Source organism: Benincasa hispida, chromosome 5, assembly GCF_009727055.1.
Source record: "Benincasa hispida cultivar B227 chromosome 5, ASM972705v1, whole genome shotgun sequence".
Classification (NCBI taxonomy): Eukaryota; Viridiplantae; Streptophyta; class Magnoliopsida; order Cucurbitales; family Cucurbitaceae; genus Benincasa; species Benincasa hispida.
This window is the reverse complement of record NC_052353.1, coordinates 7,018,243-7,090,331: the sequence shown is the minus strand read 5'-3', so window position 1 is coordinate 7,090,331 and position 72,089 is coordinate 7,018,243. Positions and strand designations below refer to the sequence as shown.

Genomic DNA, 72,089 nt, shown 5'->3' with positions numbered 1-72,089 from the left:
GCAGCCATAAAGAACTAGAAACACATGCATTAAGCTTTAGGATTCAACTATGTCGATTAACTGTTAGGAAAAGCCATGTTTAATTAACAAAATATTCTTCAAATCCAAATTAAACACGCAATGCAAAGATCCAAGGTCAGCCTATAAACCTAAGCATACACATTTAATCAATGCTACCAGGGTAAACTCAAAGCATGGACGATCTACTAGGATACGTGTGAGCTCGAGATTAACTAGCGGTAAAAATTGCAATCTTGATAGAGGCATCAATCCAACACACAAATGCAATTCGAAATCAAGATTCAAAGAAAACACAATTATGAATTAAAACATAAAATTAGGCAGAAAACTCAATAATTTACATTAATGCTCAATCCAATACCTAGATAGAAAGATTACCTCATCGATTCATAGACAAACCAACGAGATACGATCCAATACATGTTCTTAATCCAAAACCAAACTAAAAACTATCCTAATGATACTGAAAATAAAGAGAGAAAGGAAGAAAACAGAGCCTCTCTTCAGCTTCCATCGAAATTCAGCCTATCCCCATCAATTTTTGGCTCTCTCTCTAACCTAAATCATAAGAATTGCATTTATAGAAAAAGGGACAGTGTCGCGATGCTGTGTGAAGCGTTGCAACGTTGTTGCAACTGGTCTCGAGCGTCAGGCACAGAAGTCCAACGCTAGGCTGATACTCACTTGTGTGCGCGTGATGGTTTCTCCACCTTCAACATCGTAGCATTGCAATGCTACCCATTCTATCTTACAATGTTAGGCGATCATCAGGCTAATGCAAATCACGAGTGTCGCGACGTTGAAGCAGGGGCATTTTGGTCTTTTTTTATTCCTTTGAAGTCTGGATGCTCAAATCACCTCCAAATTGCTTCAAATTAACCTCGTTCAACTCAAAATCGTCAATTCTACCTCTCGATTGCTCGGTACCTACAAAAATAGAAAAATAAACACATAAAATCCAATAACGTGCTCGAATTAAGCTAGGAATAATAGCTCTTTTATAGAGCTATCAAACACCCTCAACTTAATTCTTGCTCGCCCCGAGCAAGGCAGAAACACACAATAAAAAAACATAAGATAATCAAAGATATGTTAACTCTAGATGCAAAGTTGTTACTCCAACCTCGATAGTAAAAAGGAATGAAATTTGTAATTAATCAAGAACAAAAATCAATTATGATCAATCGAAGAAGCACAAATTTAAGAATGGTTCTTACTCTATTCATGCATGAGTGAGCCTAGAGTTTTGCTAATTAAGTTTGCACAACCCAATAAAGTTTTGAAAGGTCCTCATCCCGTTTTTCCCCTACTTTGGTTCGGTTGTCAACCTCGAACATACCACACTTGCAAAAAGAGGGCAACGCTTAGACAAGGATGCCTAAACACATACATACAATACATAAAGGACATTTATTTTACCTAGAGAGTTAGCTTTCACACCCAACAACCAAGAATCTATCCACTCTTTTCTCGTGGGGCCCTAACTATTTTTTTTATAGGCACATCGACTAATGCCTCTTTTTTTTATTCTGCATTTTTTCTTATTCACAGTAGGCCCTATTTTATCCACTTTGTCTAGTTTTGCTCTACAAGCATGGTTACTCCTAAGTCAAAGGTGGACCTTTTGGGGTGATAACAGAAGTACAAACTAGATAACCCAATTCTAAGCATCAAGACTTTTAATTTTGCAAAATAAATGACTTAAGGATGCATGAGAGATAAGTTTTTTTTTTTAAATTTGGGCTAAAATCATGATCATGTTTTCCTAAAGTTCTTTCATGCAAATTTCATCACAAGAAGAGTGCATCATAAACTATCATGATAATAACATAGCAAACGAGCAAACAAAGCAAATAAGCACACAACATAGTATTGGGGTTGATGCCCTAAATCTTGTAAGGTCCTGTAGTTTGTAAACACTTGTATGAACAAACATTCCGTGATTTATTATAAATGATATTTTCACATTGTTTATAAAATATTTTATGTTTTAGTTGCATTAACCACAAATCAATAAACTAAGATCTATGGTATCGTTGTGATACCTTATCCTGGTGACACTATAAGTATGGCCCGCTTAAACATGTATGTGAAGACATACAAGTAGATCGTGCTTTAAGTGATAACCTAAATGGTCTGTAGTATATGGATAAGGTTGCCTTATCCATGGTGACACTACAAGTATGGCCCGCTTTGTAGGTGTTACAAATGTTGTAAGGTGCTACAAATGATCTGATCCTGATCATTCATGTATTAGACATGCGAGCGGGATATTCTATACAAAGGAGTTTGTATAAGACCGGACCACAAAATTTTTATTCTCGTTATATAACGCCGTTCATAATTGAGACCTTCATTTCACTAGGATGACCATAGATAACATGATTTTAATCCTGAGTGAGTTGTGAATTCCTGCCTATGAGGGTGGTCCTTTGATTTGCATGGGTGAGTGGCCAGATCACTGACTCAACAAGCCTATCATTTTGGGGATCCATCTGATTGGGGAATTAGAAACTCAGCTACACAGGATGGAATTCACTCATTCCCCAATGCAGGGGTAAATAGATAAATTACTCCCTTAAGGGTTGATCTCGAGTCTTGAACAATGTGGTGCCATACCCTCTTTTGGCCCGAGAGGGGTTTAGTCATAGTGGGACTATGATCTATTATTCATTAGAAGAATCAATGGTACTTAAGGAGTTAGATGTAACTACAGGGGCAAAACGGTAAATTGTCCCAGCTGTACTTACGAGAGATTTGTGAAGGGTCATTGTACTGTTGATTGGTTATATCCAATGGACACAGAAATATATCAGTAGTGCGAAGAATGCAGCTGTCGGTCTTTAGTGAAGTGCTCGACAGTTAATGGATGGTGGATAATGTGATTAAAGAGTTTAATCATTATTCATGTACCATTGGAGCTTCAAGCTACAGGTCCATAAGATCCCTTTGGTAGCTCAATGGATTTAAGTTGAGAATCAATTTTTGGGTTAATTTGAAATGTTCAAGTTAATAAGAGGGAATTTGATTATATATGTTATAATTAAATTAATTAAATTATATATGATTTAATTGATATAATGTATTTGATACATTATTGTTTGATTGAAGAAACTAATATTTGAATATGATTCAAATATATTTTCTATGAATAAGATTTATAGTCATTAAATTTAATATAAATATGACTTATATTAAATGCAATAAAATAGAGAAAAAGAACTATGGTTTATACATTGTATATGATACAATATTAAAACTATAGGTTATAAATATAATTGATGAGTTAGTTATCATATTTATTTATATTTATTAATTATTTGATAATTAAATTCATTTTCTCAATAACCACTCTTAGTGGGTAGTTATTTAGTTTTATGGCAAATTTGGAATAAAAATGATTTTTTATTTCAAAATCCAATATACAACTTATGTGATAAGCAATCGAGTAAGAGAGTCTTACTATACAATCACTTGAAAGCCTAAACGATCGAGTAGGAAGTCTATGCGATAGACTGGTTTTTTCTACACGATAGTGTTGTTGCCTATACATTCATCTTCCTCCTAAACTTCAATCTTCCCCTCTAACCAAAATAAGCAAGAGCCCACCGCTCCTGGATTTTCACACTGAGAATACTAAGGTATCTAAATGGTTGTGTCTGGTTAGTTCGAGGATTGAGTTGCTACTTGTTGCTAATCGAGGGAGATCGTCTTGTTTGACGTGTTGGTGAATGATCGAGGGATTATCTTGAAGAACGATTCTTCAAAGGTTAATATCTTATCCTTTATTTTTCATTTCGAAAGCATGCTGTAATTTAAGATTTGTGCATAATCTATTCTGTATGATTGTAAATGTATAAGTTCATTAACAATGAAGTTTGGACGATCCACTTCCACTCAAAGGTCCTCTATAATTAGAGTTCTTTCAATTGATATCAGAGCCAGGTTGTGTTCTGATTTCCAAATTCCATTGTTGTATTGAATTTCGTTTACAATTTTGGTGGGTTTTAACTTTCTGCAATGCTTTAAGTGTTAAGTGTTTGTAGATGTTTTGGGATAATTGTCTTTGTTTAATGCTTTCATTTACTTTTACAAAAGTCAATTTGTAAGGGCCCCTGCATTTTTGGGCATAATAACTTGCAATCGAGTTTGTATTCATTTGTGTTTTTTGAGTCATTCGTGAAGAAGCTTCAGACACAAAGAGTTGTTGTTCGCTTCGATGGAGAAGAAGAAACGATGGTCGTATCAAGTAGCTCAAGCTAGACGATCGTTTAGATTTGGTTATGTGTTTATGTAGAAATGTTCTACTCAATCGTGTAGCATTTGCTAAACAATCGCATAGCTAATGCTACACGATCGTGTAAAGAGTTCACTCGATCGTGTTGCGTTGGCCACATGATTACATAAACGCTCGAGGGTAAACGATCCCATAGTATTTGATTCTCGATGCTAGATGCGAGGAAATTAACTTGGTACTTAATTGAAAAAAATGTCACTTTATGATGACAGAAAGAATTGTTCTTAGGCATAAGGCTTCCAAAGCAAGGTTGGAAGTGGATGAAGCCAAGATTGATCTAATTGCAAAATTGCTCGCACCCGCGAACGTTAAGGACCTGAAGAGCTTTTTAGGCCATGCAGGCTTTTATAGAAGGTTTGTAAAAGGACTTACCCAAATCACACGTCTACGGAGCACATTATTAGAAGTGAACATGCCTTATGTATTCGATGAAGATTGCCAGTAGGCGTTTGAGACTTTAAGGTATGTGTTAATGAAGACCCGGATTATAAGCACTTTAGGTATAAGATTGTTCCTATCTCTATTAAACAATAACTCACATTGCTTAATGCGAGCAACCACTTACCCTCTCGAACAGTTAGTTGTTACTGATTTTACTCATAGACAAGCGTTGCATCGGCCTATAGACGGGTGTTGTTACAGCTTCACACTAAGAAAATAAGGTTTTCTCACACAATCACGCAACGCACACCTCTCGGTGGTTTGCTACATGCTTCATATCTCTAATCCATATGACTAAGTATGCGATACTCTAGCAATCTCACTAAGTGATGCCATGAAAGTTAAAGATGTTAAGCAAAGAAGATGAAATGGAATCGAAGGACACATAGAAATGTATTGAACACAAAATGTATTAATTCCTTAATCCCAAAATGTAGTGTGATACAATATGAGAAAAGAAGAGAAAATGAAATGACCAACTGGAAGTAATGACTTTCTTCCAGTGGATGTGTGTCAAGGCTGCCGGTGGTGCTATGGATGGGCGAAGGAGCTAACTCTCTCGAGATCTAGCTACGGTCGAAGGTTCCGGTCGTCACTCGGAATGGATAAAGGAGGTGAAGAACTCTCAGGCTTCTTCTCACGCATTTGTTTGGATCACAAGGACCCGCCCTAGGCGAACCTCAGGCGAAAACTTTGGATGATTTGAAATTCTGCTCATCGGCTTCTTTATATAAAGCCTGGATCATCGACAGCATTAATGGACTGCTCTGATTCTGAAATCCGACGCATTTAGTCCTTTCTGAATCTCTGTTGCTAACGGCGTGGTAAGTGAAATGTCAACATCATCTTTTGCTTTTCTCGAGATCTATATTGATGCATTCATTCCCCAACCTTGCGTTGATCCCATTAGTATGCGTTATCGTGTAGCCACAATCATGCAGTGACCGCATTCGTTTAATACTGCAACTCTACACGATGATCGCAATCGCTTTGATGAGTGCAACTCCCATGCGCTGGATGCTTGCGGCTGATTACCGCAACACCCATGCGTTGATCGAACGCATTCTCCTTTTCGATGGAGAGTTTCTCCACATGTGGTCGTCTATGCGGTGGTCCGACTTCTACGTTTGTGTCCACTTTCTGCGTTAGCTACAAAAATAGAACATTGAATGCATAATAAAGCATAATAATAGGTTAGTCGAGATTCATCATGCTGAACGATGCAAGCTCATTTTCTCATAAATTCCTAACATAATTGTCGCATATTCTGCTTAGCAGCCCTCATAATTTTAAATAAAAGGCCTAAGATGACATGCATTTCTGCATGTCATCAGTGTATTCACTCAGTTTGTGGATCAAGTTAGACTCGATTGGGTTCAAGGAGATGTTGGTCGTTTGTTGTGTTCGTGTTGTGTACCAGTCATTGCGTTCGAGTGTGCTATTCTTGGACGCTTGGAAATTGATTGAGAGATTCGTGAAGAATGGTTCTTCAAAGGTATGCATCCTCTATCCCTTGTATCATCTTAAAGCATGCTGTAATTTCTAGTTTTGCACAACCTGTTAGTTTCCGGTTAGACTGTAATTATTAGTGTTCGATTGGAATGGAATTTGGAACGATCCCTTCCACTGCTCATGGAAATCCTTGTGTTTGATTTCCTTCAATTGGTATCAGAGACAAGTTTGCTTGATATTCCAAATGTCACTTCTATTTTGAACTTCTTTTACAATTGTGGTGGGTTTTAATGTTTCTGCATTGTGTTTAAGTGTTAAATGCATTTTTGGATGTGTTGATGAATATTTACGGGATGATTGCCTCTGTTTAAATATTTCTTAAAAGTTTACAAAGTGTTAATTTGTAAGGGCCCCTGCGTTTTTAGGCATAATTAATAAGCAATCGAGTTTGTAATTCAAAGTGTTTGAGTTTGTTGAGTCGTTCGTGATGATGTTTCGAAGCATGTGAAGGAGCTCTTAATGAAGGGCATCCATGAGCGCATTTGGATCTTTCCGATTTCATCATGACCAAAATACAAAACACACATTCTAACAAACAGTTATGAACAATCACACTAATTAAAGGCATACTTTGAACAATAAAATTACAAGGAAAGAGTTCTAATACCAGTTGAAGACCCTCTTCAAGCTTTGAAACTCAGACGCAGCGGAAGACCTCTACGCAAACTTTATTGCCCAACAAACAACTTGGCTATAGCAGCATGATCGTCTACACGAACGGCAGCAACACGAACAATCACGAACAAGTGAACGCAGCGGGGACGACACCACCAAAATGGAACCCTTGATATTCTCGGAGTGAGAACCCAAAGTGTGGTCTTTGGTCAATTTGGTAGAGGTTGGAGAAGGAATAAATCATGCAGACAATAAGCAAGTAAGAGAGAAGAAGAGATATCGTATAGCCAAGTGCTTATCGTTTAGAAGAAGCTACATGATCATGTAGGTTTTACTAAGCGATCATTTAGTAAAAGTTAGACGATTGTTTAGAAAAAATCGGCACACTATGCAATCGTTTAGGAAAGCTAAGCGATCGTTTAGGGACTAGCGTGCGATCGTTTAGACGATGAGCGACTATTTTATAGGCTCTCAAACTATGCAATTGTAATATTTTCACACTGATGCCAATTTTTTTTATCTTTTGCAAAATGAAACAAATTTTAATTTTATTCATCGGTTACCCTAATCAAATGCGGCTACTCTCACTAACGCACACCCGAGAGAAATTTTAGGCCAATTATCATATAATTAACCAATTTAATAATTAATGAATATAATCATATTATATTCTTATTCTATAGTTTGATCTCACATATCTACTATAGTAATTTCTCCTCTACATGATATAAATCATATTTATATCTAATTTTCTCCAAAATAATGTATCTCATACATTTAGTCAATTATATCATATATAATCAACTAGTTCAATTATATCATATATAATCGAACTCCCTCTTGTCAATTTGAATATTTCAAACTGATCCAAATACTGATTCTCGACTTTATCCAAGCTACCCAGGGGACCTAATGGATCTGTGGCTCGAAGCTTCAATAGTCCGTGAATAGCTGACTAAACTCTTTAGCCACGAGATCCACCATTCGTTAACTGTCAGGCATTCCACTAAAGACCAACATACATGTTTAAGTTACATACAGATAACCAGGGATTTTATGTTTATTGGTTTGTGGTAAAGCAAATAAACATACAACTGAGCAAAAAACAAGATGTGAAGTAAATATCATATATTATACAACACAAGCATTCGTACAAACTGTTTACAAACTACAGAACACGAGACTTTTGGGCATCAACCTCAACAATCTCCCACTTGTCCTAAAGCGAAATGTGGTGTACATAAAACTAGTTCAAAACAATAAACTAGGGCATAAAAGCCCAGTACAAGAAAATCTCCCACTTACCCTAGTCTAGTTGCGGGCGATCCTGTAGACCCATGCTCCGTAGTTGACCCTTAAACACCGTAGCCGTGAGAGCCTTTGTAAACAGGTCAGCAACATTGTGCTCCAAGGCGATCTTCGTGACGATCATGTCCCCTTGATGCACTATCTCGTAGATCAGATGATACTTCCACTTTATGTGTTTGTCGTGCCGGTGACTCCACGACTCCTTGGAGTTTGCCACTGCCCCACTATTATCACAATATAGGGTAATGAGCCTAGACATATCTGGAACAACTTCCAGTTCTGTCAAGAACTTCCTGAGTCAGACGACCTCTTTAGCAGATCCACAAGCCGATATGTACTCCACCTCCATAGTGGAGTCGACAATACACCCCTGCTTAGTGCTTCACCACACTACAGCTCCTCCGTTAAGAGTAAAGACTGACCCTGATGTGGACTTGCGAGAGTACTCTGTTATATATGTTCTGAAATTCAGGATATCTGCCTGTATTTAGTACAAGGATCAAAATCCCCATAGATTAGAACCATACACGAGCATGTAGTCACTCGTTCTCCGAAGATACTTGAGGATGTTCTTCACTGCGGTCCAGTGACCCTGGCCTGGGTTAGATTGATACCTACTGACAATGCCTACAGCGTAGCAGATGTCTGGACAGAGTACAGAGCATCGCATACATCAAACTGCCAACGGTAGACGCATATGGGACCCGTCTCATCTCCTCAACCTCTTAAGCCGTCTTAGGACACATATCCTTAGACAAAGTGACTCCATGTCTGAACGGCCTGGAGTAGGCCCCTCTCGGAGTCCTGCATCGAGTACTTGAGCAACATCTTGTCAATGTACGATGCCTGAGACAGTGCTAGCACTTTATTCTTACGCTACCGAAAGATCTGTATTCCTAGAATAAACTGAGCCGCTCCCAAATCTTTCATTTGGAATTGGGTCGCTAGCCAGTTCTTAACTACAGTCAATAGACCTACATCATTCCCAATGAGTAGTATATCGTCTACGTACAACACTAAGAAGACTACTGAAGCGTTGATGATCTTTTTGTAGACATAAGGTTCATCAACGTTTTGGTCAAAGCTATTCGACTTGATCACAGTATCAAACCGTATGTTCTAAGATCGAGACACCTGTTTCAACCCATAAATGGATAGATTCAATTTGCAAACTTTTTGCTCTTGACCTTGGGCTATGAATCCCTCGGGTTGCACCATGTAAATGGTCTCCTCAAGATTGCCATTTAGAAAGGTCGTCTTGGCGTCCATTTGCCAGATCTCATAATTATAATAAGCTACAATGGACAGGAGGTGCGGATCAACTTTAACATGACAACAGACGAGAAAGTCTCCTTATAGTCGACTCCCTCTACCTGGGTATAACCTTTTGCCACAAGTCGAGCCTTGAAGGTCTATACCTTCCCATCAGCACCCCGTTTGCGCTTGTAGATCCATTTGCAACCTATAGGTCTTACCCCATCAGGATGATCTACAAGATCCCATACTGAGTTGAAGTACATCGACTCCATCTCAAGATCCATGGCTTTGACCTATTCATCCCCGTTAACATCCTCCATTGCCTTTTGATAAGACAACAGATCCTTAACGTTACCATCTGCTATCATAGCAAGGATTTTCGTGAAACCCAAATAGCGAACGGGTGGGTTCACAACCCTCCCACTACGTCGAGGTTCCCTCAACTCTTGAGGTGGAACCGACCTACTAGATGAACTCCCATCAACAACTCTTGCTGTTGTTGCAGGCTCTTCAATATCTCTTGTTGAAGTTTCAGTAGTTTCATTGGAAAACTCATGCAACATGACTTTACTTCGTGGACTGTGCTCCCTTATATGATTCTCCTCCAGGAAAGTAGTGTTCGTTGAAACAAACACCCTATTTTCCGTCGAATCATAAAAATAACCCCCTCGTATACCTTTGGGGTAGCCTACAAAGAGGCATAACCTCGACCGTGGTTCCAACTTCTTGGGATTAGCCTCAAGCACATGTGCAAGGCAACCCTAAATGCGGAAGTGATGTAAACTAGCTTTACGCCCGTTCCACAACTCCAGAGGTGTTCTCATAAAACTCTTGGAGGGAACACAGTTGAGTACATATACCGCAGTCTCCACTGCAAAACCCTAAAACGAGTCCGGTAAGGAAGCGTAACTCATCATCGATCGAACCATGTCCAACAAGGTCCTATTTCTCCTCTCCGCTACACCATTTTTTTGAGGTGCTCGATGCTGAGAGTTGGGAAACGATTCCATGTTCTATCAAATAGTCCTAGAATGTCAAGTCCAAAAACTCTCCACCTCAATCCAATCGAAGTGTTTTAATCCATCTATCCAATGCGTTTTCAACTTCAGCCTTGAACTCTTTGAACTTTTCAAAGGATTCAGACTTCTGTTGCATAAGATAAACATACCCATACCTGGAGTAATCATCAGTAAAACTGATAAAATACTCATAGCCACCTCGGGCTCGAACATTCATAGGACCACAAAAGCCAGAATGTACTAACTCAAGAGGCTCCTTGGCTCTATAACCTTTTCCAGTAAAAGCTCATTTAGTCATCTTACCCTCAAGGCAAGACTCGCACACTGGTAAAGAATTTTCTTCTAACTCACTTAGAAGTCCATTCTTCACCAATCTCTCAATCCTATTGAGATTGATGTGCCCTAAACGTAGATGCCAAAGATAGGCATTTTCTTTTGGAGAAATATGTCGACGTTTTGACTGAGTTATGACAGTTTTAAACAATTCTGTGTTTTGGAGGGAATTAATGGCTAACGGCCTTAGCACATATAAATTAGATTCCAGATTTGCAGTACAAATAAAAACACCATCTTTATGAATAAATGCTTTATCCACATTAAAATAGATAGTATATTTACATTGAAATAAATACTTTACAGAAATTAGGTTCCTCTTAAGTTCGGGAACAATATATACATCATTCAAAACAAGAAACCTATTCTGTAAAGCTAACTGGAGCCCTCCCACTGCCACAGTTGAGACGACGTGCTCGGTGCCTACTCGCATCATCATCTCACCAGCCTCCAACTGTCGCCAAGGTCTAATCCCATGAAAAGAAGAACAAACATGGTTAGTGGCGCCCGAATCAATTATCTAAGTTGAATCACCATTCTCCACTAAACTGGTTTCAAGTACAAATAAATCATATTTAGCTTTATCGACCTTGGCCTTAGCCTTGGCCGCTTTCTTCTCTTTCAGATAGCGAAGACAGTTCCTCTTCCAGTGTCCATCTTGGTTGCAGTGGAAACACTTTCCCTTTTCAACCGGTGGATGCCTCCTTGGGGCGACAGACGAAGGGTTGCAGGCGCCTTCCCTTTTCACTTACCACCCTTCTTCTTCTTCCCATTTGCAGAGTTAGAAGTAGAAGGTGTAGACTTCGTTCCTGAGGTCGAACCTCTATGGAATGTCCTGAAGGATGAAGCAACATTTGTCTCACCCTTCTTTCTCTCCTTACTTTTCAGTAAAGATTGGTAGGTCTGCAACTCGTTGAGGAGAGTTGTAAGGTTATATTTCACTTTGTTAAGAATCACATTGCTAACAAAGTGCAGGAAGCTCTCGGGCAATGAATGCAGGATTATGCTAACCTTGCTGCCTTCATCGATGGTAGACCCATTCAATTCTGCCACATTGAAGTGGACCATCATGTTAAGCACATGTTCACGAACAGAGGTGCCTTCTTTCATTTTGGAGTTGAATATATATATTTAAGAGCCTCATGCATAAGCTGTTCAGACAGTTGTCCAATCATCCCTTGTAGGAACTCTATGATCTCACGCGCTGAGAACATAGGCTCATGTTTCTTGGCCAAGACTTCAGAAAGACTTGCCAAGATATAGGCTCGGGCCTTCTCATTTTCCCTTGTCCATCGCTCGTATGCCTCATGAATATTTCGAGCGACATTTGAAGCTGGAATAGAAGGACAGGCCTCCGTGAGAGCGAACATAAGATCCTTGATGTTTAGGATTGTCGTGATCATGTGTTTCCATGTTGTGAAATTGTCGGCAGTTAATTTTTTGGCGCTTAACAAAGCCAATGTGGCTATTGCCATTTTGAAAAAGAGTTGTTGCTAAAAATATGAACAAAACTTTATTAGATTTTTCTAAACCACTTTTAAACCAATCAGTTTTGCAAAACACTTTCAAGTACACTAAGTCATAGACTTCTATTTTGCAATGATGCCCAATTGAGGCAGAACAAATGTCATCGGTGGGGTGATCAGATGCCTCTTCGCTGGGATGAGACATTTTTAACCATTAGGCAGAACCAACTCTTCGAACTGAACCTAACAACCACCATTTTTCGGTCCATAACTGTTAACTTTTAACAATTCTGCGTAAGTGTGACCCCTCGCTTTCAGTGCCAGAGTCCCACCCTAATGAGCCCACCTTAGGGAAGAAGCAGATTAGGACAAGAGACTAAGTTACCTTATCCTCTTCCAGGAAATCAAATAAAGAAATGCGTAAAACTGCCATCCATTAGAGGGACACTCCAAAGGTGCCTTGAGGCGATACACAGTAACTTTATTCAACCCTATGAGGGAGACCGAGGGATATACTGTCGCACTTCCCGCTCCCACTTACTATGAACCCTCTCTCCATCCACCTTGATATTGACCTACCCAAACACCATCCGTTAGGGGGACACGCCAAAGGTGCCTCAAGGCCGAGGGTAGATCTCACGGTGTGGACTATTTAGGAGAAACATAAAAGGTTTAAGTGAAGCATCTTATGCCCCAAGTACCTCCCACTGAATGTTCCACCTAGGGTTCATTAACCTAGAAAATCTGGCTATTGATTTTAGTCTAAGTCGTCTTTTTAATTCCTGCTCATAAACAACACTTGTGTATAAAACATGAACAAGTTCAAGTAGTCACATTTAAACACATTAATGGACTATCCTTAACTTGCAAGCATGCATCAAATCTATCTAATTCACTTTTCCAGGTAAGTTCCCAGGTAGGGGTGTTACGTTTCCATCAACTTAAATACCCCAGTCTAGACAGAACCTACCTTAGACAAAAGGTCCCTTATAGATAGATTTTCTATACTTTAACCTTTTATTAGCCAATTTAATCCTATTAAACTGATTAAAAAGATTAAAGTCTTATGGTTTCTAATCATATTAGAACCGTGATCTTAGGTCTAAATGATCCAAGTTTTAAACACTTTAAAACCATGAATCTAAGTGAGTATGCATGTCTTTCTTATTTCTTTTAGTTCTAATTTCTCTTTAACTTTTAAAAAGAAACTAGATGTGTTCAAATAACCTGACAACCTGAACAACCTGGAATACCCAACCCAAAATATAAGGGTTGGGTTGGGTTAGTTTTGTTTTTGGGTTGGGTTGGGTTAAACTTTTTCTATTTTTGTTGGGTTGGGTTGGGTTGGGTCATGGTTGACTAAAAAAAATTTTGTTTGACCCAACCCAACCCGAATTTTCTATATAAATAAAATATACTATATATATATTTCTCTTTGTTTAAAATTTGATTACTTTCTATTGATTAATTTGTGAATTTTAAATATTTTTATTTTAAAATTGTTATGATATTTGTATTTATTTGAAGTTTGCAATAAATATCTTAGATATAATTGGTATTTAGCATTTGAATTTTATGAGATTTTAGTTATTAGTTATATGTTGTATATAAATTTACATATTTTTAATTAAAAAAAAAACAAATTATAACCCGACAACCCAACCCGACCCACTCGAATTTGAAGGGTTGGGTTGGGTTGGGTTAGAGCTTCATTTGGGTTCTTCGGGTTGCCAAACCAACCAATCCAAATTTTCGGGTTGGCCCAAAAAATACCCTCAACCCAACCCAACCCATATACAACCCTAAAAGAAATAACTAAAAAACCATTGCACACAACGAGGTGTTTATAACACTTATAAAGAAACCTATGTGTCATGCTTCATGCAATGTCCGGTCATTACTGTACATATCTTTTATATAACGCGAATAACCAAGCAAACATGCTATCATTCACCCTTATACTATAACAATTATAATATAAAGATGATTCATGTCAATGCTTTTTATACATGTATAAATATAACTCTTATATTATATGATGCATGAGCATGCTCTTACATAATTAAATCATGCATCTCTAAATTATAAAATTTACAATAAAGAGATGATGCATGATCAATGCATAACCTAAGTATTTACTATATGTTCATACCATATGAGATATAAAAACCATACATCGCATGTAATAAATTAAGGATTAATGGACCGGGATGAGCCTTTACAAAAAACTGGAATGAAATAACCCTATCTATTACATTTTTCATCGAGTGAACCAGTTCACAGGCGAACTGGGTCTTGAATCACCAGAAGAACCCCATCGTGTAGTAAACACCGAAGGTAGACGATCACCCAGCGCGCACTAGACGATAGACGCAAAAACTAAACGATCGCATAGACGACTACGAGGCTACGAAGCCTGATCGTCTAGGCGATCGGTTAACGCGACGACAGGTAAACGATTTACCTTGCGATACTAGGCGATCGTTTAGTCAGTTACTAAGCGATGAAGCTTGTTGACCTAAACGATCATCTAATGCACGTGCGCGTTAAACAATTCGTGGGCATCCTATCATCTACACGACCCGATACTTAACGATCGCTTACCCATCGTTTATACGATGCGATCAACCCTTGATCGTCTCCTTCCTCCAAGATCTACAACGCTTGCTCTGATCTTCTTCACGAACGATTCAAGACTCAAACAAACTTTGAATTACATACTCGATAATGATTATTAATGCCCAAAAACGTAAGGGCCATTACAAACAACCGCAAATGTAAAAGAATTAAATCAAACCGAGGCTAACATCCACAAAAACATCCATTAATCCGCACATCCACAACAATTTAACAATTAAACAAAATAGGCATGCTCCCTCCAAGAATGTATATGTAATTCATTGCAACAATGAAATTGAAATATCAGAACTTGGCTCTGATACCAATCGAAGGAGCTTTTAACGAAGAGCATCCATGAGCGCATTTGGATCTGTCGGATTTCATCGTGACCAAAATACAACACACACATTCTAACAAATAGTTATGCACAATTACACTAATTAAAGGCATGCTTTGAACAATAAAATTACAAGGAAAGAGTTCTCATACCAGTTGAAGACCCTCTTCAAGCTTTGGAACTCAGACGCAGCGGAAGACCTCTACGCGAACTCTATCGCCCAACAAACAAGTCGCTGCAGCAGCACGATCGTTTGAACGGCAGCAACACAAACAATTACGAACAAGTGAACGCAGCGGGGATGAATCCACCAAAATGGAGCCCTTGGTATTCTCGAAGTGAGAACCCAAAGTGTGGTCTTTCATGAATTTGGTAGAGGTTGGAGAAGGATTGATGTCATGTTACCTATGGTCATCCTAGTGAAGTGAAGTCTCTATCATGAACGGTGTTATATAACGAGACGTTCACACTTCATGGTCAGGTCTTATACAAACTCTTTGTATAGGACGCCCTCGCTCGCATATCCCATACACAAATGATTAGGATCAGAAAATTTGTGACAAGTCACAACACTTGTGACCATTTCACAAAGTGGGCCGCATCCGTAGCGTTACCAGGATAAGGTTTCCCTCCTATATCCATATACTACAGACTATTTTGGTTATCACTCAAGACATGATGCACTTGTATGTCACCACATACAAGCTTAAGTTACATACAGATAACCAGGGATTTTATGTTTATTGGTTTGTGGTAAAGCAAATAAAATATGCAATTGAGCAAAAAACAAGATGTGAAGTAAATATCATGTATTATACAACACAAGCATTCGTACAAACTGTAAGAAAAGATGTTTAACAGAATTGTTATTGATAAAATAGAATGTTTAACAGAACTGCGAGTTCTAGGACATTCCCAACATGAAGAACAATGTCAGACACTTCAGATAGTCAGAATGAGTCATTGAGTTTCGTCAGAGACAGCCCGATAAGCTTCTTTTCTTCTTTATCTATTTCCCCTTCACCACCATCATCCCCATCCCCACCATTGAAGCCTACTGCCCCAATTAAACACACACTCGTTTCATCTTCCTCCTAGAAAACCATCGATCAATCTAAACCACCGGCCCAACCAATGTCAGCGAAACCAAACCAACGATCGTCCATCTCCCAAAACGCCAAAAACCCCAAGTTCTTAACTCCTTCCAAACTAATGCGGAAATGAATTGGACTTCCTCATACATTTGGCATTTGTGAGAACCGTTTGAATCAGGTAATGTAGTGATTCAAAGGGTTCTCGATATCTTACACACAGTTTTCTTATCTATACTCTCCCATGTTTGTGTTCGTCAGGCCCTTTCTTGAATTCATTCAATTAGATGTTAATGTAAATGAACCATAACTATGTAGCCCTATCCCTAATAGATTGACCCTAAAATAGCATATCTAAATTATAAGAAAACCCATAGAGGCCACAATTGCAGAATTTACACCTTCAAAATTTTTAGTTGTTCGCGTATGTAAATAAATTGCGAATATGGTCCAAGTAGGGCCTCGCCCTTGTCTCCTTCGCCTACGACTGCTTAGAATGGTCATCCTATCGATTCAGAGGCATAGGTACTCCCTCTCTGCTCGGACACCAGACCGCTTGTGCCCGCCCCCATAACCACACGGGCTCGCCCTAAATGGAATGGCTCTCTTAGTTACGCTGCGCCCTGACCCGAGTCCCCATGTCGGCTCTTCTCCGCCCAAAACCCAAGACTTGCCCGCCCCTCTTTCTTATTATTAGTAAGATAGGATTCCAGTACACAAACAAGGTGGGTTGGGGTTTTTTTCTCTTAATAACGACTAACGACCATTGGATGACCGAGAAATAGCACTGGATAAGCAAGGGCTAAAAGCTTCTTTTACCCAGTCTTCTCCCATAGGCGATGAAGAGGGTCAACCTGCGTAGAAAGACCCTGTCAAAACAGCTATCACGAAACCCTACAAAAAGCCAGCCCCTCCACCAACCATCCCAACCATTACACCTAACATACCGACGCATGACTCCATTCTTAAACACCTTAGAATCGCTCCATGGCCTATTGTGCATCCGATAATTCCCCTAGCTGTCAAACCCTTAGCCACGATTTTCTCCATTGAGGTGGCTCCTCATTCCCCCCCCATCCTCACCTAGTTTGTCGCATACACCTTTCAACGCTCCACTTGTTACACCACCATCACCATCCAGTGATCCTCCAAGTTCCAACAACTCTACATTGGAACCAATTCCACAACCCACTGAACCTGACCTCAATGAGTTGGCTCGAAAAGATGAGTAAAAGGTCTTTGAACCAATTTTAGCCAGCCTTGATCAAAGGAAATTCGTGGAAATGGATCAAATAATACATCAAAAAACTTCTAAAGCATTGGCTGAAAACAAGCCTGAAGGAGAAAGAGTGCAAAATGCCTCAGGGCCAGTAGAAGAAAAGATGAACAAGGCTGATCGTTATGCCATAATGTTAGAAAAGGAAATGGTTGAATAAGAGAATGAAAAAAGAATGCAAGGAGTCAACCCTAACGCATCATTGTCATGCCTATCAGATGCGAATGAAGGTCCCTCAGTACAACCTTTATGGAGGAAAAGAAGGTTTATAGTTGAAAAAGAAGAAGAAGAGGAAGAAAATGAAGTTGCAACCAGTCCTATGGTTGCAATGCAAGATGATAGCTCATCTTATTCATGTGAGCTTGAACGTAGGTTGGAGGAATACAGACCTGCATGACAAGGACAAAGAAAAAGAACCCTCTAAAGAAAGTTGGAGAAGGAAGTAAGGGCATTAGACTGCGTGGCTGAAAGATAGAAGAAGGGTGAAAAGAAAGGAAAAAGGGTGGCAGCCGTGTCACCCAAATAAACAAGGGTAAGGAAGTGAAAATTCAACATCATCCTTGTGGAGAAGGGCTTATTTCTAGAATGCAGTCCCTTGTCAGAATATATTACCAACAACATCGACATAATGTGTTGGCGTCAACTCAACGTAGGCCCAACAAGGATCTAGCCCCACCCCATCCACACATTTTACAGTAGTGACCTTGATGAAGAAAGGGACGCGACGTTGGTGGAAGGTAATATTGTTCACTTCTCCTCCAAGATTATCAACAAAGTGCTCGACGCACAAGATGACCCAGATGTAGAGAGTAACTGCATCATTGAACAACCAACTCCAAACCAATAAGAAAATGTGGTACAAGTAGTAGACAAGCCTGGGAGTTCATGGAACATTTTCAGAATGGGCATCATGACAATGGCTCCCAGAAACCTTCTCCCTGACACCAACCTCTGGCTGTATTTGATCAATAACCGTATCATGCCCACAACGCATGATGAAACCGTATCAAGGGAAAGGATCTTGGCTATCTACTGCATAATGCAACATCCCTCTTAACATAAGAAAAACCATAATAGAACAAATCAAAGCTGGCAAGGGGAAGCTACGCGGGCAACTGTACTTCTCGTGGCTCATTTATGCATTATGAGAATGCGTCGACATCCCTTTGGAGGATGACTTTGAAGAGGTTTATGGGTTAATGGATATCAAGCTTGTTAGGCGTCTGATTCAAGGCTCACCTAATTAGCCCAACCTACCTCCCAAGCCTAAGACTTCGAGACCTCAACCTTCAAAGCGCACAACAAAGAAGAGACATGTTGAGGCTTCTGAAGAAGAACCCATCAATGAAGCTTCACTAGAAGAAAAATAATCTAAAGTTGAGCTGGCGTTAGAATATGAGGACACCAACATTATGGACCTCAACTTACCTCTCCCTCCATTAAGATTAATATCTCCTATTAATGAACCATCTGACCCAATACACCAAGATGAAATGCATAGGGATCAGGTTGGCGAAACAGAAAGCCTGCAACGCTCCCCTCTCAGCTTACCCTTACCTCCCACCTTTGATCCTCTAACAACCATCTATGTGTTGGAATACAAAAACAAGCAGCAGTAGAAAACATGATCATTAAGCATTCTAAATCCTTAATTTTAAAATTAAAATAAGCATGTTCATAAGCTAATGAGATGGTTTCAAGAAACACATACCTTTGAAGAATTCCTCTCTGATCCAAGCTGCTCCTCACGTATTCTCAGCTCCAAATCTTCAATGAACTACTAAGAGATCTTCTCTACTATTCTCAGCCTTGAATTTGAGTGGTGGAACTCACAATTGAGTTGAATTTGTGAAGGGAAAGGGATGAGTTTTCAGGTGAAGGAGAAGAACCTAGTAGAAATCTTTTTCTAGTTCACCTTCATTTTGTGTAAAATTGAAGAGTTTTATGTAACCATTATATGCATCTACTAAACTTTTCAGCAATATGACACTTCAAGAAGCACTCAAAAAGTGGGATTAGGTGTTTCATTCAGATCAATCCACCAAAATAAGCAAAATTATGGATCTTTCCACTATCTCAATTTAATTCCAAAATTAAATTAAATTAATTTCCAATCTTCAATTTAATTAATTCAAAATTAATTAAACTAAAAAACAATATTCAATTTCTAAAATTGAATAAAAAATGAAAATTAATTTTATTTAATTAATTAAACAAATTTAATTAATTAAATAAATTTAATTAATTAAATTATAATTTAATATCAAATATTAAATTAATCAAACATCTAACTTTAAACATGAATCATATTCATGTAATTAATATTTAAATCAATATAAACTCTCCAATTTCATTTAATTTCGATAAATTAAATGTTAATTAATTATATCAAATGTAATTATACAAACCTTAATTTGAATTTGAATTATTCAAATTCAAATCCTAAATTCAGTTTGAACATTTCAAATTGAAATTAAATTTGAATACTTCAAATTGACATCATTCCAAATTCACTCAATTTACTAATTCAAGATATTCATGTTTTACGAGCTAGTAGAGGGACCTTATGGACTTACAGATCATGTGCTCCAACGATTTGAGATTAATTGGCTAAAACTCTTTAGACCGAATTAATCAATATTTATTAACTATCGAGTCACACCACTATAGCTCGATAGTTGCACTCTCCTCACTGTAGATATATTTGTGTCCACTTGATTTAACCATAATCAGTAAGTCAATCCTTCACAGGTTGTTCGTAATAACGGTTGGGTCAAATGTTGTTTTACCCCCGAAATTACGTCTTGCTCTTTAAGTTCCACTGATCCTCTAATGAACAATTGGTTTGTGATTCAATCACTAAACCGGATCCCTCTCGAGCCAATGAGAGGGTGAGGCCCCTTGTTCAAGACCTAGATTCAGCACTTAAGAAAGCAATCTTCCTCTTATCCTTAAATCCAGTAGGCGTGAATTCTATCTTGCACCCTATGTCACTAGCTATCTACCCGATCTTACCCCTGAAATGGGAGGCTTATTGAGTCGACATTTTTTAGCCAACCCTCACCTATGCAAATCTAAGGATAATCTCGAATAAATAGGAGTTCATAGTTAGTTTATGATTAAGATTGAGTTACCTAGATCATCTAAGTGAAATAGTCAGTCTTAAATAGTAAACAACATTATAAAGTAAGAATGACTTATTTTTTTGTCCGATCTTACGCAAACTCATTGCATAGGATGCCTCCATTCATGTCAATACATGACCGAATCAGGATCACTTCGTTTATAGTACCTTACAACAAATTGTAACAACTACATAGTGGGTCGCATCCGATAATGTTACCATAATAAGGCACCCAATCTTATTCATATACTATAGATCATTTTGACTATTTACTCGAATCTGATCCACTTTTATGTCTCCACATAAAGTTCAAGTATTCATATAATAACCATAGATATTAGTTTATTAGATTTAGTCTTTACAAGTGCAATTTGCAAATTCAATAACAACTTTATTGAAGAAATGTTGAATAACATCTTTATTGATAATAGAAAATGTTTAACTCTACAAACTGCGAGTTTTAGGACATACAACCTAACACTATGAGCCAACTGAGTTGGGACCAAGCAACGCTCACACCACTGACAACTCCCCAGCCACTCCAACCAAATGCACTTATACCTCCTATCTCACAAGCCAACATGGATAAACTCAAACAGTTCATCCAAGCACAAATCAGACCTTTGGTCACATCCATGGAAGTGCTACACTTGTAATTGGTGACTCTGAAATGCCAAAATGTCGTTATAAAGGATTACCTACATCAGTAAACGTAGAGGAGTCAATACCAGTTCAACTTCACGACACAGTACATAAACCAAGTCTTGATGGGAATATTTGCCCTTCCTCCCCTGCCACAACACTTGATAAATCCCCATAGATTCATGGATGAAAACCCCGCACTTAAACGCAGGAACGATGCATCAGCTTCGTAGATAAATTTGGGGGTGTTGGCCTTTTTGATTTCATATTTATTTCTAACTTTTGTATGCGTTTGTACATTTTGAGTTCCATGTATACATCTTTTCTAGTAAATGAAATTTATATCATTTTGATCTTTGCGTTTGTCTTCAATATTCCTTTTGTCTTTCCTTTATTATTTTTGTCTTGCGTCAAAGCTTTGACACCTCGATGATAATACTAATATCTGACAATTTACATGTTTAAGATAGGCGTTAGAAATCTAAGTAAAAAAATCTCACCAAATGAAACAAATTTTTTATTTCCCATGCATGCAAGCCTCACCTCAAACCTCCTTTTGAAATTTCTAAGGCATTTTTATAGTTCTTTTTCAGCAATGAAGACCTTTTTGACCTCCAAATTTTGGGGGTGGGGAAGATTGAGTTGATACGTTTTCCAGTTTATAAAAATCTTCATAATTTCATTTAACTAAAAAAAAAAAGAAAAAATAATAAATAAATAAATAGTTCGGACATAATAGAAAACTCCACTATCAACACAAAGGGAAAAAACCCAACATGATATGAGTTAAGATTGGAAATGGCAACTTACTCGTAGTTGTATGCCTGCATGACACCGATGGGGGTAAACCAAAACGAAGGTAAGTAACCAAGACCAATGCATCTTAAACTCCGCTATCTAAGCCTAAGGAAGAAAAATAAAATGCTTAAACGCTTAGATAAGAGTTTAGTCGTGAATGACACTTGCTCGTAGTTGGATGTCTGCATGACACCCATGGGGGCAAGCCAAAACGAAGGTGAGTTACCCGAATCGGCGCATGGATAGTCCTAAATTACTGGATTTGAAAAATGGAAATGTTCTCGAAAGCAAAAGAATTTTTTAAGAACGTGCTTGTCGCATGAGAGATCAATTATATATTTCTATAGGAAGGGAACAAACCTATATTTTAAATGCCAATCTCAGATAATTGTAGGTTAAAAGATATGATGAGGGTAGAGCTAGTGTCACAAGAGTATGTTGAGGAATTATTTTAGGAATGTTCAAAGACAAACATTGTTCAAAATTTTTCCTTTTTTTTGGGGGGAGGGGGGAGAAGGGGGGTGATAACTTGTAGAAATACAAGTTATTGTTCTCTCAAAGTTGGAATAATTAAGATTTTTAGTAATGTAAACGCATTCATTGCAAAGGAAAACGTATGAAATTCTACATATATGATAAACTCGTACAAAAGTATCCTTTTAAGTAAAAGTTGCTTCACTAACGCGCCTTAATGTAAGAATTAGAAGAATCTACCTAGTGCTATAGATGAAGAGTTAGGCAGTTAGAATTTGGAACACAGATAGCCAATAGTTACAACTTTTCACCTCTACCATTAACAAGCAAGGAGTAGGGGGGACTACCACCATTTTTCCACCGTTGATAAAGAGGTGTTGCCGAAGAGAAGCTTGAGAGAGATATTTTCTTCAACTTCTCCCCCAAGTTGGTCAAAGCAAGCATTAAAAACCCCGCATTGGTACACTCTAGAATCCATAGGTTCGACCATGGACTTACCAAAAAACTTAGTTTAGATTTATACTTGGGTCTAGCTTAAGAGAACTTATATGCACTAACAAGGTGTGCACGAATCAAATTTATCACCAACACATTACATTATTTTCATACCAAGAGATAGATCAATCCGTCATTCATCTTCATTCATTATAATCACCCATCGTCATTTACATTCATCATCATAAGCACCATTAAGAATAAAAAATACAGCGAATAATGGTTTATTTGAAAACATTATTTAATGATTGTAACGATTGGATGTGGATTAAAAAAATTCTACATTTACCATAAAAAAATATTTCTCTAAATATAAATTTAAAATATTCCTCCATGACTAATACATCCAACTATGTAAAACGATGGATCCACATTGTGGCACCCTCGTCAAAATTACAAGCGGCCCAATCTTGATTCATTACTGTTGTTGATGGCCTAAGTAACATATGTATGGCATGCAAATGGTCAAATGGAGGGTTATATAGTGATTTTGAAACATGAGTAAAGCACGTTCATAGAGGATATTGTTGAAAATACAAGTCTAATATAGGCTAAATAAGGAAAAAATCATGATATTATTATGACATGAATAATCAAACAAATTTAAGTGGTTCATTAGCAATATGTTAATTATATCTGCGAGTAGAGAGAAACATAATACCCTTCTTAAATTCAATTGCACGTTCTTTTTATAGAATTTGAAATTGCTTGATGAGCAATATAATACAAAATAAAAAGAGATATGCAAATGACGTTTAGAGCATTTGTATATGATATCTCTCTTAAATTCAAAATAAAATAGACCTAAAATAAAGCTAAAAAAATTGAATGATAATCTCTATATAGACCCTCTTTCTTGGGTATTTGGAGCTAGCCGACACAGCAGATTTAAGACATTTTCAAGAAATATATAAATGAAAAATACAATATTCCTATTGATAAGAGACATTTTAGGTACATACGGACCTATGTTGTTACTGTTAGGTAATTAAAGATATGATATATACACGTACAAGTGGACACAACTACCGAATTTTGGGTTGCAATTTGCATGATAATGGAGAGAGGCGTTTGCATGCAATTGGAATGGACGTGAGGGTAAGAAATATTGAAGAATTAGGCTACACACATGGGGCAAAGTGAATACAATATAATAGGATATTGGAAAGTTAAAGCCTAGATAATATGAGTAAATTAAAGATTGGTTTGAATTGAGGGGTGGAAAAAATGTTTTTTAATAAAGTCATTTTTATTTAATTTTTTTTTTTTTTTTGATAAAAATGATTTGAAATACATTTTGAAAGTGTTTCAAAAATTATTTTAAGTGATAGTCAAATACCCCACATTTTTCCAAAATGAATTATTTTCAAGAAAAATATCCGAATAAGTTTTTTTTCTCCTTTTATGAAAGGGAAGCACATGACCATGCATATTATGTATCCTTGGGGTTTGGGACACTCAATCCAATTCCATGTGCTACGTTGTGCTTGTTGACAATCCTTTCCCTTTCCATCTTCCCTTTAAATCTAAGCCTTACCCCACTCTAACTTATGGGTTTCTCAACTCCACGATTCAACATTTTTCTCCTCTTCTTTCATGCGAATAAAAATACATACATCGCCGTCCGATTACATTTATATATCTTTATACATCTTTTTCAATTGTTCAATCATAGTTTACCATCAGACAAATTATTTTAATTTTTTTATAAAGAAAAATATTTGTTATGAAATCGAAAATAAAAAAAAACCAGAAAACAATCGACACAGAAATTTACGTGGTTTACTAATAATATATTATCTACGTCTACAAACATAAGAAGAGAACAGTTTTTATTATTAGAGAGAAATACTAGATAATACGCAGAATATTTCTATGGTACCAATAAAGTTGAAGGATTTATATATAATCTCTCTAAATCCTACGCCTAAAATTGTAAATAATACATAAACTAATACAAATTAGATATTGGGGTCGTTGCCCCTAAGTCCCTACCAACGAGACCCCGTACTTGGTCATTCAAAACATCAAACAATAGATTCAAGATATTTTGATAATATTTTTTTATTTGATTACTCTTATTTATTGAATAATAATAATTATTATTGCTATTATTTTGTGATTAGAGTGGAATGTGCATAAATACTTTCTTATACTACCCTCTCTAGTTTCTTGCTTCATATATTTTCCTTCTCTCTCACTTATCATACATTATCCCTATGATCAAAATATAACTACATTTAGCCATCATAGTATATCTTCTCTTTCTCGCCATCTAATATAAAAGAAAAGAAGTTAATAGCACTAATATAATAATGCCAATGACTATTATATTATATTCACGTCCATATTCGATATCTATAATCTACTAAACTATATATCCAATAAATTAGACCAAACACACGTCTCTACTTCTCTCACCAATAACTTGATTCAAATAATTTATAAACAAGACAATATGTGTATGCTAATTTACCTTTATGATATCAATACTATATATGATATTTGGTATTGCCTATCTGTGGGATATCATCCCTAACATATATAGTCTTTTTAAATACTATTCTTCTACATGGTCATTTAAGGTATCACCTTTCAATATTCTCATGCAAAAATTCTTCCAACCTCACCACTCATAGCTACTATCACACCCTAATTAACTTCATAGTTGAAGTCAATTTTGATAATAATACTACACATAGATGTAGAGGCATTGAATATTATTGAAATTTAGTACCTGATTAGTAGATTTCTACTGGTTGAGGATCCCACACTAGAAAATTTAAAGAATATCACATTTCTTATAAGATAAATGAGTTACTCCTTTGTTAGTAGTCATGATATAATATTGTGTTTTATGTGTTAGATTTACTTTAATTTTTTAATATTGATCTCCAAAAAATACAATTTATTCCGCTAAACTTTGGGTATTATATCGATTTAAATCTTGCGCTAATAATTGTCATATGAATTTAAACACTGAACTTTTGCAAGTATATAAATTTACAAACTCATTCATACTTGGTAAAAGAATATCATACAAAACATATAATTGTTTCAAATTAAACTTCTAAAGTATTATAAGTGAATCAATTTAGACTTTTTTTTTTTTTTTTTTATAAGATTGTTATATGAAAATTGTCTCATTTCAATTTCTTTTTAAGTGTACAGACTTCTTCAAATATCGGATTAATAAAATGGTCAATTAAATTGATGGATGAAATTTTTTTTAAGGAAATCTTAATTAAGAGTCTCAATTGATTCTCTTATGAAAGTTTAAGAGTGTGATTGTCTCACACAATGTTTATCCAAATAAAAATGTAATAGATGATGTAAATTAATATATTTATAAAGTGTAAATCTAGATTGATACAATTCAAAGTTTATAAGTGTATTGATATATATTATATATAATATATATATATATATTGAAAAAAAAAAAAAAAAAAAAGGAAGGAAGCATCTAGGAAGTTTCGGTTAGGGCTAGAAGGGAAAAAGCAATGCACATGGAGGTATCCATGGATGATGATGATGATGATGTCAGTCCCATGTTGGTCTCTTGGGCTGGGCCCACCTTTGATAAGAACCGCCCAGTCGTACTCCTGTCTACTCCTGGATCCACTTTAAAATTACTTTCTATATATATATATTTTTTTTTTTTAATTTTTATTTTATGGACCACTCTCAACTTTATCCTTCTTATTTATGATTTCATCTGTGGTTAGTTTTTAAAATAATTATTAACAACTTTATTCTCATCATATAAAATAATCAAGATACAATTCAAAGTGAATTTTGAAATAGTTAAATAGTTCGTGTTACTTTTAAATTCACTCAAAAAAATATATACTATCATTAATAATTGAGAATCAATTTTGATCTTGTTAGTATCCCTAACTTTTTCTCAATCGATATTAGTGTCATTTATCTCGTTTCGTTGGGTCTTCCGAAAGTTGCTAAAGTAATTCTTCTGGATGTCAATTCTTCTCATCCAACTCCTAAAGTCATGGCAATCCTAGAAGGCTTTCGTCTGGCTCTAAAAGTTGGTTTCTTTTGGATTGAAATCAAATAATTTATTATATGATAATTCTTTAGAGGTCTATATGATTTGTATACTTTCAGATTCCATAATCTACCACACATCGAGTCCATCGGATTGGAGATGGACTCCTTTTAAGAGTATCAAATTCATGTGTGTAAATTTTATTATATAATTTGATTTCTAAGAAAAATAACGCGTTTTTATCTTGACAATATAAAGACGTTTTGGAATCATAATCACTGTGGTAATAAAGTGATAAAGAAACAGTAGATTTTTTTTATTTTTTATTTTTTTTTTTGTAGAATTGATAGTATTTCGGTAAACTATAATAAATCACACCCTTGACTAAAAATATGGAGAAAAATTAAAGTTAACTTTGTGTTCATTCTAATTCTAACATATTTTATAAGTAATATTTTATAAGATGCAACTTGTATTAACTAAGCCTATTTGAATTGACTTAAAAAATAGTTTATAAGTGAAAAAATGGTTTTAAGTATTTAGAAAATCGATCCAAATTCACTTTAAATCTAATAATTTTTTGGTAAGAAAGTTGTTTAAAAAAAATTTAAGTATTATAGGTTAATCATTAAAAAGTAGAAAAAATATCTTTGTTGGAGAGAGAGAAAGGGTTGAACAACGATAATAACTAACTGCATAAGCTGCTGCCTGCAGGTTGAACAATTAGCATTAATAACCTCAAAATCCAGTTCACATTGTCAATAAGATTCAAGATACAATGGAAAATGGGAAAGGGAGATTTTAGAAAGAGAAATGGGGTAATAAATAATTTTACTTAAAAATCATAATTAGAGGTCTTAATATATTGATTAATAATTAGGTAGAAACCCAGAGCGGCTCCCAATTGAGCAACTCTTTGCTCTTGTGCCTGCCTTGTTTGCACCTGCCATTGCTGCAATTGCGTAGCCTTCCAAAATTTTCCATTCCCATTTCTTCCCCATCATCATCAACAAAGTTCAGTTCCTCTTCAACTTCTTCTCCATCTTCTTCTTTAACTCTCTTTTCAATGTGTTTCACCAGCTGAAGTTTAAGCCTCCCATGGCTACGTTCTGCTTGGAAGTAGCTGCTGGGAGAAGTAGAACATACCATGGCTTTCAACACCAGCCGCCCATCTTCTCTGTAGGACTTGACTCGGACGCCCGTGGAGCCACTTATTGATGTTAATGGAGGTGGAAATGTGATGTACTTTCTAATGGCTTTCTTTTGAGTCAATAATGTCGAATATCGACGAGAATCGTCCACTTCCAATGTCAATAAAGAGATGTCGTTCTCACCCATGTCACTCCCACTTTCGCTGCCTAAGCTTTCAGTGCACATTTCTAAGCTTTTCTTGCTTAGCTTTGTGGATGAGTGATGGACATACACCTTGTTTTCTTGATGTCCATTGGAGAGAGATTCAAGGAAACTCCACCCTTCACCATTTTCACCATGTTTTGAATTTGCTTCTACTTCTTCTTCACATTTTCTGTTGGAGAATTTGCTGGTGGGGTAACTTGGTTCCTGAGGAAACAACTGGAAACTTAAAACATGAGATTCAACATGGGACTGCAGGTCTTGACACACACTGGAAATCATTTCGTTTTATCCTTAAACAAGATCTCACTATGTAGCAAACACCAAAACAGGGAAGTATCAAGTCAATAAAAGAGATGGAAACTTGAAGTTGGGTGATGTTTGGGTGAGCCAAAGTTGAGAAATCTGGTAAAAAATAATAATGTTTTTGAGAAATCCCAACTCAAGTTTGGTTGAAAACTTGAGATGGGGTTGTTAGAGAGGGAAGAGATTACAAAGAAATGAGGAAGCATGCAAGGGTGGAGTAGAAAGACAAGGGAATGAATGAAATTTATAGTTGTGAAGAACCCTAAGTGGAGGAGCTGTGTAGGGTCAAGTACTCTAGAAAAGCTGAGAGACAACTTTATGCCCACTAGAAATGTACAAGTCTCAATCTTTGAAGAAATAATGGGACAAACGTGTGTATATGAAATTAAACCCACAATGTAACTGAAGTTTGGTGCCCACAGAGCATATATATCAGCTAAGATAATCAGCTCCCTCCCTTATCAGTCCCAGTTAATCTCTTCTTAGGGGAGGGGATCTTTATAGTTACCCAAAACAAAAACAAAATGAAGACCAAAAGTTGTTCCTTCTAAAAGGAAAACCAAACCTATCTATCAAAACAAAAGCAATACAATTCTTTTTTCTTCCCTATCATGGACTCTCAGATAAATAAGATTTCTAGACTTCCTAACCTTTGTCTCCATTCTCCTCTTTCAAATCTGTCCATGCATTCAAATATACTGTTCATTAATGTTTAGATACCACCTTTAGAAAATGTAAAAGTAATATTTTGTTGTTTTGACTATCTTGGGTTGACTTGTCAGGTTAAACTGTTAGCTCAAATAGTAATTATCTCAAAATATCAGTGAGAGTACTGCCTATAATCTAATTAAGCTGAAGACAAGAAAGAAAAAGAATTATATTTATGACTTATGAGGTTAATTAATTCTGCAAAACCCTCAACAGGCTTTACAGTTCTTGTTAGATCAATTTGAGACTTCATTTTCTTTCTTTCCTTTTTACTAGTTTTTGAAGTGTGAACCCCTGGAAAATCACCATCCTCCACGCACTCCAAAGTAACTTCATCATTGAGTTATCTAAACTAAAGTTTCTAAATCAACGACTTTGCTTTCAATGGCCATCCCTCTCAGTCTCTCGGCCTATGATGAACTGAACAATTTCAACCGACCAAATAGGAAAGTTGAGCGGCCATCAGCAAAATACATAACCTTTAAATTAACCAGTTGGAATACGTGGCCTGTCCTCAAAATTCTTCTTTTTCATCTCAATTGTACTCCTAAAGCCCCACCATTATATTATTAAAGAAAGCAACAACAGCTTACAGTATCACTTTCTGACAGTTTTTAAACGTTTAACATGGGTAGTGTTTGAACTCCTAGGACCACAGTTAAATTCTATGGAAGATGATATTTTCTCCCCAGAAAACACTTAACCAACAGTTCATCTGTAGACATTTGATTTAAGTTTAGGAGTAGAACTTGAGGGTGAAGGAGAGGCCATTTTGGATCTTACACGTATCATTTATACGACTATGGAGTAAGGAAGGCCATTTGAGTTGTTTCACTTTCACAAAAACATGCAAAGCATTCGTCATGATGGAAATATTGGGAATGCGACCAAAGTCCCACATTGATTAGATAAGTTGGATATATAAGTAAGGACAACTATCTCCATTGGTACGAGAGGAGGCCTTATGGGGTGAAACCAGAAGCAAAACCGTGAAAATATATGCTCAAAGTGAACAATAGATAATTGAAGGATCGTTATCCTATCAGGAAAAATGAGAGGAAAGAAACTAACCTTTCTTAACATTAGAGTTGTTGACTGAAAAGGCTTTTCCAAAGAAGAAACCATTCTCTACCAGGGACTTACCACTCTTTCTTTTCACTAATTGCATCTTTTAGGCTTAATTATGAAGCCATCCATCATCACAGTTAGCCAATGGAAGAAGAACAACTGAACAAGTGTACTGTGCTTTGCATTTCTATAAGTATGTTTCATACTAAATGATGATCTCCTTCAACTAACTTTCCAGATTTTTCGAAGACAGATGCTTGTGAATGTGCTTTGCAAATCCTGAATATCCATCCCGTCATGTTTGTGTTATAAATCCTAACTTTCCATTGGAAGAAAGAGTCTCTCCAAAAGGCAAGAGCATCTGGCCCCCAAATCATCAGGACCGTCCAACTTGTTTGGTTTTATTTTAAATTGACCAGCCTCACTCAATAAAAAATCCCTCCAGACACATGAAGGGTAACTTTCAGACATCTTTGTCTAGCTTTGCCCCCCAAATGATAAAACGGACGAAGAAACATTAAAGCCTATGATTATTTGTCTTATATTAACTCTATATTTATTTACCAAAGATTTTTCAACGGATCTTAAACCAGAAAGGTAAAGGAATCAAACCAAAATGGTGAAGGAATCAAATTCATGTCCATAACCTTTTGACCATGTTGGTCCCTCCACTTTTCTCCTATAAATTTTGAATCAAACAAAAATAAGTAAATAATATTCCAACACATAGAAGTAGACGTTTGTTCCTACCAGACTTTACTTGGATGGTGTTCAGCAAAGATAAGACACGGTTCTGTATAGAAAATCCACAACAGATCATTTCATTGCATTCCTGCTTGCATTATGGTTTTTTTTTTTTCTTTTTTCACTATGATGAATTGTAAAAGTTGTGCTTCAAAAATTCCATTAAGATAAGGCTTATCACCAAATACCAAGCACCCTTGTAGAAAAGTAGTTGATGAATCTGCAATGAAACCTCCATTTCGAATTTGGCTAACTCTCCAGCCTTGCTCAAGTTCTGATGTCTTATTGAGAAATATCCCACACTGTCGACTATAGATTTGAAATAAACTGTGAAAGGGAAGTTATTAAAGAAATATTCAGCTCTCTTTGAGCTATAGACATTGCCCAACAAGGAATCCAGAAAAGATGGAACAGGGAGATGAACATTATACTGTGACATCATTCCATTTAACATATGTGACTGAGGAAACCCTTTAAATATGGTAAAATTCTAACAAAAACATGGCTTGTTTAGTCACGATACATGAAGATTTTGGATTTCATTTTGTAGTTTTTGTAGTTTTTTCCCAACATTGGACAATTCATCTTGAATCTCCAATAGTTTGTCTAACCTATTTTGCGCTTCATCTCGATACGGCTTGCTTATGACACTCACAAAAGTTTCCAAATTTCGAACTGCTTCATTGAGGTCCTCTTGCATAGCAGCTTCAAGCTCTCGGGCAAATCCATCTGCTGTTCTTTTTACCTTACTTACCAATTGTTGCCTACGACTTGGAAAGTTGGAAATTGCCAAAAATCTATCAAAGATAATAAATGCCTCGTCAGAATTTCATTAGTTCAGAAATTCTCATTAAAATTATGTTATTGCTCCAACAATCGCATACTTAAAGTCAAAGAAGTGGCAGAAGATACATCAAAGGAAGATGCACATTACCCGCCAGCAGAACAAAGGCCAAGAGCAAGAAGATCTTCTGTTGTGGTGGGAAGTACTGAAGTTAGAAGCGAAGCGGATAAGCCCGCTGCCCCGAGTCCACCAAAAGTTCCTAAAAACTGAAATTGGAAAGAGCGATATATTAAAGATCAAATGCCATGTGGTTTGATGATAAATCTTTTCAGTTATAACTACATATTCCTAAGTTTGCCGAACTCGTGGAAAGGGAAAAAAAAAAGAACTTTAAACCTTAAAGACAACCATTCATTTTCCTTTTATTATATTTATTTTTTTATTTTTGATAAATTAAAAACGGTTCTTAATGTGGAAACTTTATGCAAGGGAGTTGCTTTTTACTCCGGGAAAATGCAGGCACATCTAAAATCAGTATCCAAATATCTGCTCTAAATATTGTACCATATCCATGTCTTTACAGCTGGAGAACAGGAAAGAGCATAATAAATGATCATGTAAATTTCCAATTTCCTACTTAAAAATGACCAGCATGGCTTAGAAAGTTCTCACCGCTTCACGAATTTCTTGGTCAAACAGCTTGGAAGCAGCGCTTGGACTGAAATTCTTGATTACTTTCAGGCTTAGATCATCTACTTTTTTCAACAACTCATAGGTCTCAAAATGCATCTGAGTAGCCGGAAAAACAATAGATGGCCACAGCTTCTGCAAGGATTCCTGGTATACTATTCCTTCATGAGCATTGCCTGATTGAAGCCAAGATTCATAGTCTTGGAGAAGTTTCTAGATGCCACATAAATTATACAAGATCAGAGAAGTTATAGGGTCAAGATATAACAAGAAAACAGCATGGATGGAACAATAAAGCTTCAGAAAATCTTCACGCAAAACAACAAGAGATTCAAACTGTACCCTGATACTAAGATGGATGCATAACTCTATAAATTTTTGGGAAAATTAAGTAATTAGATGCCAAGCCTATTGGTAGTTAAAAAACTGTCACTACCAATTACCAACGAAAAGATTAAAGAATTGGAAACACTGAAAAGCTGACATCTAAAAAACGTTACTTGTGCATCAGCTAGTGCTGGGGAAATGATGTCGTTTTGAATCTTCGAGGTAGCTGATAGAGTGGTAGTCTTTTCCCCTTTCAAGACATAATAGGCAGCGATATCAAAATTTGATAGTTGTAGAGTGGATTCTACAAGCTTCATAATCCGTGATTGGGTAGAATCAATCTGCATTTTTACACAAAACCACAGGGACGATAAATAGAGATGTAAAAAACTTGCATTTCTGTCGAAAGAATAATTGGAAAGTAGAAATTTTGATTGGGATACATACCAGTGACGAAGCTTGTCTTCTCCAAGTAATACTTTCGTTTTCCATCTTTGTTCCATAATTTCTTACACCATCAACTAATTCATTTAATGATGCCAAATCCTGTTTGGCAAAATGTATGTCTTGTCTCACAAGAGTTTCGGCTGCAGAAAGCAGCCGTTCTGCAATTGAAACAGGTGTTTGGAGTTTAAGCTTCATTCTTTCCATTCCATTACTTGTTGACCCATCTAAGAAGCTGTACAAGAAATTTTCAAGTTCGTGGAAGCTACTGCTTCTCCAATAAGAATTAGAGGGTGATAAGACTTCTCCACTCTCCAGAGATGCAGAAAGTTTTTCATCCAGAGCAGATCTTGCAGATACTGGAAATACAAATACATGTTCAGTATTCAACAATTTTGCTGCATTTTCCTTGACGAAGGATAGGGCTTCCTCCAGCTACAACCAAGGCACAAAAATTACAAGATAAAATAAAGCTCATAATGAATCTAACGCTTATATACTTTATGCAAGTCTAAGTACACCAAGAAAAAAGAATTAAACAAACCTCGTGACTATTTTGATAAAGGTCAGATTTATTCAGCACGAACACCACTTTCTTCTTCCACTGCTGCGTGTAACGAAGAAAATTAACCTGAAAGTAAAAAGCATAGGTGATTTTATTCAAATGTCTAGAAGCCATTCACAATCTAGGACCAACCACAACCTTTTCTTATAAAGGTATAAAAGTACAGGCTCCTCAAAACACCTACTCCATAATTTTTTCCCTAACGACGAGTGATAGGAAATAACTAAATGGTCCTTGTAGTTAACCCGGCAAGGCATAAGTAGCAAGTCACATGAATAAAAACACTACTTCAATGAATCGTACCTCACTCTCAGTCAGCGGGCGATCAGCAGAGATGACAAAAAGCAGCAAATCTGCACGAGGCACAAATTCCTCTGTTAGGCGTTGTTGCCTCTCCAGAATGACATTGGTACCAGGTGTATCGACAATGTTCATCTGCATTATAAAGAATTAGAAAAACTATAATTAGATACCAAATAATATATGTTGGTTTTCAAAGATGCAACACTTCAGACACACATAGACACATACATATGCATGTATATATCTACTCAACACACACACGGCCATCCTAGTGGATGAAGATAGTGTAACACTTCAGATCACTCTAAGTTCCTTGTCAATGTCTAGTAAACACATAGTTCTGAGTAGTCTCAACACTGTTGCTGACCATAGAAAGAAGGGATTTTCAATATGAAATTCTAGAAATAAAACTCACAGAGTAATCTTCTGTAAAACTTGTAAATTGGGTTTTGCAAATAAGTGAAATTTTAATATGTAACAAATGTAAATTCATTATTACTTTTCACATTTTTTGAAAAAACTAGAACATTACACCAGGGTAATCAATAAGATGTGGTGAAATGAAAATGGGCAGCTTTCAAACTCATGCACCGAGTGTAGTATTCAATTAGTGTACATCACCTAATATCTTGTGAATTTCAATGGACTACTTCCTACAAGGTGAATAACTATAGTTCAAGGAGAAGAAACTTATGTCAACATAACATGAAAGCAAATAGGAATAAAGCAAATAGGAAATAATCAATTTCACTGGGCATCTTTTATTGAATAAAGCACATACAGCCACAACAATTCATAATAGAGAAATAAAAAAACGTGTTGGTACTGGTTGTGATAATACACAAACATCATGGTTGTGTTCATGTACTTCAAACACATGAAAGAGGAAAAATTTTGACAAGAACAAGGACATTTAAGAATGAGACTTCCAAAAAAAGGTAAGTCAAATCCCACACCCATGTTGGAAAAGAACAGGAAACAAGAAAAAGAAGAGAATAAGACAAATAACAGTTCCCTCCCCCCCCCCCTTTTGTGTGTGTGAAAGAGACCATTTATCACAAAAATAATATAAGCTTTAAGAACCAGAAGGGTGGAGGAGACCCCTTCTCGAGTTGAGGAAATTATGTAGAAACTCACTTCATTAAGGATGGGAGCAGGAAGATAGCATATATATTGACCATCTGGATGTCGTTCACAACGTTGTTGTTCATTAGAATTTAACTCAGAGAACCTCAAGAAAGTTATCTCATTAGTCGTAGGAACAACCCCATCTTTTAGATATCTCCTTCCAAGAAGTGCATTAATAACTGTTGACTTGCCAGAGTTAAATTCACCCTGGTCACAAGCAGAAAACATAAAATCTTAAAAGACAGTGTACTGAAGAAAAACAGAGGTAAGATAGCATTACCATGGGAAACCATTACTCCCTCAGTTGGCTAAAGACTCGAAATAATGTTTAAAGGATGATACATAGGAAAACAAAAAGATGGTTTGCTAAACAAATAACTTTTCTTCCCCCTTGGTTAGAAAAAAAGATAACGTATACTAAAATCTGAATTTGTTAAAATAATGATCAATGCCTTGACAAAATGAACATTTTCCAAACTACTACCACAATTGAATAAAGTGGAAGGTAGATTAAGGGATTTTTTTTTGTCATGTTCAAAATCACTACTAAACATACCTTTAATCGATCAAATTCAATTCAATATTTAATTTAACACTTTTAAGCACGATTTTTATACCATTAAAATTGATTTTGAATGGTAAAAAGCATGTTTTGGAGAATTTTTTAAACTAAAAAAAATTATTTTAACTATTTCAAAATCATTTCTAAACATGCCTTTAAAACATAAAAAATTGCCGGTAATACTTTCTTCATCTAGTGAATCCCATAAGGAGGTGGCGAGAAGAAAAAAGTTATATTAAATTGGACACTAATGAATCATTAATAGAATGAAAAATAAAAATTGCGTTGCACACCCCCTCAAGATAAAATACTGCATACAAATCAAAATGCTTCAGAGATTACCTTAGCATGGAACAGAGGGTTCAAATTTGGCCCCACACATGTAAGAATGAGAAAAATTTTATGGAATGGAAAAAGTTCATTCATTCTGTCAATGATTATCAAACCCAAAAAAAATGGAAAAGAAATGGCAAAAGCCGATTTACTCCTAGAGTCTTTCAAATGAAAAAAAAATGAATTTATTTGAAATTAGGGCTAATACCAATGTATATCCTGCAACCAGAGTTTGTTGAAGTTCAGCACACAATTACCACTATAGCCAGCATAAATGGCTCATCAATTTGTGAAATTGAATCATTGAGCAGCGAAACCTCCTCCATCTGCCATTCAAAACCATCCAAGATTGAGAAATGTAGATCATATCTAATAACTAAAACGGCAAGAAAGGAAAATACTTGGAATTTAGTTTGTAAACCAACTACCAAATTGACTAATTAAATGATCACCAGTGGAGCAGCTTTCTGAATAACATTTATAGCCTCACGCAATACTAATTTCTCTGTTTCTATGACTTGTTTTTCTCTATCTTCCAAATTAGCAAATCCAGCTACTTGTGTTGTTCCAAAAGCACCATTGCCCATGTTCAACAAACCAGACAAATTGGCACTTTCAACATCGTCCTCCTTCCTTCCATTTTCTGTAAATATGGAATCAAATAATTTACCAACAGCATCAGTGCTCAGCAGCCTCAAGGCTTGCAAAGAGATTACTAAGCCACTTGCACCAAATTCCAGCCATTTTAACGCTTCATGAAACGTTATGTTCTCTCCATATGAGGAAAATAGTATAAATATTGGAATCTTTACATTCTTAAACACAGAATCTGTTGTCATATCAAGCTTCTCTTCATCAAAATCGTACAAAAGAAAATCAGCTCCTTCGGATTTAGACGCATTTAAGGCTGAAATTGAGGATTTTACATTCCTTGCTACCAGAGGTAGAAACAGGGAATCTGACATCGAATCCAGCATGGTGTTCCTGGCCACAAGAGGGGGAAGACCTGATTCAAATGGGGAAACATATTACTCACCATTCAACAGCTTTCTAGCAACAGTTGCGAAGAAAATGGGTGTCTAAAAAGAAATGTATTCGAAGCACAAATATACGCCAGTGTCAACAAACAAAATTAGGTTCATTTCTCCTTTGATTTAAAGTTATAAAATTCATATATCATATGCATCATAATCCAGACTAAATGCCTCCCGTCAGGCAGGAGCCTTTATAAAAGGAATTTCGCTAAAGTTAATTCATTTAACAAAAGATACAATTGAAAATTCGATGCGACGAAAAACTTAGAATGAGAGAAATTTTACTTAATACAACCTTGATCAGAGAGGACAACTCCATTGGCATTAACGGCAGTCGCAATGTCGACACGCTCAGCTATCAACAAATAAGCGCGGTCTCCGACCACCGACTTCAATTTACAAGCGGCTTCGTAGAGCTTACCGCCACCGCCTTCGCCGCTATTGAGCACCACGATACCAACCCACTTGGACACCGCCCTGTCGATCAAATCCAAAGCATCACCACCGCTCAAAACCTCTGCTGCATCCAATTGGAGCACCACACAGGGCACTTTAATCTCCGGGCGCTTGAACCCACTTGGGAAAAGAGTTCTAGGCTTTGGCTTTTCTGGGGTTTTAGGAATCGATTCGCTGGATTGAAATGGGTTCTGTGAAACTGAGTTTATGGGGAAACGGTGGTGCCGACGAAGGGAGGTCTTAAGAAGAGGAGGGTGAATTTGGAAGAAAGGAGTTGATTTGAGGAAGAGAGGAGAGGAATGAATGCGGAAGACGGAATGGTGGTGGAGGACTCTCATTTCCATGAGAATTGGAATATGAAGCTCTGAGCTTGAGATTTTGCGTATCAGCAAAACTTGATACCTTCAAACCAAAAAGAATATCATCTTATCCTTTTCAAGTGGCAAAGCTACGCGCCCATTGAACACAATAGATTACATTGTATCGTATGTAGGGATGTTCTCTTATTTTTAATTAATTTTTATTTTATTTCGACAGTGTCTTTTCATTTAATTTTGTTTACCAAAAGCTCTTGGATGGAAAATAAAATACAATGAGAAGCTTACCCATGTCACAGATCGAAGCAGCTCAACGGCTCATGCATAAGAAGTTGGGAAGTTGAGTTCCAACACTATTCTTATTTGGCCAAAGAAGTTCGCCAGTCCAATGATTAAAAAATTATTGAATCGACTCAATAGATGTCTAATTTTTTAATATGATTTTGGAAAATATCTAAACCTACTTTTCATTTTAAAATGTCTAAAATCATTAAATATTAAATTAATATTTTTTAATGGACAATTATACCCCTCTCTCTTGAATCTTAAAAGGGATTTATGAACAAAAACTAATAAAAATCAAATCAAACAAAAACAAAAATTAAATTTACGTTTTGTAGATTACATAATCTAAACAAATTCATATATATTATATATAAATTTCAAATCTAGGTTTCTAGATTACAAAAAAAATAAAATAAAGTAAATATCAATTCTTCTAATAACAAAGAGAATGAATAATATCTTTATGGGCAAAGAAAAAAGAAAGAGACATGGAAAATCGGAATTGATTTAATATATATATATATAGAAATAACAAAGCATATCATAAGTACAAATACAAAGGTATCTACAAGTTAGTTAGTGTTGTTCTCTTTTATATAATGGTGACGGTGCATAACTGCTAGATGTACACAGAACTTTTAAGGAAAATTGTATGGATGATCCATTTTTTGGATCCAAAATGTTAAATGACCCATTTTTTGAAAATAATATCAATTGACTCTCTGCTGACATCATCGTCATACCATATTATGTAAATGCCTCCACCTCTTTGTCTTCTTACCCTTTTACTGAAAACCAAAACTAAAACTCTTCAAAAGTAACGGTTTCGTATCGCTCATAAGTATTCAAAGTCCAAACGGTTTCACTGCATTTGAAATCCATTATTTGGGCTTGCAAAATCTTCCACTACTGTCGACAAATCGAATCTAACTGGTAAGTGATTTCAATCTGTGTCGATTGTGTCTTAAACTGATCGGTAATAGGGATATGGTGGGTCGTTCTGGGGTTTAGAAATACTATGAACCTATGATCTTTTTTTGTTTTCGATGTGTTCTGAGGTTGAAGATGAGTAGAAAGAGAGAATTTGAATGAGACAAGTGAGAGTGAAACCAGCAAGAGCGATACTAGTGAGAGCAAGACTAGCCTGAGCGACACTAGAGAAAGCGATACCAGCGAGAACGACACTAGATAGAGAGAGACTCGCGAGAGCGACACCAAAGAGAGTGACACCAGCGAGAGCGACACTATAGAGAACAAGACTCGCGAGAGCAGTACCAGAGAAAACGAGACTAGCAAGAAAATGTCTAGCGATAGTGGTTCTAGCGAGACTTAAACAGAATGTTGTGTTTACAATTTTTTTCTGAAGGAATTGTTGATTGAATCTTTATTTTATGCATGAGTGATTTAAGATGTCAACACGTTTCAGAATACCTGTAGTCGATTGATTTCCCGATCAAGTAACGAGCTTGGCCCACATTATTACTGTGAAGGAGAAACTTATCCCACGGAAGTTAGAGGTGTTTAAGAGAACAGTTTTTGAGCGATTTGTAGACATTGACATAATGCTCAACAGTCCAATTATCCATCATATGTTGTTGAGAGAAGTGAAGAGCACGAGAGTGACCGTCAACGATCCCTGAACTAATCTGAGGAACTCATAGCTTTTAGCTTCCCTAAAGAAGCTAGGATAATATTTTTCTTCAAAACTTTTTAAACTCTAGCCAAGACATGGCCTTTTTGTAACAGAAACACCACTCGAACCACTTCTTCTAGCGTCTACCACTTTCCACCATCTCTCGGCTCCTTTTTGTAACAGAAACACCACTAACCCAACCTTACGGTCGTCCAGACATCTCATCACACTAAAGCATTTCTCGATCAAATGCAACCAGATCTCAGCATCTTCCGAATTGGTAGCACCCTCAAACACCGTTGCACCTAAGGCTTTTAGCCTTTCAATGTCGTACTTCTTCTATGGATCTGCCTAAACTGACCCCACACTCATCATCAACCTCTGAGCGATCCTGTAAAATACTTTATCCTCTAGCTGAGGATCTGTTCCCACCTGCGAGGTACTCAACTCACTCTCTAAAGTCGTTTCCAAAACTATTAGATTTTTACCTCTATTTTCTATTGGAATCTGGATTCCTTCTAACTTCGGGATCTCTAACGGTAGGGTCAAGGTCCCCATCTGTTGTCTGCTTGCTTAGCCTACCACTTCTTCTCTACATCTTTACTTATTTATGAAGTGCACATGTTAGGGACTCACATTAAGGACCTAGACTAATGCATGAACTCTCTCTCCTTCTCACAAAACCTTATGCTTTGATACTAACTTGTTACACCCCCTCCCAGATTACACTTTTAATCTATAAGGGAATGTGACTGCAACAATTACCACCCTTATGTAGCACTTACTACCTAACTGACTTACTTAACCTGCTTAGAAACCCTGGAAAACAAACGTATTTAAGGAACATATAGAATAGTTCAACTAGCACTTCATATACTTAAATAATAACAGGGTTTCACACAACTTCCCATAAACACAACATATGTACAATACAAGATCCACTAAACTAGTCCCTATATGTACAAGACATGTGTACAAGTATATACAGAACCAACACCTAAAATTCTTTCCGAGATAAAGTCTTTGAGTGGCAGAGCAGCAGTAAAGTTACCTCTTGGGAAGTTAATGCTACCTATGGAAAGAAAAACATTTGAAACATGGTGAGTTACTATCCCAGTGAGTGACTTAATAAAACATATTTCTCATGCTTAAAGTTAAACTAGAAATCAAAAACTGAAATCTGAGACTTGCCAAACAACATGTACATAAATGTTCTATAAGCTTTTCATAATTGAAAACATAATTGAGCTAATCCTTAGTTGAGAGAGAACTCTTTTGCATAATCCCTCAATATCAAGTCTTAGCTAGTGTGGAATGATCTCAACACAACCAACGTCGAATCTACCTAAGTGCATGAGGTAATAACTAAGTATCGTCATTCCTTAGGTACTACTGCTCAGATACCTTCTCTAAGTCCTTCAATATCGAGCTTGACTTAATCAACATAGAGTTTACTGAAACGTATAGGCTTTAAACATAATAACGTAAACTAAGTTATAAGCATCAAGTCACTTAGGTACAAACATCTAACGCATGCTTTGAGTAACTGAAACTTACTAATTTAAACAGGCTTCTTACTTAACATTTAGCATGCGTTCACATCATAGAAAAAATGTGTTGCTTGGAAAGTTTTGTAAAATAACTAGCATGAGAATAGGCTTCCATTTAAAACATGGTTTTCTAAAAACATTTAGAAAAAAATCATAGTCACTCACGGCTTTGGCAACTCCATTTAAGGTTGGTAAGCTTCTCTTATTGGTGTCAACTCTTCAGATATAACTACATGCTTTCGTTACTAGTAATGGTCTCCCTTTTAGATTAACTTGCATAATTATGCTCATATTTAATCTTTATTTAGGATTCCTTCATCCCAACGCAGACCTTAGGCGTTCAACACTTAGAAATTTCTTTGAATTTTATGTCTTAACTAGGTGGCCAACAAGCAACACCAACGGCCACACCATATGCCAACGTATAGCCCAAACGTCTATCCAACCGCTGGCCTTTGCAATGCTTCACAGCCAATGCGCTCAATGCGCAGTGCACATGCCCACTTAGCCTAACGCACACCTTCAGCCCCCCTCGCATACAGCCTAACCTCTTTACTTGCACAAGGCCTTGCGTCAATCGGCTTTTGTACGCGCATTGTCTTCTATATGTCCAAGCCTTCAACACCTGCCTACACAACGCATTACACACTCCCCGTACAACTCATCGCATGGCCTGTCCACTTGCACGCGTGCTAGCCCTTAAGCTATCTGTTTGTTCAATTCAAGTAGCCGTCTACTTATTCAAAATTTTTAAATTCAAAGTATAATTCAAATAACTCATTTTCCAAGCTTTTTCTCAGAAAATTTCTTTCTACAAACTTGTTTAAAATTGTCTTAACATGCTTACCTTTAATTTTGAACTCAGAATTTCTCATGATTTGGCCAGAAACTTTAAATCTTCAACACTAGCCCAAATTTACCTAAGAGCTCGACCTTCTTGCAAAACCTTCAAATTTCAGTTTGATTCCTATGAAGTTTCCTTCCAACAGGCCTAGATCATCTAGACTCGTAAAGCTTTCAAATGGCTCTAAAATCACCCTGATAGCACAAGTGAAATGCTCAAACTAAGCTTCTGAAACTGGACATCCTTTTTATACCACAGACTGCATGCTTTCTTTAGATCTTAATCCACCACCTCATCCCTTAAGTGGGATTAACTCACCTGATTATGATAGCTGGCCATAAAAATTCATGATTCAATCGAGTGTCTTCCCTTAGTCACCAACGCAAGGCTCTTGTCAATGGCACTCATTAACGCAAGGCCTATCTTCTTCACCACTACATGCTACCCCTTCTTAGCCGCATGCCATCTTGTCCAATGCCCAATCCTTTTATGTTGTGGCCTAGCTTGGAATATCGCATAGCCTTAACCAGCACATACTTAACCTCATCACACTACCTCCTGGGCGCTAGCCAACCTCAACGCGTAACCATTTAGCAGTGCATTCCTCATGCCTAATAGGCCAAAAGTCTGAAACTTTTGAAAAGTTCAAAGAGTATAAGGCTGAGGTTGAAAACTAATTAGGTAAAAAGATTAAAACACTTCAATCGGATTGAGGTGGTGAGTATATGGACTTGGAATTCTAGAACTATTTGATAGAACATGAAATTCAGTCTCAACTCACAGCCCCTGACACACCTCAGCAAAATGGTATGGCAGAAAGGAGAAACAGAACCTTGTTGGACATGGTTCATTCCATGATGAGTTACACTCAGTTACCAAATTCTTTTTGGGGACACATAGTTAAGACTGCGGTATATATTTTGAACATAGTTCCCTCGAAAAGTGTTTATCAAACACCTTACGAGCTCTGGATAGAACGTAAAGGAAATTTATGTCATTTTAGGATTTGGGGTTGTCCAGCACATGTGTTGGTGAAAAATCCTAAAATGTCGGAACACTGTTCAAAAGTATGCTTATTTGTATGCTACCCAAAAGAAACAAAAAGTGGTTTCTTTTATGATCCTCAGGAAGATAAGGTATTTGTGTCGAAAAATGCAACCTTCCTAGAGGAAGACTATGTAAAAAATCATCAACCTTGCAGTAAGCTAGTAATAGAAGAAATGTCTAGAGAAACGACAAATGTATCAACAAGAGTTGTTGATAAAGCAGGTCCATCGACAAGAGTTGTTGATGAAATTGAGACTTCACATCCTTCTCAAGAGTTGAAAATGCCTCGTTGTAGTAGGAGGGTTGTGCAACAGCCTGACCGGTACATGAGTTTAACTAAAACTCAAGTCATCATACTAGATGATGGTTTAGAGGATCCATTGTCTTTTAACCAAGCAATGAATGATATGGATTACCAATGGATTAAAGCCATGGATCGTGAAATAGAATCTATGTATTTCAATTATGTTTGAGATCTTGTAGATCAACCTGAAGGGGTAAAACCCATCAGTTGCAAATGGATCTATAAGACAAAACGAGACCAAACTAGTAAGGTACAGACCTACAAAGCTAGACTTATGGCAAAAGGGTTTACCCAAAGAGAGGGGGTAGATTTTGAAGAAACCTTCTCTCCAGTTGTCGTGATAAAGTCTAGTATAATACTCTTGTCCACAACCACATTTTATGATTATGAAATATGGAAAATGGATGTCAAGATAGCTTTTCTAAATGACTGTCTTGAAGAGAGTATATATATGTCTCAATCAGAAGGGTTTATATAGCAGGTCAAGAGCAAAAGATTTGCAAGCTTAATCAATCCATTTATGGATTAAAACAAGCTTCTAGATCCTGGAATATGAGATTTGACGCTGCAATCAAATCTTATGGCTTTGAACAAAATGCTGATGAACCCTGTGTATACAAGAAAATCGTTAACAAAACTATCGCTTTTCTAGTGTTGTATGTTGATGATATTCTACTCATGGGAATGAGGTAGAATATCTAGCTTCGCAATTCCAAATGAAAGATTTGGGAGAAGCACAGTATGTTCTTAGAATCCAAATAGTTTGGAATCACAAGAACTGAACATTAGCATTATCTCAAGCATCTTATATAGACAAGATGTTGTTTAGGTATAAAATGCAAAATTCCAAGAAATGATTTTTACCTTTCAGACATGGAATTCACCTATCTAAGGAGCAGAGTCCTAAGACACCTCAAGAGGTTGAGGAAATGAATCGAATTTCATATGCATCTGCAGTAGGGAGTTTAATGTATGCAATGTTGTGTACTCATCCCGATATATGCTATGTTGTAGAAATTGTCAGCAGATTTCAATCCAATCCTGGTCATGATCATTAGACTGCTGTTAAAAACATTCTCAAGTATCTTTAGAGAACGAGAGATTATATGATCGTGTATGGTGCTAAGGATTTGATCCTTACTGCATACACTGATTCTGACTTTTAGACTGATATTGATTCGAGGAAATCAACTTCGGGGTCAGTATTCACTCTAAACGGAGGAGAAGTTGTGTGGAGAAGCATCAAGCAGAGTTGTATTGCTGACTCTACAATGGAAGCTGAGTATGTAGTTGCAAGTGAAGGAGCAAAAGAAGCAGTATGGCTCAGAAAGTTTCTGACAGATCTGGAAGTACTTCCTAATATGCACCTGCCTGTCACTCTCTATTGTGACAATAGTGGAGCAGTTGCAAATTTAAAGGAACCACGAATCCATAAAAGAGGAAAGCATATCGAACGGAAGTACCATCTCATTAAGGAGATTGTACACCGGGGAGATGTAATTGTCACCCAAATTGCTTCCCAAGACAATTTAGCTGATCCATTTACAAAGGCTCTCTTGGCTAAAGTGTTCGAAGGTCACCTAGTATGACTAGATCTACAAGTTTTGTATCACCAGGGCAAGTAGGAGAATTTATGGGTATTGTAATGTTCTAGTTTATTGTATTTTTACATTTTATTCTCTCTGTGTAAACTCAACATTGTATATATTTGTATATATTTATCCACTGGAGTTTTAGTCCAAGTGGGAGTATTGTTGGGTTTTATATCCTAAAACTCGCAGTTTGTAAAATGATAAACATTTTCTATAATCAATAAACTTATTATTGATTTCATAAATTGTATGAAAGTCTAAATCCAATAAACTAAGACCCATGACTATTGTATGAGTACTTGAACTTTATGTGGAGACATAAGAGTGGATCAGTTCGAGTAAATAGTCAAAATGATCTATGGTACATGAATAAGGCTGGGTACCTTATTCTAGTAACACCATTGGATGCGGCCTACTCTGTAATTGTTACAAAAAGTTGTAAAGTGCTACATATGATGTGATTCTAATTCGTACATGTTATGACATGAGGACTGAGAGCGTCCTATGCAATGAGTTTGTATAAGATTGGACCAGGAAATAAGTCACTCTTACTTTATAACATTGTTTACTGTCTAAGACTAACTATTTCACCTAGATGACCTAGGTAACTCAATCTTAATCCTGAGCTAACTATGAACTCCTGTTTATTCGGGATTGCTTTTATATTTTGCATAGGTGAGGGTTGGCTCACAGCACTGGCTTCAATACGACTCCCATTTTAGAGGTAAGACCGAATAGATAGTTAGGGACATAAGATGCAAGACGGAGTTTCACGCCTACTCGATTTAGGGATAGGAGAAAGATTGTTCTCTCAAGTACTGAATCCAGGTTTGAACAAGGGGCCCCCACCCTCTCACTTGGCTGAGAGAGTTTGGTTTAGTGATTGGATCACAAACCAAGTCGTTCATTAGAGGATCATGTAGGAACTTGAGGAGTAAGACGTAATCTCGAGGGTAAAATATATATTTTGACCCCAGCCGTATTACGAACAAACCTAGTCGAACTTGTTGATTATGGTAAATCATGTGGACATAATATATCTAATTGTGAGGGGAGTGCAACTATGGGTTTTAGTGGAGTGACCCATTAGTCAACGAATGGGGAATTAATCTGACTAATGATTTTAGTCAATTAACCTCAGATCGTTGGAAGCCCTGATTTTAGGTTCCGTGAGGTCCCCCTACTAGCTCGTAATGGACTAGCTCTAGAATAGCGTGATAAGTTAATTTGAAATGTTCAAATTATAATTAAGGGAATTAGTAATTATATGAGATATAATTACATATTTAATTTGAGAATTAAATGAAACAGGAGAATTTATATTTAAATATGATTTAAATATAAAAAGATGGATGTGTGTAAAAATTAATTTAATATTTGTTATTAAATTAATTAAGATTTATTTAAAAAATTAATTTATGAAATTCATTATATTTTTCAGTTTTTAAATCAAAATATATTTTAAGAAACCAAGTTTTGATTTTTGATAAAATTGGAAAATAGAAAAACAAAAACACAGTATGGAAAAGTCATGTTTTCCATTATCCATCTTTACACTTGCTCACACAAATAGTATTCAGGACTTGTCTTTCTCCAAGCATGAGCTGCAACTCATGTAACTATCTCCTTTGCATGTTGATTAGCAACATATTGAAGAGTTTGGAGTGAAATTCGGGCATGCAATCAAGAGAGAATTTTAGAGAAAATTCGGGTTGAAGAAAGGGTTCTTCAACAAGATTGCTGTTGTGAGCTATTCTCCTATATCCCTTGATTCAAGCTTGATTTGAGTCCCACAACTCAATCTAGAGCACCAGAGAATAATGGGGAAGATCTTAAGGTGGTCTGCAACAAGATTTGGAGAATATTGCAGCTAGAGAACAAGCTTTGAAGAAGTTCTACAAGAAGTATATCTTGAAATTCATTTGTTTACTGTAAGAGCATGCTTTATATTTTGTCAAAATTAATGAATTAGAGTGCTTTAATTATCCTTGTGCTTCCGTTGTTGCTGATACAATCCTACATCTACCTCACCCACCATGTTTCCATAAACAAGGAGTCCGAGTACATCTTCTTTACCCAGTGACGTCCCACATCCAGAGGGTGACACGTCTGACTTACCCACCATGCCACATCCAGAGGCCGACACGTCTGACATCCCACATCCAGAGGCCAACACTTCTAATATTGTTACTGAAGGGATGAAAATCCTAAGGCATAGTGAAAGCCAAAACATAAGCCAAATGTATTTAAAACTGGCATTTGGAACAGAACAATTTCGCATTGGAATAAAATAGAAAATTAGATTAAGCATGCAATTCAAAAACATAATTATACAGGGGAAGAGAACTTACCTTGCAAACTTTTTTACAGTAAAATTTCTCTATTGGGAATTGGGATTGGGCACCACCACTTGGAGTCCTCCCTATTCTTGCAGGAAAATTGAGGATATGAGAATTGTGGGATTATCTTTTTTTTTTTTTTTTCTTTTGAAATTGGGAGGAATAGAAAAGACAAAAAACACAAAGAGTTTTGATTATCGCTCAATTGATCTTCCCTGCATTTTTTTTTCTCTTTCTTTTGTTTCGATACAGAGAGAATGAGAGAGAAGGTGAAAGTGAAGAGAGGTGGGATTCATCCCACATCTCTAGTAACTTCCCTACGTGGGGAGTTACATTTAATTTAATTTAATTAACTAAAAATATTAATTAAATTAAATTAAATAAATAAAAACAATAACCATTTAAATCATATTTAAATGATTCACTCTCACATAATCAATAATTTTAATGCGCATCTAATGTGCATTAATTTTAATCTATAGTTTTGATTTAATCAATTTAATTAAATTCAAAAATTCAATTAATAAATTCAAAATTCAATTAAAATAAATAATTAATTAATTCTCCAATTAAATATCACATATTTAATTGAAATTTCTCATTTGAATCATATTCAAATATATTTGTCTCATTTAACCTATAGTTTTAATGTACATCCAATGCACATTATTTTTAACCTATAGTTTTCAATATGAATCTTATTCAATATTTGAATTCCTTTCAAATATTTTATTCTCTAATTTATTAATTTTGAATCGTATCCAAAATTAATAATAAAGTCTAAAACTAAAATGTACATTAAAATGTATCAATATACATTAAAAAATTTCCAATTATGAATTTGAACATTTCAAATTCAATTTAATGGCAAATTACATCAATACCCTTTACAAGCTAGGAAGGGGACCTAATGAACTTGTAGATCAGAAGCTCCAACGATGTGAGAATAATTGGCTAAACTCATTAACTAAATTAATCAATATTCGTTAATTTTGGGTACACTCCACTAAAGACCACAACTGCACTGTTCTCACTATAGATATGTTTTCGTGTCCACAGATATAGACCAATAACAACAAGTTAGTCCTTCATGAGTATTCGTAAGACCAGCTGTGTTAAATTATCATTTTACCCCTAGGTTACCTCTACATCCTTAAGTACCAGTGCTCCTCTAATGAACAACTTGTTTATGGTTCAACCATTAAATAGAAACCCCTTTAGGCCCAGTGAGAGGGTAGGACCCTTCAAGTTCTAGAGACACCACTTAAGGAAACACTCCTCTACTTACTCTGAAGTTGGAAGGAGTAAAATCCATCTTGTATAATTATGTTCCCAACTACCCACTCGGTCTTATCCTCAAAATGGTAGGTATATTGAGTCGGCGAACTAGCCACTCTCACCCATACAAATCAAAGGACAATCCCTTGTGAACAGAAGTTCATAATATACTCAAGAGTAAGACTAAGTGTCTAGGTCATCCTATTGAAATAGAAACCTAATTAGTCGACGGAGTTACATCTAGTGGTTACTATTTCACGGTCTGGTCTTGTGCAAACTCATTGCTCAAGATACCCCCACTCGCGTGTCTCCTACACGAACGCATTGGATCACTGCATTTATATCAAATACAAAGTGGGTCGTATCCATAGTGTTACCAGGATAAGGTACCTAACCTTACTCCTATACTATAGACCTTTTAGGTTGTATCTTGAACATTAATCTCTATATATCTCTACATACAGTTCAAGACTCATAAGACAACCTAGGATGTTAGTTTATTAGATTTTGGGGATAATAAGACAAAATTAAATAAAATATCAATAACACTTATTGAGAAAAACATTAATAACTATTTCTTAATGATAGTCATTTAATTATATTCACTATCTACGAGTTTGAGGGCATAAAACCCAACAATTACGACCATGCAAAGAATTATATTAGTGAGTAATTTATTGATCGGTAATTTTTGTTTATATTTTGTGATTTGAAATTATATATATTTTTTATATTTTTTATGAGTAATTTTTTATTATATGTTTATGTAAAAATCTCGAAGAACTAATCGTAAGAGGAAAGGTGTTGATAAATATACACCTCCAGCTACTAAAGAAGAAAATATCAAAAGATGACAAAATTCGGGTACACTTTCCGTCTAAAAGTCAAAAGGTTAAGTATCCTCTCCCGGGTATGCCTACGTCACTATTTAGAGCGATGGCATCTTTGCAGCACAGGTCACTTGATTGTGGCATCTTTGCAGTAAAATTATTAGAACAATTGGTGACTGGTGCTGATCCTTCCGTAATCACTCAGGAGAGAATGAGTAAATATAGAATGCAGTTAGCATGTTAGTTGTAGACAAATACTCTGTATTTTTTATGTGTATAAAATCTATATTTTTTATGTGATTTTTATGTATGCAAAACATGTATTTTTTATGTATCTAAAACTTCGTTGGGTTCTATTACTTATTCTGACTATATATCTTTAAAGAGCGAGACTTACATTCTGATGGCATTCATAAGGGTTTATACATAAGCATGAATGACATTCTAAGAGTATACATACTCTGTTCTATACAAAAGCATGATTGACATTTTGAGAGATCGAAACATACAGAATCAGTACATTGAAATAATTAAAAGTGCCAATTTGGTTTATATTTAGACAATCAACCTTAACCAACATTTGAGTCAGTTTTTCCATTTTCAGTATGTCGCATAGTTGTGAGCGGTTCGCTACAGTTTTGTCGGTTATGCTCATAATTCCCACACCTACCACATTTTATTTGTTTGCAAAATTCTCCTTTGGATGGTATTCTTCTCACTCTTCGTCGCTCGACTTGTGCCACAAACATTGGAGGAAAAATAGTCTTTTCTACATATCCAGGAGGCCTCTTCCATTCAAATATGTGCTCAAGTGGATTTACAGGTTTCCCATATGCAATCATTAGAGAGTCCACTGTATAAAATTGACTGCAAAGACTCTTGATGGGGATGTTTCATTCCCTGGCGACCACAATTGCAAGTAAACATGGGATACCGAGTGAGCCAAATTCCTTACACGTGCATTCTTTCATGTGAAGATTCACAATATCGTCCAATCGATTATCTCACACATGGACCCGATAATAATCAATAGGCTCAATCGATGTCGTCTGCCCTTATCTTTCTCACTTGCCAATTGGGTTTCACAGTAGTCGGAGTGCAACGTCGTTCAAGATGTCCAATAATTCCTCTATTCGTAAAACCACGATTGGAGCATTCCTCTAACATGTTCAATCAAGCATACTATGGGCAATAGTCGATACTCTTTAGTTAACGAATTGAAACACTCTGCATTGTTGGACGTCATGTTGTCATATCTTCGTTCTATTTGATAAACCCATGTCCACCTTTGAAGGTCGATGTCTTCCAGATATTTCGTGACAACACCATCTCGAAAACTATAAAGTTTATCCCATTTTGTCTAGAACTCTATCATGTGAAATGCCCTTGCTATATTTTTAAACATCCCAACGATCGTATCATCCTTAAAGTTTGTATAAGATTCTATTCTATGTGCCACGTGCATAATCCATGAAATGTCGTGGGAAAAAATGCACGAATAGCATTGCCTATAGATACCATCTGATTGGACACAAATACCAGATTATCAGGTTCTTCGATAATGCATTTCAAATTCGACATAAACTATTTCCATGATCGATCAGTTTGATTGTCCACTATTGCATATACGAGTGGGTATAATTGATTGTTCCCGTCCATAGAAATTGCAACCAACATGGTCCCTTTGTACTTTCCTTTCAAATGCAACCCATCAACAATTATCACAGGTCGACAGCTTGCGAAACCTCTATTACAAGACCCTAATACCATAAACATAGAATTGCATATCATCTTCAAGTTTGATCTCAAACACTGTACCTGGTGTCTCTATTTTTAACACTTCCCTATAAGCATGTAATATGGCGTATAAGTATTCTGTAGTACCTCTAGTGAGATCATATGCGATTTCCTTTGCATGCCACGCTTTATCATAACGTATGTTCACGTCGTAATCTCTCCTCATATTCTCAACGATATGACGAGTTTTATAAATACGTCCTATGACTGTAAACTCATCTTTAATCAACTGACCAACAATCGTAGTAGTTGCTTATCTATGGTCGTGATTCATAATTCTGATGGAATATGTGTGTGAACGTGAGTACTTTGTGATCTTGAATATATCGCACCCTTTCATTTTCACTGCATGAAGGCTCCACTTACAAGTCTCCCCAATATATTTGATAGTGAACAAAGGTTTGGTTGACTTCTTGACTCTAAATTCAAAAATTTGTTGATGGACAAAATAGATAATCGCATTTTCAAGTCATTTTTACTTAAAAATAGTTGACCAACTTCAATGTTTATTCCAGATGACGAGGTACCAGACATAATTAACTTTCCCATATGACTTGAAAATACAGATGGTGGAACCACTGAAGTTGTCGTAGAACAACACACATCTCTATGATCATAATCTATTTCATTTAATCATGTTGGTTGCTCATTCCCATCCATTGAAGGACCTTAACATTGTTCTGGATGACCATAATCTATATAATCTACTCTAGATGATCTCTCATTACCAATAACTAAAATACCGCCTAATTCTATATCACCATAATGTTGGATCAACACTAGCACGCAAACGGAAGGGAACATGATCCATAAGCATTCTAATTCATTAATTTTGGTTGAAAAGAAACATGCTAAAACAGAGTATAATGGGTTTCAAGAACATACCTTAGCCGAACCATCGAAATCTCTATTTCCAGCTGCTAAATCCTCTAAATACTTATGTAGACCACCACAAGATCTTCCCTACTATCCTCTTGGTGTTCTAGATTGAGTTGTGGGACTCAAAATAAGCTGGAATCAAAGGGAATATGGAGAAAGCTCACTGAACCAACCCATTGAAGAACACCTTCTTCATCTGAATTTTTCAACAAAAATTTGATCGCTTCATCATCATTTTCTTCACTCCAATCTCCTTAATATATTGCAGACTATCATGCAAAGAGATGTGTTGCATGGGATGCAGCTCATGCTTGGAGTAAACCAAAGGAAGAGGTGGGTTCCTTGTAAAGGTGTTCAAAAAACCCAGTAACCCGACCAACCCGAACTACCCAACCTAAACCGCATTAGATTTTATTTTGGGTTAGGTTGGGTTAAAAATGTTAAGAAATATTACATTCGGGTTGGATCAAGGGTTACCCCATTTCAAGGTCGACCTGACCCGACTCGAATATATATATATATAAGTAACAGAAAAAACAATCAAATTAAAAAAAAAAAAAGAACCGGTGACCAAACGGCCTAACCCGAAAATTTGGGTTTGGGTTGACCCTCCAAAAAGAACTAAGGTTCATTATTAGCCAACCCCAAAATTTTAGGTTGGCCAAAAATCTTCCAACTCGGGCAACCTGGACTATGTACACCCTAGTCTTGAAGCTAGTTGAAGATGAACATTGAAACCCATTCATTTTGTGCTGATTTTTTAATTTCACAAATCTTTTTGATTTTTAAATATATTATTTTCAAATCAATTATATTAATTTTACAATCAATTCTTAGTATTTTCTAATAAAGTATAAATACTTACTTTACATTTAAAATATTAATTAATTTATATCCATATTTTAATTAATTTTACATTTCAAATTCCATCTTCATATATTTAAATATATTTTCTCTAATTTCGTTTGATTCTAATTTGAACGTTTCAAATTAACTTATCACGCTACTCTAGAGCTAATCCATTTTCGAGCTAGTAGGGGGACCTCGTGGACCTACAGATCATGAGCTCTAACGATCTGAGATTAATCGGCTAAACTCATTAGACCGATTTAACCTTTATTCGTTAACTAATGGGTCACTCCACCAAAGCCCATAGTTGAACTCCCCTCATTGTAGATATATTATGTTCACTCGATATAACTATGATTAGTAAGTTAACCCTTCACAGGTTGTTCGTAATAACGACTGAGTCAAATCTTTATTTTACCCCTGAAATTACCTTTTGTTCTTTAAGTCCCCACTGATCCCCTAATGAACAATTGTTTTGTGATCCAATCACAAAACGAGTCCCTCTCATGTCAAATGAGAGGGCGGGATTCCTTGTTCAAGCCCCAGAATCAGCACTTAAGGGAACAACCTCTCTACTATTCCTAAAGTGGGTAGGAGTGAATTTCCTCTTGCACCCTATGTCCCCAGCTATCTATCCAGTCTTACCCTGAAATGGCAGTCTTATTAAGCCGGCGCTGTTGAGTCAACTCTCACCTATGCAAATCTGAGAGCAATCCCAGATAAACAGGAGTTCATAGTTAGCTCAGGATTAAGGTCAAGTTACCTAAGTCATCGCTTTGAAATAGTCAGTCTTAAATAATAAACAGCGTTATAAAGTAAGAGTGGTTTATTTCATGGTCCGATCTTATACAAACTCTTTTGCACAAGGACACTCCCACTTCTCATGTCCAACATGAACGAATTAGGATCACTTCGTTTGTAGCACTTTACAACTCCTTGTAACAACTATAGAGCAGGTCGTATCCAATAGTGTTACCAGAATAAGGTACCCAATCTTATCCATATACTATAGATCATTTTGACTATTTACTCGAACCTGATCTATCTTTATGTCTCCACATAAAGTTCAAGTACTCATCCAATAGTCAAGGGACTTTTAGATTTATTAGATTTCTATTCAAGCAATAGATTTGTTTAATAACATTTATTGAAATTATCAGAATAAGCTCTATTGTTTACATACCACGAGTTTTAGGACATAAAACCCAACACATTCATTGAATTCCATCTTACTGATTAGTGTGGTCGTTGTCTAGTGATAATGTTGATGGTGTAGTGGTGGTAGACAATGGAATATCATCCTTTTCCCGACGAAACTCATATGATTTCTCATATTGACTGTCCACATTCGTATCATATTGACTGTCCACAGTCATATCATCATAACTCACATTCTTTTAATCCCACTCTAATATTTTCGTCATGATTCGATTTTAGCGTTACAGATAACTGAAGTCTACTAAGCTTTTCCTAGAAAAAAAAAGGAAGTGAACATCATCATCGTTTCTTATGTATTGTGAATGGGCTTCGTATTTAAGCTTATATTTAACTCTCATTATAAAATCAAACTCTGAAGAAATGACATTTATAACCCTGTAAATGTGAGATTTAAGTTCTTCATACTTCAATGTAATAGGCACAATGATTCTTGTCAGCCCGCCTCCAACATACGAACTTTCATTCTTATCCCAATTACCTCCATATTGAATAAGTAGACACTTTTCTGTCATCCTACAAAGCAGGAGAATATTTGTCATTAAGTTGTACAAGCAATTGAAGTGTACTCTCGCTTACTCTCTTACTCTTGCTCTCTCTTACTCTCGCTCTCTCTCACTCTCGTTCTATCTCTCGCTCTCTCTATTTTTGCTCCTGTCTTTGATTTAAATCTCTCAAAACTCTAAACCCCAATGATCTCTCGCTTTTACATTCCTACCTTTCCAGAAATAACATAACAAAAATAATGAAACATACACCTAAACAATGAAACACCATTCTGGAAAACCTGTTTCGTTCTGAAAAAGCCCTGTCTTGGAAATTCCTGTTCGAAATCATCGTTGTAATGAAGTTTAGAGCTTAAAGAAATCACCATTGTGTTTTGATATTATTGATTTGAGGCTTCAGTCGTGAAAATTATCAAATCATTCATACATTGATGAGCAATCACATCAAATAGGGAATTTAAAAGCGAGAGCAAGATTGTTTGACTAGCTGAGAGTGAGACTTATAGCGTGAAGCACTTGTGAGGACAATTTATGTAATCTGGTATGACGATGATGTCAACAAAGGATCAATTGACATTATTTTCAAAAAATGGATCATTTGACATTTTAGACCAAAAAATAGGTCATTTGTATGAATTTCCTGAATTCCTACCCTCTAGGAAAAAATGATAAACCCACGATATACTTTCTAAAACCACACTGCTAGGCACATGAAATCCCACATGAAAAATTCTAAAGCATTAACCCTTCAATTATATATTATATCTTGAGTAAAAAAAAAAAAAAATCCATAGTCAAATTGTTTAGTCCCATAATAATTTATCTTCCAAATACTATATAATTTCATATGATAAAGAATTAAAAAATACACACACATATGCCATATCGTTTAAAGTATGGTCATATATCCCATACTTAAAAAAAATCAACGTTCGATATAACTTTGACAACATATACTCCATACTCGAAAAAGGAAATATATATATATATAATATATATATTATATAATATATATATATATTACTATGACGGTCTAAATGTGAACATTAACTTTAATTTTTCCATATCTTTTAATTCAAGATTTTAATGAAAATTTTCCAATGAAAATTCATGAATAAAAAAGTTAAAGCTGATATTTTATTAATCAAATTTAAAATTAAAAAAATTAATTTGAAATATGAAATTTTAAGCATTGGATTATGTTTCAAATACAGTGTAATAATATACAAATACCTATAGTCAAAAGAGAAAAAATACAAACACCTTTCATCAAAATAAGCCTAAAATCTATACTTTGTTTCCACTTTTGTCTCGTCCCAATTTTTTTTCAAAATTTTAAGCATTGGATCATGTTTAAATAGGGTGTAATAATATACATATACATATGGTCAAAAGAGAAAAAAGTAAAAATACCTTTTAATCAAAATGAGCTAAAATCTATACTTTGTTCCACTTTTGTCTCATTCCTATTTCTACAAATGCAGTTACTTTCATTCCTCTTCCATAATAGTTCTTCATCGTCACAATCAATATTTGGTCTATGAAAATACAAATTTAGAGGTAGAATGCATATAGGAGACAAGAGTGAGAGGATCTAAGAAGAGAAAAGTAATAGATCGGAAGGAGGGACATCATCGAAACTCCATCAAGAGAGGTTTATGTTGTTTCTCTTATGCATTAATAATTTTTTTTGTCGATAAATTAAGATTAATTCAAATATATAATATTCAGATTTTAAATTAATAAAAAAATAATATATGTTTTCAAGTCTAAATCTATTCTGAAACAAACAAAAAAAAAAATACTAGAGAATTTATTTTAAAATCAAGCAAAAAAAAAAAAAAAAAAACAAAGGAGATGATCTACTCGTACACGTGCACTACAGGATAGGTGGAGGGCAAAGTAAGAAGAAAATAACAGATGAATAAACACCCATGTAAATATTTAGACATTTTTCAAAAAAATCCTACAAATAGATATTTTTCAAAATCAACTCCCCTTTTCAAACATATTCTACCATTTCTCAAAACTATTTTATTAACTTTTTACATTGTGGGTCATGGAGTTCACAAACTTTTTAGGAGACATTTGAAACAATGAGTTAGTTATTATATCTTAGGTTATTATAGTTGGGTTATGATAGTTTGTATTTGGGGTGTAAATTATTTTAGTTTGAATTATAATAGTATTTATTTTGGATGTAAACTGTTTTAGTTCGAGAAAGAAATAATAAACACTTTAGCAAATAATAAAAAAAAATGATGAAGGTAAAATAGTAAAAACTATAGTAAATAGCAAATACGGTAGCAAATGAGAGTTTTGAAATAGTGTTGACTATAGCTAATTTAAGGTTTTGAAATAGTTTTTACAGTAGCACCAAACACCCCCTTAAATTTTACAGCTCTATTCCTTACCCCAAACACCGGAACTTTGGTTCAATTTCCTGCTTAAAGTAATGGTAAAATAGATTTTAAAAAAATTAGATGGCAATTGTGAGTGCATTTTATGTTTAGTTAATGTTGCAATGTAATGCATCACACATTAACAAGAATTTGATGGTCAAGAGGTGGTGAATCTAAATAACAACCGCTCAACGAACTTTACTAAGATGAAGAGTACAGATGATGAACTATGTGTTTTGACGAGGAGGTTGAGAATCGTATCTTTCTCTTTTTACCTTCGTGTCAAGAATCAAGTTGCGCATTATGTTACACATGTATGGTTTCTAGTGTTATTTTAGCTTTACTGTGTTTTCTAATTAGAAGATTTAATATCCCTAATTTTATTTTTTGGGTGGTTGATGTAATTAATTCACTAATTGTGACTTGTATTTTGGTCCCGTTAGTAACTTGGTATAGGGGTGTTATTGAAGTTTCTTTTTTTCTTAAAAAAGAATGCTCCCCTCTTTCCAATGCAATTTTGTGAATGGATTGGACATTCAACTTCCAAAAAATGATTTTAAAGCTATACACTTTGAATTTAATTTGTTAGTTTATTTATTTTTCTGAATACATCCTTTTCTTGGTTGAAGAGTTTAGTTCGTCTAACGATGAGTAGAGATCAGAAAATAGAGTAAGAGAGGGTCTAGTGAAAAGACAGTGTCACCTAATATTTACCATCACTATCACCACCTTCTTCTCGCCACACTCACCTCTTCAACCTTCTGCTTCTGCTTCAACTTCTACTTCTACTTCTGCTTCTATTTCTGCTTCTGCTTCTTCAACTTAAGAGGTGCTTCATTCTTTTTCTTCTTCTTCTTCTTCTTCTTCTGCTTCTAATTTTAAGTTCTAGCATTGATTTTCATTGTTTTACCTTTGTGTTTCCTGAACAAGTTTATGGGGTTTCTGGGAAGTTTCTGCTTTACGAGTTTTGTATTCACCTTATTTCTAGTTTCAACTTGGTGCATGTACACTGCAGAAGATCTATAAAGTTGTTCCTTTAGTCTATTAATCTATTTGTGATGAAATGGTGTTGTTTCAATTTTTACAAGCAAAAAAGTTTTTTTTGTTTTAGCATTTTGCTGACAGGGATAGTTAAGTTCCTGAATCTTTGACATACAATGCAAGTAGGAGGTGTTTTTGAGTTTGAAAAGAATGAAGTAATGAATGTGAGAAAGAAAAGTGGGGAGCTTTGAATCAGTCTCAACTAACAGTGTGTTATACTGTTATGTGAGGTCAAGGAGTTTCTTTTATCCTCGGCATTTATATTCTAGTGGGCATGAACTAGTTGGAAAATTATTTTTATAATCTCAGGGATATTTCTTTGTCTTTTTTCCCCCATGTTTTACCTTTTTCTTATGTTTATGTTGGTTTGATGCAGTCAGTTTGATTCTAACTTTGCTAGGGAAATCAAACAACTTCGTATTCAAAGGCACAAAATCCATCCTAAATTGCAAATGGAGCTAGGACTTCCAACTCCTAGACAAGCCAATCGATCCATCGAGAAAACAAGATCACAACTGCACTTGAGAACAAAATCAACTTTTTCCTCTTCCTCAAATAAGAGGGCAAAGAAGTTCTATCCTCCTGTGATTCGACGGTCTGAACGGATTCAAAATATCGGTCTGTCGTATGAAAATCACAGTATAGAACCTGTGGTTGAAGAAATACCTATTAGTGAGAGTGAAAGTGAAGATGAGCCACCAGCTGAGGGCAGAAAGCAATTGGATGAACCAGACTCGGGTGAACAAAATTTGCAGGAAAAAATTGATCATGTAGTTAAACTACTTGAAACTAAAAAAGAAACCATAAATGCATGGAAAGCTAAGGTGTCAAAGCTTATGAATTGACATGATATGTAAAATTCATTTACGATTTTCATTTAATTGGTTGTTCATTTTCAACAGTATGATGAGAATCCATTGCTGAATGAAGGCTTATCACCAACAGATGTCAGATACAAGAACTTATATTTTGAATCCCAGAAAAAGGTTGATTTCGTTATTTTACATATTTATAATTCTCATTATTTCTATAAACAAGTACCTTCTTAATTTATACCAGGTCCAAGTCTTGATGGACGAAAACCATCAGCTTACTCAGAAGTTGGGACACAACTCTTTGTAAAGTTGAAGCAGTATGTACCTTTTCTCTGAATATGTTTGATTTCAATCCTAAAGATGATTGATTCAGGGTTTCTCTTGGTTTGATTGTGTAGTATGAGAAAGGGAATAGAAATTTTTCTGAAGTGCTGCAGAAAATGATGTGATCTTAGTCTCCAATCTCACAAAAGTTACTGAAACGGCTGTCGATGCTTCTTCTCAAGCAATTCGTGATGCTATGCTCCAGGCATAGGTCGTCAAGCCAAGCCTTCTGCAGGGAAGAGAAAGAAAATTACAAAACAAAGTGAAAAGAGCTGAAAATATTGCATTTGTAAAGACCATCTCTTCTTTTAACTTGTGAGGAGCTCGTCCCTCCTCTTCCTTTGTTGAGCTGTTATGTATAATGTATGTGTTTAAGACTGACTCTAATCTTGTTTTTTCAGTTATGATATGTTTTGGAGGTTGTTAAAACGGGATCACCCTCGCCCATATAAAACATCTTTGTTCAATATATATTAAAGTAAGAAGGTAATATTAACTATCCTAAAAGCTTCTTGAATTATCTATGTAAACATTTTAGCAATTCTTTAGGATCTAAGGAATTCTAGATAATTTCTTTAGATAAGGATAAAGTCATAGAAATATTTAGGTTACTTATATGGCCCCGAGGATCTTACGCCATTTGTAGGTAGAGGAAGAAAGAAGCAATGCTGGAAAGTTAGATGAAAAAGTGAGTAGGTGAATATTGAGAGAGTAGAACATGCTCTCTAAAAAATGTCCATATTTGTACTTTCGTAATAAAATTTTCTTTCTACCTAGTGATCATCTCTTTCTTTTTGTGCCAATTTCTTCAACACAATAATCTAATATCAAACAACAAATCAGAGCTACTTCGAGACTAAGCTCTTGGCTCAGCTCAGACTGACTTGATTTGCCCCTCCTCTTGTAAACAACATATATGATATACCATACCTGAGTTACATAAATGTCAGAAAGCTTGTAGCATGGGTAGAAAGATTATTGTCATATCCTACCCCATCACGGAAGTCAAGAAATACTTGAAGCTTTGGTTCGATAAAGTAGAGATTAGATAGTCATAGTGTGCAGAAAATGGTATAACCGTAGATTTATTTCTGAACAAATGCAGTGAAGATTAAGGTTACAGGAAAGTAAATGAGATCAACGAAGAGCGAAACTGCATCTTCTGGTCCAAAATGACCTCTACTCTTCTTGGTGGAGCTCATCAAGAGAGGTAGAAAAGCTAAAAAGATCAGCTCTAGGTGTTCTAGTGATTTCTTTGTGAATACAATCACTTTGTTCTTGTTCTTCTTCATCTCCCTCAGCAATGGCTGGTGGTGGTGACGAGAAGTCCAAGCACATACCTTGGATGACTTCCTCATATGATAAAGAAAGATCTTGGGATGTGAGCTGGTGATACTCCACAAGCTGATGAAGGCATTGATTTTCCCTTGTCAAGTTTGCATTTTCATTTGCTAATCTGGATTTCTCAGCAAGTAGTGCCTCCATTTGAAGTCTAACCAGATCATCTTCTTCTGGTCTGACCCCTCTGGAAAATCCGTCTCGAAGTCTCCTATTCTCTTCCTCAAGTATGGCACATCGCTCTTGCATAAAACATAAGTTGGATTTTAATGATTTTAATTCTTTTGCTAGAGATGCTGATTTTGTTGCCATTGCAACTGCAAGCTGGAGAAACACAGGCCAAAATGTTAATATTACATAAAAAGTTGGTTATCTTAGCTGCTGATATATACACACACATATATATTCAAAGATAGATGAAAGGATCAGAGAATTAGAGAACCAACATTCTTGGCCTTTTTAAGCTTGTCTTTAGGGTTTTCCTGGTTTTCTTTCTCTAAATTAACCTCCGACTCTTCTGAACAATGACTGTCATCAAATTTTCTCTTTGTTGCTTGCTTTGGCTCCACCAACTCATGCTCTTTCCTTTTGGAATCATCTTCCTCAACCTCTGAGTTTCTGAGGTTGTTTTGAAAGATCTCCATCAAGGTTGGTGCTTTGACCAGATCCCTAGCACCCTGAATCAGACCTCAAAATCAAATCTTTGTTTGTGGGTTTCATTTCAATAGCAGCATTTAACAAAAATCTGGTTTATTGAATTTGAAAATGCAAATTTTCTATATAGAACACGGAGAAGAGTGGCACCTGCAAGGCGTTATCCAAATTGTTGGAAAGCTGAGACAGAGTATAGCCAACAGAGTCAAAACCTCTAAGCAAAAGCAGGGAATCTTCCTTCAATCTCTTTGCCCTTTCCGATTTGCCCTAACAATTATAACAAAACCCACCAATTTTATTTCAGTTGGTAAAAGAAGTTATTTCTCAAAGAGAAAAGGCACTCACTGCGAATTGGTCGGGCATGGAAGGATCCAGATTTGAAGATTTGGCAATTCGTTCCTGAAGAAGCGAGTCGACTCGACCTCGAAGGGAGCTCCAGAAACGCTTATCGGAAGCGGGACTGGACAAAGACGGCGAAGCCATGAAGCTGGTGGATCCCTGAAAGAAATTAGCTGAAAATGAATAAGACCCAAAAACAGAGCACATGAGTCCACTCTAGTTGTTAAGTGGAAACAGAGAAAGAGAAGAAGAACCTGGTTGGGATGTGAAGAAGAAGGAGAATCCACAGAGGTTGCCATGACTATAGGATGAGGTAAGAGCCAAGAGGAAGAAGATGAGGGGGGAAAAGAAGGATGCAACGGCTAGTGTTGAAAAAAGAGGCTTTCTTTAAGCAGATTCTGAAGATTTAAATAAGAGAGAAAACCCAAAACCAACGTTCCGAATCTATCTGTGCGAATTATTAATTTCAATTTATTTAATTTTTATGCGATTTCTAAAACAAGTTGGCTTTTATGAACAGAAACTAGAACTACAAGAAGAAGCAGCTTTTCCCTCAGCTCCTTTACCACCGCTTATTTAAATCAGAACGGGTCGGAAAGCTCACCTTTTTTTTTTCTTTTTTCTCTTTTTCTTTTTTTTTTCTTTTTTCTCTTTTTCTTTTTTTTTTTTAGAGAGAGAAACTAACCATTTTTATCATAATTTAACCATATTCTCTCTTTAATTAATATGTTCGTCTGCATTATTATTTTTAAAATAATAAGATACAGAAAATTTTGGATACTTATTTTGATGCATTCTAAATATAGTTCAATAAAATATTATCACGTGACAAAACATACTCTTATTAGGTTTAAAATGTCTTTGCCATTTTAAAGTGATTTAATTGAAAATATAAACAAAATCTCAATAATATGAATATTTTTAGAAAAGTTATAGAAAATAAAATATACAAAAGAATATTTAATTGGTAAATAAATTAACAAGTTAATATTTATTATTTATTAAATATATTCATATTAGTGATATTTTGATTTTTTTTATGTTTTATTAAATTATTTGTTAGATTATAAATTTGGTTTTTATGTTTGGAGAAAGTTAAAATTTGGTCATTGATAAGTACAAGGGACCTCTACCCTCGTGGCTTTGCTTTTGGAACCACCTCGAAAGTGTTGAGATTAGTGTCCTAAATCCCTTATATTCTCATAGTTTGTAAACATTGTATAAACAAATTATTATTAATAAAATATTGTTATTTATGAACATACACTCAATCCAATAAACTAAGATCTTAGATTATTTTATGTAATTTAAACAAGTATGTAGAGACATACAGGTGGATCTTGTTTAAATAATAACCTAAACAGTCATGGATAAGGCTGGGTACCTTATCTTGGTGACACTACGGATACGGCCCGCTTTGTAGATCTTACAAGTGTTGTAAAGTGTTATAAATGATTTGATCCAGATCATTCATGTGCAGACATGTGAGCGAGTGTATCCTATACAAAAAGTTTATATAAGACCGAACCAAGAAATAGTTTGTCTCATTATATAATACCGTTAATAGTAGAGACTTACATTTCACCAAGATGACCATAGGTGACATGACCTGAATCTTGAGTGATTTGTGAACTCTTACTCATGAAAGCAGTCCTTTGATTTGTATAGGTGAGGGTGGCCAGATTGCCAACTCAATAAGCCTACCATTTTGGGGATTCGTCTGATTGGAGAACTGGGAATACAGTTGCACCTGCACAAGACAAAATTTACTCATTCTTTGACGTCGAGGTAAGTAGATAAATTGCTCCTTTAAGGGATGATTCCAGGGCTTGAATAATGTAGCCACATCCTCTCTTGGCCCGAGAGAGACTTAGTCATAATTGGACTATAACTTATTGCTCATTAGAGGAATTAATGGTACTTAATGAGTTAGATGTAACTACAGGGGAAAACGATAATTTTTGCCTAGCTGTACTTACGAGAAATTTGTGAAAGGTCATCGCACTGTTGATTGGTTATATCCAATAGACACATAAATATATTTCTAGTGCGAAGAGTGCAGTTGTCGGTCTTTAGTGGAATGACCGACAATTAATAAAAGCTGGGTAATTTAATTAAAGAGTTTAATTAATTATCCAAGTACCATTGGAGCTTTAATTTATAGGTCCATAAGGTCCCCTTTATAGCTCAACAAGGATTTAATTAAGAATTAATCTTGGATTTGAATTATTTAAATTAATTGAGGGAATTAATTATATGTGATATAATTAATATAATATATTTGATACATTATAATATAAAGTATTTTTAGAGGAATTTGAATATGATTCAAATACTAATTATGTGAATGAGATTCATATAATTAAATTTAATATAAATATGATTTAATTAAATATCATAAATAGTTTAGAGGAATTAAATATTTGATTATGATTCAAATATTGATTATATGGATGAGATTCATATAATTGAATTTATATAAATATGATTTATATTAAATGTCATGCGTAGTTGAGAGAAAATAAAACTATATGTTATATTGTATTTGATACAACATAAAACTATAGGTTATATGTTATATTTGAATAACATATAGTATGTATATATAATTAATTAAATTAAATTATTATTATTTTTAATTTAATTAAAGAGAGGGAGTTACAACTCCCTCTGGAGATTTTTTTTATAATATTGTGATTAGGAAAACAATTTAGGGAAATATAGTGGTTTTGAAACTATTTAGAAATCTATGGTTGTTTTGGAGATTTCGAGGCGGGGATTTAGTTTAAAATATTTTGTCGAGGGTTAAAGAAGAGATTGAGAGTTTGACCCTCGTCCTCTCGAAAATTAAAGAAGAGATCAAGGGTTTGACCCTCGATCTAAAGGAAATTGAGAAGGGGACGAGGGTTCAGCCCTCGACCTGTCGAAAACTAAAGAAGATTTGTAAGGGAAGATGAGAAAATTTGAAAGAGGTCGGGTCGAGGGTTCAACCCTCGACCTCTAGAAAATTATAGAACAAATCCTCGACCTAAAGAAAATTAAAGAATCGTTTAGTAATTATATACACGATCGCACACAATCGTTTAGTAAAATTACTATGCGATCGTTTGGTAATTCTTTATTAACGTAATAATAGGTGCAAGCTTCCGGAAAGAACAAGTGAACGATGAATAACTTCTTTATTAGAAACTAAACGATCATTTACAATCTCTCCACGATCACTCAGTATGACTAAATGATCGCTTACTAAATCCTCTGCGATCGGCCACAAACTCCTATACGATCGGTTAACTATTACTATTACACGATCGCCTTCTCAGAACCTATACGATCGCATACCTTTTACTATACGATCGTATACCAAATGCTACACGATCGTCTAGTGGAAATAGACGATGAGCGACACGTTGCGATGGCCTTTCCACGACAGCGTCTTTCGAACTCCCACTCTCGAGAGCTCTCTTTCCTCATTACACGATCGCCCACAAACTCCTACACGATCGCTTAGCTATTACAAATAGACGATGGCCTTCTCAAAACCTATACGAACGCCTACCTTTTACTATACGATCGTGTACCAGTGCTACACGATCGCTAAGCTTTACTACACGATCGTTAAGCTATACTACACGCTCGCCTAGTGGAAGTATAGGATGAGCGACACGCTGCGATGGCCTCTTGAGAGCTCTCTTTCCTCACTACACGATCGCATAGTGGAAGTACACGATGAGTTGCACGCTGCAATGGCCTCTCGAGAGCTCTCTTTCCCTACTACACGATCGCTTAGCTATTACAATTAGACGACCGCCTTCTCAAAACCTATACGATCACATACCTTTTACTATACGATCGTATACCAAATGCTACACGATCGCTAAACTTTACTACACGATCGCATAGTGGAAGTACACGATGAGCGGCACGCTGCGATGGCCTCTCGAGAGCTCTCTTTCCTCACTACACGATCGTCCGCAAACTCCTACACGATTGCTTAGCTAAGAATCCGAATCTCTGCAGCGCGCATCAGAGTGATTTGAATCGTCGACCTCCTTTAAAACGAATCTGAATCTCTACAGCGTGTCAGCGTCTCATCCCATCCTACACTGCTTTCCCAACCCGTGGGTCGAGTTTTGAAAACTCGACCATTTAGCTTATAACCCCACCGTCTCTTCTCATTTTCTCACACTGCTTTCGTTTCCTCATTTCTCCTCACTGTCTTTTCTCCTCACTGCCTTTCAACCTTTAAGATCATCCTCCCATTTTCTCCTCACTGCCTTCATTCTCTCATTCTCACTGCCTTCAGCAAATCTTCTTCTTCTCCCATTCGTCCATTAAATTGTGAGGTTTGTACCTTTTACTATACAAAATTTCATTTTTTTTTAAAGAACTATACATTTTGTTTCTATTCTCATCTATACATTATATATATTTTTTATAGTTTTTGTTGCTGTTTGGGAAAACAAAGAACAAAAAGGTAAGTTAAGTTTGTGAGTTTACTATTTATTTATTACTAGTTTTATTATATTTAATAGATCTATCATATTGAATTCAATAATATTTATATATTAATGTTAGTAGTTTTTTCTCTATTAGTGTTAATCTTAGTAGTTGTTATTAGTATTAATCTTATGGTTGGGATGTTATACAAACATGTTAATCTTATTTATATTTTGTTTGTTTTTATTTGTATTTAAGTATAGTTTATTGTAAGAAATATACTTAAATAAACTATAGTTTAAAATAGTTGATTTTTAGTTTAATACAAAATATTATGATTTTTTTGAAATATATTTTCTTATGATATTTGATTTTTCTAGTATTAACTTTGAAAAATATAGTTTAAATAGTTTGAAAAAGTTAATTTAATTTTATTTTTTTTTATTAAATTTGAAAAAATAGTTTTTAAACAAGTTTACCTCAAGTTGATGTTTATAGCTTAAAACTTTAATATTTTTAGTTTAATACAAAATTATTATGATTTTTTGAAATATATTTTCTTATGATATTTGATTTTTCTAGTATTAACTTTGAAAAATATAGTATAAAATAGTTTGAAAAAGTTTAACTTGAATATTATTTTTTTTATTTGTATTAAATTTTGAAAAAATAGTTTTTAAAAAAGTTTATAAAAATATTTATAAAAAGTTTAATTTATTGTTATGTTTAAAAGTTGATTTTCATAAAACTTAAAAAGATGATGTTTATAAATTAAAAGTTTTAATATTTTTAGTTTTAATACAAAAATTATTGTGATTTTTTAATATACTTCTATAAAAAGTATAATACAAAATTATTGTGATTTTTTTAAAAAATTTTTAATATTTTAGTTTAAATACAAAAGTTTAATATTTTTTTACCCATAAATTCTTATATTTCTATATATATTTTCTTATTTGTGATTTTTATTGTGGTTTGTTTTTGTTTAAGTTTGATAATTAGTAGAACAATTAGTAATGTATTGTTTGTCTTTTTTTTTTTTTTTAGAAAATGGCGGGCAAATGCTTGGGATTTTTGTTGTTTACAAATGGTAATATGATTGATGGTATTGGTGGAGTTGACTATGACCAACCACTAAGTGGGAGTTTTAGCATAAATGTGAACAGTGGAATTATATTTGAACAATTCATTGAAATGGTTGGGATGTCACTTAGTGTAGATATGAGAACAAATCAAATAGAAATAATATATAGACATCCTAACCTAGAACCATCAGGATCAATAAGGTTTATGTCATTCCCTATTTCGAATGCACAAGCTATGAACTTGATGTTCTCAATCAATGTCACTACTGAATTTAGTGCATTTGTATGTAAATATAAATAGGATAGGGGTGGATATAAATTTGAATACATCATTTAGTCGATCCAACTGAATGTATTGATCCTGATCCGAAGTCAGCTGCATCGCCATGTGATAATGAAGATATGACAGCTAACAACCTGTATAGAGACTTCAGAACTGAAACGGATGATGAATTTGAAGAGTTGGATTTCGATGATCGTGAACATGAGTTACTTTCAGATACATTCAACGATTTGGATATGAATGTACTGGATAGCATTCAAGAACATGACCCAATTATAACCCCTGTGGACATTGACAATACTCAATTGTATAAAGGGATGATTTGTCAAGACAAAAAAAAATGCTACAACACGCAGTCAAATGTTTTGCAATAAGATGTCATGCACCATATGAGGTTGTTGAATCGACACCGACGATTTGGACAATTCGGTGTAAGAAGTGGGAGGAAGGTTGCAAGTGGAGACTTCGTGCAATAAAGAAAAAATCACATGACTTATTCGAGATCACTAAGTACGGTGAGCAGCATACATGTTTTTATTCAGAACTGAGTCAAAGTCATGTGCAATTGGATTCATCAATGATTGCATTAGAGTTCTGTGAAGCCGTAAGAGAAAAACCATCTATCAGTGTGGCACAACTGCAGTCCGATATCAAATCAAATTTTGGATATCATGTTCCTTACCATAGGGTATGGGAGGGCAAAAGAAAAGTGTTGGCTAAAGTGTTTGATGATTGGGATGAGTCTTATAAATTATTACTCAGGTGGTTGTATATGGTTAAGCAGACCAATCCCAGAACACGTGTAGAGTGGAGAGTGAAAGAAACGCTTACTGAAGGCCATGTTATCCTAACTTCTGCATTTTGGGCATTTAGTCCTTGTATAGAAGCTTTTAATAAATGTCGGTCGATAATTCAGATAGATGGTACACATTTGTACGACAAATATCGAGAAAAATTGCTGATTGCTACATCAGTTGACTCGAACGGCCATCTTCTTCCACTTGTATTTCCATTGCTGATGAAGAGTCCGCAAACTCATAGGGATAGTTCCTGAAACACCTGAGAGAAATTGTAACACACGAAGAGGTGTGTTTAATTTCAAATTGACATGCTGGCAAAATCGCAGCAGTGAACAATCCAGCAAATGGTTGAACGGGACCAAAATGTCACCATCGTTTCTGTTTATGACATATCGTCAGCAACTTTAATAAAAAGTACATATTTAATACATTGAAAAATTATGTTTATCGTGTCGGGTGTCAGTTTCAAATTCGAAGTTCAATAAAGCAATTGAAGATAACAAAGGAATAAATTGGAGCTATCTGAGTGTTTTTGACAACATTAGTTTAGAGGAATGGACTCAAGCACATGATGGAGGATTTTAGATATGGGTGGATGACGACAAATCTATCAGAGTGCATAAATGGAGTCCTCAAAGGAGCTCGAATGTTGCCTATAAATGCTCTTTCTCAGATAACATTCTTCAAATGCGTGAATTATTTCGAGAAAAGAAGAGAAGAAATAAGAGATGCATTAGAGCGTCAAGATAAATAACACTCCGGTAATATTATTTTTATATATATATATATTATATGTTATTAACAATTTATTTCAAGCATATTTTATAATACTAAGTGGAGTAAAAATCCAGGTACGCACACGAGAAAATAAATAAATGAGCTGCAAGATCTAGTAAACATGAAGTACAATCATACGATCGGTATGAAGGTGTGTTTCATGTGAAGATCGGACGTTATAGTCATGTGGCAAATATTCAGCATTCCATGCTCGTATTTTATGACCGTTTGCTCATATTTTAACATGACTACAAAGACTTTATTTGATGACTACTATAAATTGTCAATGTATGTTGAATGTTACTCTCATCAATTTCAACCTGTACCGCATGAAGATTACTAGATCACGCCACCCTAATATACCCGTCTTAATCCTGATCCATCGTTGTTTGAGAAAACCTAGTAGACCAAAAAATTCACGTTATCACAACGAGATGAATTGGACAGAACCAGTCACTCGACAACGATGTGGATTTTGTAATCAGTTAGGCCATAATCGAAGGAAGTGTTCTTCGTTACTAAGACGGGCTCCAGATAGTTAGGATTAAAAAATAAATATTTTATTATATATATTCATTTTATTGTATATTCAATTTTTTATTATAATTTATTGTATATTCAATTTTTTATTGTAATCTATAAAGTTATACATTATTCTTTTAATTGAGAAATAAATAATCTTTTTATCATATATATTTAATTAAGTGTAGATACTTTTATTGTATATTCAATTTTTTTTATTATAATTTATAAAGTTGTACATTATTTTTTTAATTAAGTTGTACATTATTATTTTAATTAAGTTGTACATTATTCTTTTAATTAAGTTGTACATTATTATTTTAATTAAGTTGTACATTATTATTTTAATTAAGTTGTACATTATTTAATTGAGAAATAAATAATCTTTTTATCATGTATATTTAATTAAGTGTAGATACTTTTATTATATATTCAATTTTTTTTTTATTATAATTTATAAAGTCGTACATTATTCTTTTAATTAAGTTGTACATTATTTAATTAAGTTAATTAAGTTGTACATTATTCTTCTAATTAAGAAATAAATATTTTTTTTTTCCTTTCAGATCATGGCTTTAAACCCAGGACCTGTTGATCCCGATGTTTTGTACGACCAATTCATTCATCGATCATATGTACTATGACGAGATCGTACTACTGGAAAAATATCTTGCAGGCGTCGAGAGGCAGTTCTCCAACGCACTATCCCACTCCACCCTCGAATACTGCCGCTACTGCGCACATCTGGATTCTATGGGTTGCCCGATTGGGATTTATTCAATTGGACTGGCATCTGATCACAGCCTTGGTCGAGAGATGGAGGCCTGAGACGCATACATTTCATATGTCTGTTGGAGAGTGCACTATCATTCTACAAGACATAGAAGTGTTGTTGGGGTTACCTGTTGATGGTGAGCCGGTCACCGGAGTGATGTACGATGACTGGTCATAAGTTTGTCAACTGTACCTCAGTGTGACCCCACCTGCCGACAAAATTAAAGGATCGAGGTTAAGTTTGATATGGGAACACAATTCCGTGAGCTCACAGATGATGTAGACGAGGAAATCATCATAAAATATGCGCGAGCATATATACTACAAATGATGGGTGGAAGTCTGTTTTCCGACAAATCAAGTCATTTTATTTACTTAATGTTCCTGCCACTATTAGCTAACCTCTATGATGCGGGACGGTATTCGTGGGGTAGACCATGTTTAGCATGGTTGTATAGACAACTATGCAAAGCAATAAGACCTGAGGTTCGAGAGATAGTTAGGCCTCTCATACTTTTGCAATTATAGGCTTGGGAGCGATTTCCAATAATGGCTCCACAGCTACAACATGTTAATGACGCTCAGTTAGCTGGACGAGCCTACGGTTCTCGGTATGTTATTTTAATTCAATTTTATTTTTATATCATTGATCTATTAATTTAGATTCTAAATTATCAATTTAAAAATTTAGGTGGAGAGACAAATTTTGTATGACTAGGACAGCCACACATGTAGTCAGCAGTACTGATACATGTTTGATCTGCTTCAACCTGATCAGGTACATTACACTGAATCTAATTGATTATTTTATACACATTTTTATTGTATTTATCTTTAATGTTCTCCAATATAATATTTTATTTTATCTAATCAGGTTATTTGGGAGTCGTACAAAATTATTAGCATACTTTGCCCAATTTCTGTATGAATGGTCAAAACATATGGCGGATGATGAGTTATCTCATATGTTTTCACATTGGTGAGTGGCATCTTCCTGACAGGGTAATGAGACAATTCGATTTTTAGCAGGATGTCCCATCGCCTTGTAATACTGAACCCCTACTGCATGATATCGACTTAAGAACTGTAAATTGGTCCGAAAAAGTTGCACATTTGGTAGTGCGATGACACTATTGTGCAAGGTTTATTGCAGTGGGGGTTTCTATTGAACAGTTTGACAGGGATGTCATTCAAGACTACATTAATTGGTATAATAATATCACAAGGTGCTACATCACTCGTCCAGGAACAGCTGTGGGTCATCTGGTAAATGAATGAATATTATCTAATTATTTTTAAT

At 35.4% G+C, this 72,089-nt stretch overlaps 3 protein-coding genes across 5 annotated transcripts; all 3 read right to left on the bottom strand.

Moving 5' to 3' along the window:
* Nucleotides 1-27,812: 27,812 nt before the first annotated feature.
* Nucleotides 27,813-30,936, bottom strand: LOC120077727 (protein FANTASTIC FOUR 3-like). Of its 2 annotated transcripts, none has more exons than XM_039031699.1 (2): nucleotides 30,567-30,936; nucleotides 27,813-28,688 (listed from the first exon to the last, which is right to left on the bottom strand). In XM_039031699.1, exons 1-2 carry the CDS (start codon nucleotides 30,618-30,620, stop codon nucleotides 28,005-28,007), a joined length of 738 nt encoding a protein of 245 aa, XP_038887627.1. In that variant the 5' UTR covers nucleotides 30,621-30,936; the 3' UTR covers nucleotides 27,813-28,004. The 2 variants fall into 2 exon arrangements, with proteins under 2 accessions (XP_038887627.1, XP_038887626.1); XM_039031698.1 differs by having other exon boundaries at nucleotides 27,813-28,700; nucleotides 30,567-30,932.
* Nucleotides 30,937-31,702: 766 nt separating this feature from the next.
* On the bottom strand, nucleotides 31,703-38,638 carry LOC120077726 (probable transmembrane GTPase FZO-like, chloroplastic). 2 transcript variants are annotated; one of them, XM_039031697.1, is made up of 12 exons: nucleotides 38,539-38,638; nucleotides 37,773-38,335; nucleotides 36,896-37,449; nucleotides 36,701-36,769; nucleotides 35,558-35,755; nucleotides 34,421-34,552; nucleotides 34,097-34,183; nucleotides 33,556-33,987; nucleotides 33,282-33,449; nucleotides 32,764-32,994; nucleotides 32,242-32,357; nucleotides 31,703-32,104 (listed from the first exon to the last, which is right to left on the bottom strand). In XM_039031697.1, the coding sequence occupies exons 2-12, from the start codon at nucleotides 38,275-38,277 to the stop codon at nucleotides 31,822-31,824; spliced, it is 2,775 nt and encodes a 924-aa protein (XP_038887625.1). In that variant the 5' UTR covers nucleotides 38,278-38,335; nucleotides 38,539-38,638; the 3' UTR covers nucleotides 31,703-31,821. The 2 variants fall into 2 exon arrangements, with proteins under 2 accessions (XP_038887625.1, XP_038887624.1); XM_039031696.1 differs by lacking the exon at nucleotides 38,539-38,638 and having other exon boundaries at nucleotides 37,773-38,400.
* Nucleotides 38,639-60,835: 22,197 nt separating this feature from the next.
* Nucleotides 60,836-62,626, bottom strand: LOC120077631. The gene is made up of 5 exons (XM_039031582.1): nucleotides 62,366-62,626; nucleotides 62,118-62,270; nucleotides 61,923-62,039; nucleotides 61,565-61,795; nucleotides 60,836-61,442 (listed from the first exon to the last, which is right to left on the bottom strand). The coding sequence occupies exons 1-5, from the start codon at nucleotides 62,408-62,410 to the stop codon at nucleotides 60,960-60,962; spliced, it is 1,029 nt and encodes a 342-aa protein (XP_038887510.1). The 5' UTR covers nucleotides 62,411-62,626; the 3' UTR covers nucleotides 60,836-60,959.
* Between the last annotated feature and the right edge of the window lie 9,463 nt (nucleotides 62,627-72,089).

What these genes read in the sequence shown, in the direction of transcription:
- LOC120077727 (XM_039031698.1), bottom strand. Translation starts at nt 30,620, where the DNA reads ATGGTTTCTTCTTTGGAAAAGCCTTTTCAGTCAACAACTCTAATGTTA. An exon ending in CAACTCTAATGTTAAGAAAG is followed by an intron (nt 28,701 to 30,566) that starts GTTAGTTTCTTT and finishes TTAAGTTTCCAG; the next exon opens with TTGTTTCCTCAGGAACCAAG.
- LOC120077726 (XM_039031697.1), bottom strand. Translation starts at nt 38,277, where the DNA reads ATGGAAATGAGAGTCCTCCACCACCATTCCGTCTTCCGCATTCATTCC. An exon ending in TTCAGAAAGCTGCTCCACTG is followed by an intron (nt 36,770 to 36,895) that starts GTGATCATTTAA and finishes TTTGAATGGCAG; the next exon opens with ATGGAGGAGGTTTCGCTGCT. An exon ending in CAGCACTAGCTGATGCACAA is followed by an intron (nt 32,995 to 33,281) that starts GTAACGTTTTTT and finishes TGTGGCATCTAG; the next exon opens with AAACTTCTCCAAGACTATGA.
- LOC120077631 (XM_039031582.1), bottom strand. Translation starts at nt 62,410, where the DNA reads ATGGCAACCTCTGTGGATTCTCCTTCTTCTTCACATCCCAACCAG. An exon ending in CTTCTTCACATCCCAACCAG is followed by an intron (nt 62,271 to 62,365) that starts GTTCTTCTTCTC and finishes AATTTCTTTCAG; the next exon opens with GGATCCACCAGCTTCATGGC. An exon ending in ATTTGGATAACGCCTTGCAG is followed by an intron (nt 61,796 to 61,922) that starts GTGCCACTCTTC and finishes GGTCTGATTCAG; the next exon opens with GGTGCTAGGGATCTGGTCAA.